This window comes from Panicum virgatum, chromosome 3K, assembly GCF_016808335.1.
Source record: "Panicum virgatum strain AP13 chromosome 3K, P.virgatum_v5, whole genome shotgun sequence".
Lineage (NCBI taxonomy): Eukaryota > Viridiplantae > Streptophyta > Magnoliopsida > Poales > Poaceae > Panicum > Panicum virgatum.
In genome coordinates, this window is record NC_053138.1 from 8,764,977 (window position 1) to 8,835,221 (window position 70,245).

Consider the following 70,245-nt stretch of genomic DNA (forward strand, 5'->3'; position numbering starts at 1 on the left):
TAAACAGCCACATTTCAGGTACCTGTAGACGGAGTCGATGACTCAATGCATAAGGAGAAAAAAATATCAACAGTTTTAATGCTTGGCAGTACAGAGAGGGTATCTGCTATTCAGTTCAGTTATCCATGTACAGTTCCTGCCTTCCTGAGATGTTCAGGTTTAGTAATCTCTGAACCTATGTCTGCCTCCAAATTTGCATCTTCTCATCATATTTTTGAGAACTTGACACTATCATACTAACCCAGCTTGCGATCACATTTCAGGACGCATATGGCTACAGGAGGGCAAAGCGACTGCGCCAGCCCGTCTTTATTCAGTAGCGTCCAATTATCTTTGCCTGAACCTTTTCCTCCGATCTGGAAAAGACCTACAGTCTCTGAACTTTCGTGCACAGTTCAGCCGTTTCCTCGACTATGAGCTCATCAAGGATACAAATGGGTCCAAAATAAAAAAAAGATGAAGATGAGTAGCCAGATGCCAGTGACGTCTGGGATGATCATCATTCTTCTGTTCTTCTCACTGTCTGAACATCTTGAAGGATGACAATTGACAGTTGCTGCTTTCAAAAAAAAAACAATTGACAGTTGCTTCTTGCAGGGAACAATCTGTTGAAATCGGGTTGCAGCGTCGCCCTTGACCTGTGCTGCTCTAGCAAACTGAACTTCTACAGTTGTGGCACTGGTCGCTCTCGAGGACGGGGAAGAGATACTTGTGCGAACTGCTAAGCTTGGAGTGGAAACAGGAATTCGCGATCTTTCCCAGCGATCTTGGGTTGGTTGTTGGTCGTTTTCTGTTATCTTTGTGTGGCGCGAATGTAGTCTAATGAAAAAGAGGGGTGGGTGGACGGGTTGTAATCAAACTGCTTTTTCTATATTACTGCAATGACGCGTAGTTATCTTATACTAGAATCAGCAAGGCAGTTGTCAGTTAAGAAGAAAACATAAACGCTGCAGAATTGATTGTCTAACTAGAACAACTGACAAAACACATCAGTTTTCGTTCAAATATGCTTTCTGAATTTTCAGAGCATGTCAAGTGACTATTACCTACAGTATCTGATAGGACTAAGTTGCAGTGATGTCTTACTATCATTAGAGGTGCAAATTAATATTCTTTAGGTGCACCTCCAACCCTCTTTAGTTCGAAATTTTGTACTACTTCTCCAAAGTGATATTCAATTTTGGAAAAGTAGTACAAAATTTTGAACTGAAGAGAGTTGGAGGTGCACCTAAGGGTCACCTCTTTGAACCCCTGACTATCGTGACAGGGCTGACTCAACGGCTTTTGCAGTAATTGGTGCAAATATGAACAAATAATTAAAATTACTACCAACCAAAATGCACCTAAGAGCAATACTCTGTCGTAATACATATAAGGAACTAACTCTTATATCATATACATGGAGTTTTACAGAGACAAAATGCTTCTGCAGTTTTATAGCTTGGTACTAGAAAAAGAGTATACGCCATTCAGTTCCGTTGTTCCTGTGTAGTTCCTGAGGTCTTCAGGTTCATCGATCTCTGAACCGATGAATATTCCCATCATGTTTTTGAGAAGTGGATATCACGTATCATCCTAAACCAGCTTGCCATCACATTTCACTACGCAGATCGACAGGCCAGTTCATCAGTGCATCCATTTGTGAACTTTCCTGCGTTGGTCGGCCTGCAGGATGGTAAAAGGGGTCTTCAAATTTAGCCTACAGAATCTAAGGGCTGGGCTTTAATCATATACAATTTTGAGTTAAAAAATTTAAAAGTCATGTTAGACTGTGAAGAAGTCACTAGGGCCATGGCCCATTACCACCCCACATGCAGCCCTGCACCTTCCTCCAGGAGCTTTATCACATCAATGTAAACTGATCTCATTCTACTGTGAGCGGGAACAATGAAAGAGCTGTCAGTATCAAGAAGAAACTGATACGCGGCAGAATTGATGTCTAACTAACAATTGACAAAACACTGCAATTTTCCGTTTATGCACTGTCTGAATCGTTGGACCATGTCAAGTGACTGTTATCTACAGTCTGATTACACTAGATCCCTTGAACGAAGGGTTACTGTCATAATAATAGCTGGCTCCATACCTTTTGCCGTGTTCAGGCTTCAGGGCAAGCGTAAGGAAATGGTTAGGCCACGTGAGAACAGGGTTTCAGAAACTTGGATTACGCCGTCTTGGACTGGCCAAAACACTTATGAGAAGGAGATGTTCCGTACTGCACAACGAAGCCTGAACACTGTAGCTGTGTTTAGTTCGCGAAAAAGTTTGGATTTTGGTGCTGTAGCGCATTTCGTTGTTATTTGATAATTAATATTTAATCAAAGTCTAATTAGACTTAAAATATTCATCTCGTATAAAACATTTATATTGTATAATTAATTATTTTTTCATCTGCATTTAATGCTTCATACATGTTTCGAAGATTTAATATAACGGATATTGTAGATTTAATGTAACGGATATTGTAGGAAATTTTTTGGAAACTAAACAGGGCATTAGGAGATGTTCCAGACTGGCCCTGCACTTGCAGCATCAGGAGATGGCCAAAACACTTGCAAGAAGCACATCCACGATGGAGCTGGCGCAGAGTGGACGGTAGCCATGGTGGTGTTCATGCTCTTCCTTCTTCGCATCCTCTTCGATGGTTGGTGGCGTCAGGCGGGGGCTTGAGTCGGTCAGCCGAGATACGAATTTGACAGCTAATACGTACATACCTAATCTAAGAGCGATTGTCTGCAGTAATTTATATAAAACTGAGTCTGGTATCAATCAGTTTTTCAGCTGCTAGTGCATCGAGCTGAAATTGAGAGGAAAAGCATGTACAGTATAGAGCTTGGCAGTACAGAGACAGCGCAGGGTTCCTGATTTCTTCAGGTTCAGCAATCGCTGAAGCTATCTCTGCTAGTATGTTTACATATTCCTTGTTTCAGTGATCATGATGTCATCCTAAACCAGCCATTCATCACATTTGATAGCAAAAGTTGTGACCCGAGAGTGATTAACTACTTCATCGATCCATCCTCGTTTAGTACATCTAATTGCTCGTCTTGCGTGAACAATTTTGCCATCAATGTGTCTCTCTGAGATGGATCGGAGGAGAGAAAAGGGTGTCTAGTTTCAGACCTTTCCTGACTATGAGCTGATCAGGATGTCTGACCCCATCTCAGGCACGATGTCTGCGCCATCTAGAGGTGGCCACCTATGTTCCTATCGGCTAGTGTTAGTTTCTTATCGCTGAAACAACGCTTCAGTAGAAAGAAGATACACACAAGCAGCAGCATTAATGTGATGAATCCTGTATGGCTGTATGCCTGACCCTTGCATGTGATCAATATAACGCTTGTGACGGAACCGCCAAATTAAAACTCTAATTAAGCGTAATGGCCGTCATTTGAACACATCGGGCTCATTAGCTTAATGGCTTAATTTGGCGATCCTTTCTCAACCCACGCCCCGATCGAAACATCACCGATAGTCCCACGCGAAGGTGGGCGCAGATGGTACAAGCACGACACATATTTGAATATACAACAAATATACATAGAACTTGACCTTAAGTTTTACAAACCGAGTTTGAATAAATACATAATTCACAAACTTTTCAATACTGAAATCCTGGTTCGTCTAGAGGAACGGGGCCTACAGCTACCAAAAGTGAGCCCTAGAGAGATCCCTAACTAAACGTCCGGCTCCACGACCACCCATCCCTCTGCATCCCGGCGGATGAACTTGGCGCAGCAGGGACAGAAGTCTACGTCTGCGTGCCCTGAAATAATGTTGGCAACAAACCCTGAGTATTCTAATACTCAGCAAGGCTTACCCGACCAGTGGGTATAACTTAGCCCACATAGCTAGACATACAAGGCTTTTGGCTGGTGGTTATTTTGCAGAAAAAGCAACTAAAGTAATTCCTTACTTTCATTATTTTAGCTTCAGATTCTATATAAATTAACTCTCATCTCATATTCGCAAAGACCTACTATAGCAATCATGGTGATGCAAGCAAAATAATTCGATGAGCTCAATATTTTATATAAACATACCTAACTCACATTCTACATTTTTGCTACGGTGTGACAAAGAGACCAAGGCCCTCATAACCGCGAGACACGGCGAATCGATCCGATTTAACCTTGCAAGGTGGACCTAACCAACACGGCACGTATTTGCCCCGTCGGACTATACATACCAGCCATTCCCCTCCCCACCTCGAACTACAGGAACCAGCCCAACGACATATGGTCAGCCGAGCTCAACGTGAGACCACCAAAAGTAAACACATGCATCCCAATTCTCCGCGACTACTCGACTCGCCCCAGGAGTTGGGTGCGGGTTCCTGTACTTTCGAAGCAAGGCAGTACTCGGCTTACCGGTTTCGACTACCTCCTACTCCCGGCATGCGGTTAGTACAGTTCAATCCCCGATCAGCACTGCCACATCCACCGGTCCTTAATCGACACAGACGGGGCTAAGACACCCAGGAACCCTGTCCTGCTGCCATACCTATCCATCATCCCCGCCCGGTCTCACATTTCCATGTTCATTTCGAAACCAATCTCACATACTGAATTATATAAAGATAATAACGTATCTCGCGAGTAACCGGAAATTACTCGACTCCTAACATCCTACATCTCGCGAGTGCAGGAGACCACTCGTCTTCTACCGGTAACATTAAGCTTAGCACAACTATCGTCCTAGACATGCTAGTATAACTCTGGGAATCCTATGAATCATGCAACTAGGGTTCCAAACAATTCCTGAACTTAATGCACAAGTAGTAGAAACATACATAGGTGTCTTAATTTAAAATACTAGGATGTGCACCGGGGCTTGCCTTGCGCCTGCTGCTCAACACTGGGGTCAGACGGGCCTTGGGCCGGGTGCTCACACCTCTCCTCTTGGGCTTGCGTCGGTTGCTCTTGTGGTGCCGCGATCACCTCAAAGACGGCTCCCTCAGATGCGGATGCTACACGTATGCATATGAATTAAATGAGTGCAGCCCAAGAATGTAACTAGTTTACTTTAACTGAAATACCCTGCGGACTGTCCGCGCCCGAGTGGCGGACTGTTCGCCGCACTATCCTACCAACCCAGCAGAGGCAACAACGTCTCTGGAACTTTTTCCCATTTTACCTGCGGACTGTCCGGCCACCCCTGGCGGACCGTCCGCAGTTCAAGTACTCAACCCACCAGAGACGAAAACGTCTCTGGACAATTTCCTAGACTCTACTGCGGACTGTCCGCGCCCAAGTGGCGGACCGTCCGCAGTTCACCCCTGCGAACCCCCAGAGACGACATCGTCTCTGGAACAATTTCAAGCCTCAACGGCGGACCGTCCGCTCCCCTATAGCGGACTGTCCGCAGTCAACCTTGCAAGACAACCAGAGGCAACATCGCCTCTGGACAAAAACTAACCTGACCGGCGGACCGTCCGCTCCTCCCAGGCGGACCGTCCGCGATAACTAATTCCTGACCTACGCACTAGGCGGCAGCAAGGGCGGTGACGACGGCGGAGGCCGTGCTCCGGCGCCGGCGACACGCCATGGAAGGGGAAAAAGGCTGTGAAGCATAAGAAACTCACCACGAATCCATTCCCGCGGTCGGTTCGAGTGGAGGGCGACCGGAGAGGCGGATCGGCGGTGGAACTGAGCTTCAACACCTCCAATGGCGTCCGGCGGTGGTGGGAAGGATTCCGGCCGTGAGGAGCCGGTCTGGAGGTTTGGGAAAGTGGAGGAGGGGCTAGGGAAGGTACTCACGCAAGGAATCGAGTTAGGATGGCCGGAGATGGGAGATCGAGGGGAGAGGGCGACGTCGAGGCGAGCGGTCTAGCGTCGCTCGGTTCTGGACGAAATGAGGAGGAAGAAAGATCTGACCAGCGGGTCCCACATCCGTCCAGATAAATATCTGGCGATGCCTCGCGGACTGTCCGCCAGTCTCGAGCGGACTGTCCGCGAGTCAGGTGTTACAATCCTACCCCCTAAAAGAAATCTCGCCCCGAGATTTAAGGAATAGCTAAAGCGAGAGTTATAAATTGGGGTGTACCTTGGTAGACTTGTAGCAATTCCGGACATTTAGTCCGAACAAATTCCTCCGTCTCCCAAGTAGCTTCCCGCTCGGAGTGGTTGCTCCATTGCACTTTATAGAAAACACTGGTTTGATTCCGAGTGACCCTGGTTTTGTGATCAACGATTTTGATTGGGTATTCGGGATAGACAAGATCGGGTTCCACTTGTAGTTTCTCAATGTCAAGCACCTTCTCTGGAACACGAAGGCATTTCCTGAGCTGAGATACGTGGAATATATTATGAACCGCGGATAAGTGGGCAGGAAGCTCCAAACGGTATGCCACTGGCCCACATTGCTCAACAATAAGAAAAGGCCCAACATAACGAGGTGCGAGCTTTCCTTTCACCCCGAACCGTTGAACCCCTTTCATTGGAGATACCCGCAGATAGACATGATCCCCCACTAGAAACAGGGTGGATTGACGCTTCTTGTCCACATAACTCTTTTGTCGGGATTGGGCAATCTTCAAATTTTCCTGAATGACCCGAACCTGCTCTTCTGCTTCATTCACTATATCGGGCCCAAAGAAAGTTCTCTCCCCCGCTTCTGACCAATTCAAAGGTGTTCTGCATTTCCGTCCATATAAGGCCGCAAATGGAGCCATCTTGATGCTTTCTTGATAACTGTTGTTATAAGCAAACTCGGCCAATGGCAAGCACTCATCCCATTTCTGACTGTAGGTGAGCACGCAAGCTCTAAGCATGTCCTCTAATATTTGGTTTATTCTCTCTGTCTGACCGTCAGTCTGGGGATGATAAGCCGAGCTGCGGAGGAGCCGAGTGCCGAGGGCGGCATGAAAGTGCTCCCAAAACCGGGCAATGAACTGAGCACCCCGGTCTGAAATGATTGTTTTTGGAATTCCATGAAGACTCACAATGCGATCTATATATAGCTGAGCGTATTGCTTCGCCGCATGTGTGGTCTTTACCGGTAGAAAATGGGCCGACTTGGTGAGACGATCTACAATAACCCATATCGAGTCATACCCCTTGGAAGTTTTGGGTAGACCGACGATGAAATCCATACTAATGTCTTCCCACTTCCAGGATGGAATACTCAATGGCTGCAAGGGGCCGGCTGATCTCAAGTGGCTAGCCTTAACCCTCCGACAGGTGTCACATTCTGACACATAACTTGCGATTTCCCGCTTCATCCTTGTCCACCAAAACCGCTGTTTCAGATCCTGATACATCTTGTTGCTGCCAGGATGGATAGAATACCTAGAGAGGTGAGCCTCATCAAGAATTTGTTTCCGGAGTTCTAAATCCTTAGGTACCACCAGCCGGTTCTTAAACCATAACACACCCTCGCCATCTAACTGAAAACATGCCACACGAGGGTCACCTTCCATGAGCCTCTGCCTAATCCTTTCCATGCCAATATTATCTCTTTGAGCGGCAATAATTTGATCCCGCAGTGTTGGAGTGAGGGTAATATGAGTAAGTGTACCCTCAGCTACTATAGCCAAATTCAACTTCTCCATCTCTTGGCATAGAGTTGCATGCATAGGGGTTACTGAGATACAGTTGCAACTTGCCTTTCTGCTCAATGCATCTGCTACCACATTAGCTTTGCCCGGGTGATAGTGGATTTCCAGATCATAATCCTTAATCAATTCCAACCACCGTCTCTGGCGCAAGTTTAGCTCATTCTGAGTAAAAATATACTTTAGACTCTTGTGGTCGGAGTATATATGCACAGGATTACCCAGAAGATAATGACGCCAAATCTTCAGCGCATGCACCACTGCTGCCAATTCCAAATCATGAGTGGCATAATTCTCTTCGTGTCGCCTAAGTGCTCTGGAAGCATAAGCTATCACCCGCTAATCTTGCATAAGGACGCAGCCAAGGCCCGTACCTAATGCATCACATACAAACATCAAGGCCAGAATCATACCTGGCTAAGTCAAAGGCGGAAATGAGAATGCGGCCAAAACTCATACCTGATGCATCACAATAAACATCAAATGGTCGAGTGATATCTGGCTGAGCCAGGACAGGAGCAGACGTCAGAAGTCTTCTCAAGGTCTGGAAAGCCTGCTCACAATTGTTGCCCCAACTAAATCTCACTCCTTTCTTGAGTAATTCGGTCATGGGCCTAGCAATTTTTGAGAACTCCGGTACAAACCGGCGATAATATCCTGCTAGCCCAAGAAAACTTCGAATCTCAGGAACAGAGGTAGGAGCCTGCCAATCCAGGACATCCTGAATCTTGCTAGGATCAACAGAAATCCCTTTGTCCGAGATGATGTGGCCCAAGAACTGGACTTCCTTGAGCCAAAAATCGCATTTGCTAAATTTGGCATACAGCTTGTGCTCCCGCAGGCGCTGAAGCACAATGCGGAGATGCTCTGCATGCTCTTCTTCATCCTTGGAAAATATAAGAATGTCGTCGATGAAAACAACGACAAACTTATCTAGCTCGGGCATGAATACCGAGTTCATGAGGTACATGAAATGAGCAGGGGCATTGGTTAGCCCGAAAGACATGACCAGATATTCAAAAAGTCCGTATCTGGTGGAAAAAGCTGTCTTGGGAATATCCTCAGCTCTAATCTTTATCTGATAATAGCCAGAGCGGAGATCAATCTTGGAAAATACTTTGGCCCCGAATAGCTGATCAAACAGAATATCAATCCGGGGAAGGGGATATTTATTCTTGATTGTGACAGCATTTAGAAGTCTGTAGTCCACACACAACCTGAGGCTTTCATCCTTCTTTTTCACAAAGAGTGCAGGACAGCCCCAGGGTGACTTGCTAGGACGGATGTAGCCCTTATCAAGCAATTCCTGCAATTGCTTCTTTAGCTCTGCTAGCTCATTGGGTGGCATCCGGTAAGGTCTCCTAGATATCGGTGCCGTACCCGGTTGCAATTCAATGGCAAATTCCACATCACGGTCCGGTGGCATTCCAGGCAAATCATCCGGAAAGACGTCCGGATATTCACACACCACTGGTATGTCCTCTAGCTTCTTGCCCTCAGCGTGGTGCACCGCATGAGTCAAAGACGCTGGATCCCTCAAATTCAAAGTCATACTACCATGAATAGAGGAGTTGATGTGCACGGATTGTGAGGTCGTGTCCAGAGTAACTCCCTGACCCTCCATCCAGTTCATACCCAATATAATATCTATTCTTTGGGTTGGTAACATTATCAGGGCCATAGGGAAATTTTTTCCTTGCAACTGTAGGGGTACTTGCTTAACAAACTGATTGGTGATTAACTTTCCCCCAGGCGAATGAATGTGGTATGGCTTGGGCATGCTTTCAATTTTTAATCCCAGTCTAACAATACACCCCTTGCTAATAAAGGTATGAGACGCCCCTGAATCAAATAATTCTGTAACGGGTTGTTCATTTACTGAGAACGTACCCGCCATCACTGGAGCTCCCTCAGGAATACCCTCGAGGGTGGTGTAGTGCACTTGCCCCGGTTTGAAGTGGGCCACTTGCTGCTTCTGACCCTGCTGGCTCGACTGCTGGCCTTGCTTGGGTGGCATTGGGCAATTCCGTGCAAAGTGACCCAGCTGCCCGCAGTTGTAGCACGGAAAGAGATTGGGGCGCACCCCCGGCTGCTGCACCCAGACCTTCTGCTCATTCTGCTGAGGAGCAGGAGGCCTGACCATCCCCTGTGGCTGAGTGTACTGAGGGGGCCTGTATCCCCACTGCTGCTGTGGCTGGTGCTGAAAGGGGGCTCGCTGTGGGCCCGACTGCACCAAGCGAAACCTCTGAGGGGCACTGCTTGAGGATCCCGCTGCCGGCGCCTTTCTCTTCTTTTCTGCCTTGTGAGCTAGGTGGGCGTCCTCCTGTATGATAGCCCCGTTGACTAGCTCACTGAAACTGTCGAACCTGACCATCGCCAAGCGATCCTGGAGCTTGGTACTGAGCCCCTGCCTGAAACAGGCCTGCTTCTTCTCGTCAGTGTCCACATGGTACCCAGCATACTGTGAGAGAGTGTTGAATGCTTGGGAGTACTATAGTACACTGTTATTGCCCTGCTTCAGGGCCAAGAACTCGGTGAGCTTCCTGCGAATAACCCCTGCAGGAATATGATGCGCTCTGAAGGCTTCCTTGAACTGTTCCCAAGTGAAACGAGTGTCCGCGGGGAACATTGTCACATGATTATCCCACCATGTGCGTGCTGGGCCCCTAAGCTGCTGAGCGGCAAATCCTGCCTTGTCCCCATCATTGTACTGGTGCAGGGTGAATTTGGACTCGATAGTCCGAAGCCAGCTGTCTGCCTCCAGCGGTTCATCCGCTTTATGGAAGAGCGGTGGTTGAGTAGCCAGAAACTCTGGATATCCAGGAGCAGGCGGCTGGTGGTGATGTCCAGGCTGCGGCGCTCTGCCCTGCGCCACGAGCTCACGGAGGAGTGCCGTCTGCTCATCGCGCCCAGTGAGCATGGCCGCAATGGCCTGGGCCAACTCAGGAGGGTTCGGTGGTTCTCCCATTCTGCATTCAACCATGACGAGGTTAGTTCCATCATCCATGGTAAATCAAGACAAAACCGATAGCAACTAATCCTTGCAAGTCATGGCACAATGCAGAATGTAGGGCTTCAAAACAATTCTGAAGGATACTAGCAGGCGGGGCCAGGCGATCGATCGGCGGCACCAATTGGTCTGACCGAGCTGCCCTGGTCCAGCCGAAATTAGTACGGCGGACCGTCCGCAGTACATGGGCGGACCGTCCGCTTCCCAAATCCTAGTTGACCGGACTGTCCGCGGAGAGTCTGCGGACCGTCCGCCGTGCGCACTGTCAACCAGATTCAGTTCCACCCGGCTCTGGTAAATTTTTCTCAAGGTCCGGCGGACCGTCCGCGGGTCCTAACCGGACTGTCCGCTGAACATGCCTCGCGACAGTGCCTCCGGTCCGGCCGACGACACTCTCGCAACCTTTCACGCCCCCCTACCAGCCCTCTCGTTCCGTACGTCATCTACAAAGGTCCTTAGGATCGTAGACTCACACCCCCATCAATTCCCACGGAAAAACCCCAGAAACCCTACCAAAATGAGATGCATGCTCGCCCTACGCTCAAAACCCAATTTTTATATTTTTAGAAAAACTCGAAATTTAGTCATGCCTGTACCACCCTCGGTGAGTTTCGGCTCTGATACCAGCTGTGACGGAACCGCCAAATTAAAACTCTAATTAAGTGTAATGGCCGTCATTTGAACACATCGGGCTCATTAGCTTAATGGCTTAATTTGGCGATCCTTTCTCAACCCACGCCCCGATCGAAACATCACCGATAGTCCCACGCGAAGGTGGGCGCAGATGGTACAAGCACGACACATATTTGAATATACAACAAATATACATAGAATTTGACCTTAAGTTTTACAAACCGAGTTTGAATAAATACATAATTCACAAACTTTTCAATACTGAAATCCTGGTTCGTCTAGAGGAACGGGGCCTACAGCTACCAAAAGTGAGCCCTAGAGAGATCCCTAACTAAACGTCCGGCTCCACGACCACCCATCCCTCTGCATCCCGGCGGATGAACTTGGCGCAGCAGGGACAGAAGTCTACGTCTGCGTGCCCTGAAATAATGTTGGCAACAAACCCTGAGTATTCTAATACTCAGCAAGGCTTACCCGACCAGTGGGTATAACTTAGCCCACATAGCTAGACATGCAAGGCTTTTGGCTGGTGGTTATTTTGCAGAAAAAGCAACTAAAGTAATTCCTTACTTTCATTATTTTAGCTTCAGATTCTATATAAATTAACTCTCATCTCATATTCGCAAAGACCTACTATAGCAATCATGGTGATGCAAGCAAAATAATTCGATGAGCTCAATATTTTATATAAACATACCTAACTCACATTCTACATTTTTGCTACGGTGTGACAAAGAGACCAAGGCCCTCATAACCGCGAGACACGGCGAATCGATCCGATTTAACCTTGCAAGGTGGACCTAACCAACACGGCACGTATTTGCCCCGTCGGACTATACATACCAACCATTCCCCTCCCCGCCTCGAACTACAGGAACCAGCCCAACGACATATGGTCAGCCGAGCTCAACGTGAGACCACCAAAAGTAAACACATGCATCCCAATTCTCCGCGACTACTCGACTCGCCCCAGGAGTTGGGTGCGGGTTCCTATACTTTCGAAGCAAGGCAGTACTCGGCTTACCGGTTTCGACTACCTCCTACTCCCGGCATGCGGTTAGTACAGTTCAATCCCCTATCAGCACTGCCACATCCACCGGTCCTTAATCGACACAGACGGGGCTAAGACACCCAGGAACCCTGTCCTGCTGCCATACCTATCCATCATCCCCGCTCGGTCTCACATTTCCATGTTCATTTCGAAACTAATCTCACATACTGAATTATATAAAGATAATAACGTATCTCGCGAGTAACCGGAAATTACTCGACTCCTAACAACCTACATCTCACGAGTGCAGGAGACCACTCGTCTTCTACCGGTAACATTAAGCTTAGCACAACTATCGTCCTATACATGCTAGTATAACTCTGGGAATCCTATGAATCATGCAACTAGGGTTCCAAACAATTCCTGAACTTAATGCACAAGTAGTAGAAACATACATAGGTGTCTTAATTTAAAATACTAGGATGTGCACCGGGGCTTGCCTTGCGCCTGCTGCTCAACACTGGGGTCAGACGGGCCTTGGGCCGGGTGCTCACACCTCTCCTCTTGGGCTTGCGTCGGTTGCTCTTGTGGTGCCGCGATCACCTCAAAGACGGCTCCCTCAGATGCGGATGCTACACGTATGCATATGAATTAAATGAGTGCAGCCCAAGAATGTAACTAGTTTACTTTAACTGAAATACCCTGCGGACTGTCCGCGCCCGAGTGGCGGACTGTTCGCCGCACTATCCTACCAACCCAGCAGAGGCAACAACGTCTCTGGAACTTTTTCCCATTTTACCTGCGGACTGTCCGGCCACCCCTGGCGGACCGTCCGCAGTTCAAGTACTCAACCCACCAGAGACGAAAACGTCTCTGGACAATTTCCTAGACTCTACTGCGGACTGTCCGCGCCCAAGTGGCGGACCGTCCGCAGTTCACCCCTGCGAACCCCCAGAGACGACATCGTCTCTGGAACAATTTCAAGCCTCAACGGCGGACCGTCCGCTCCCCTATAGCGGACTGTCCGCAGTCAACCTTGCAAGACAACCAGAGGCAACATCGCCTCTGGACAAAAACTAACCTGACCGGCGGACCGTCCGCTCCTCCCAGGCGGACCGTCCGCGATAACTAATTCCTGACCTACGCACTAGGCGGCAGCAAGGGCGGTGACGACGGCGGAGGCCGTGCTCCGGCGCCGGCGACACGCCATGGAAGGGGAAAAAGGCTGTGAAGCATAAGAAACTCACCACGAATCCATTCCCGCGGTCGGTTCGAGTGGAGGGCGACCGGAGAGGCGGATCGGCGGTGGAACTGAGCTTCAACACCTCCAATGGCGTCCGGCGGTGGTGGGAAGGATTCCGGCCGTGAGGAGTCGGTCTGGAGGTTTGGGAAAGTGGAGGAGGGGCTAGGGAAGGTACTCACGCAAGGAATCAAGTTAGGATGGCCGGAGAAGGGAGATCGAGGGGAGAGGGCGACGTCGAGGCGAGCGGTCTAGCGTCGCTCGGTTCTGGACGAAATGAGGAGGAAGAGAGATCTGACCAGCGGGTCCCACATCCGTCCAGATAAATATCTGGCGATGCCTCGCGGACTGTCCGCCAGTCTCGAGCGGACTGTCCGCGAGTCAGGTGTTACAACGCTGAGGTTGGCATTGAGCCTGCCGTAATTCCTCTAGACAAGATAAGCAGTAATGACGAAGCCACGTGTCAACCGGTGGTTGCCTCACCTGGTTTCCTTATTTTGGGAATAATCAAATATTTAATATACAAACTCCAATGTTCAATATGGTAATAATAGTTTGATGAACAAAGAGTACAACACCTACTGAACATATTAAGCCCCGTTTGGATGCGGCAGATTTTTTGAATCCATAATCTAAAATCTGCTCCAGCTTCCCGAAGCAAATTCTAGAGTGGATTTTGGTTGGGTGGGGTGGGGGGGCGACAAACTCCCCGCCGCTACTACCTAACCAAGATTTCCATTTTGCCCTTGTAAATTGTATTGTACAAAGTTGCCTCGCTTCAAAAAAAAAATTGTATTGTACAAGCATTTGTTACATCAAGTCGTCAGTGAATGTGGTGCGGTGCAGATTTGATTGCTGTCAGAGGTTTTCTATTTATGATCCTTTCTTGACATTCGGTTATGGTTTAATTTATATCTTGAGCTCAAATTTGTCATAGACCTTGATTGAAACAAAGTGGCTAAAAATGTTTTTAGTCCCATTAGTTCCCAAAGAGTAGCTAAAAGGAGTAGTTGAGTGGGTCTGCTCGACTGTCCTTCATTTTAGTTACTTTTAGTCATATTGTTTGAAACTTTAATCCCTTTTAGTCACTTGATCCAAATAGGGGTGACTAAAATTTAGTCACTTTGCTTTGGAAGGTGAGATCCAGACACATCATATATGGAACCGTGATCGAGCCTCACATACATCAACTGATTCTGTTTTAAAATTCCTGCTATTTCTTCCTTTCAAAAAAAATTCCTGCTATTTTCAGTCAGTTACCTTTGCATTATCTTTTAATCTAACATTTGTTTCTAAATAAATACTAGTAGTAATTAGTTTGTTCTAACTGTCGTACTATTTAAGAATAGAATGTGATTAGTGAAACGCCTCGTACTAAACAGGCCCAGAGGATGCATTGTTGTTCGCTCGACTCCGAGTCCAAAATTAAAATAAAAAAATGCTGTACTCCGAGCTCATCAAGCCCTCGTACTCAACCCAATCAACAACCGCGAACACAACAAAGGCATGTCGTGGCAGCTCACCAAGAATCAATCAGGAAACGAAGGCCTCCTAGGACACAGGAACCAACAAATCAAATTAACTGAAAGAATCGTGTCGTCATCGGGCGATCATCTCCACGGCCACTCTCGGGACGACGACGGGCACTCCGGCGGCGGCGGCTGCCCTGCTCCCGACCCCGGCCCGCTCACGAACGGCGGTGGCCGCACCGTCCTTGGCCTTCCTAATCAGCAGCAGCGCGGCCTGGTGGTCGCCGCGGCGCCGGCGCTCGGCCTCCTCCTCGTCGGTGGCCGCCGCCGCCGCCGCCGGCATCGGCACGAGCATCTGGCCCTCGAACGCGGCGCAGTAGCGCGCGAAGGTGTCCGGCGTGACGTTGAGGCGGAAGCGCAGCGCGAAGAGGAGCTCCAGCTCCAGCCCGTTCAGATTCGTCAGTGGTTTCTTCAAGAAACAAAAAGACCAGTGTTCGCGATCATGGAACAATCATTCGCCGTCCTGGAAATGTTGCAGTTTTGGTGTTTTGCAAGATGATCGATGAACAATTGGTCACGGGATGATTTAGGCTGCGAAGTAAGTAGGAGCGTTTGTTTTTCATGGTAGGTGAGCAATCGGGTTCAGAGTTAAAGGAGGGAGAGGAACAGCCTAGCGAGCGACGAGCTGGACGTGCCAACAGGCAACAGACCACCAATTATGGACTTCTTTGACTCTATGAACTTGACAAAGAATGAAAGCCATTTCTCATATGAACTTCTTCTTCTTCTTCTTCTTCTTCTTCTTCTTCTTCTTCTTCTTCTTCTTCTTCTTCTTCTTCTTCTTCTTCTTCTTTTTGCTTTCTGACAAACTTTGACAGATACGTAGCTATAAGAGAACCAAACATCTCATGTGAAGTTCTGAATTCTTTTGACAAACTTTGACAGATACAGATAGTTATCAATGTGAGGAAGAGGAGTGCCAATATTCAGCAGCAAACTGACGTATTTTATCAGGAACTAATATCTCATTCAGTTATTCAGGTGTCAGTACATGGAGTTGAAGTGGAGAGGAAAAGTATGTGCAGTTGCAAAGCTAGGGAGCACAGGGAGAATGCAGATTCCAGATGTGTTCAGATTCAGTAACCTCTGAACTATGTGCTATGAGCCTATGATTGCATACTTGCTTCGGTGATTGTGGTATCATCCTAAGCCCTCCCTTTATGCATTTCAGAACACCGGTAGCAACGGAGGGTTCATCGATCCAGCGCCCAATTACTCTGTTTGAGCTATGATGGTTAGCATAGATCCGGTATTTTACAAATACCACCTTGTTTGGATCGAGATTATTAATATCGATCCTATATTTTGCAAAAAGGACCCTAGCGCTCCATCTTTTGGCACTTCCGAGTTCCGATCAAAGGGAGAGTCACCGTTCTCGCGGCATGGAATAGTCGCACGCGATTCGCCGGTTCCAACCGATGCGTGCGGCGTCGCCGATCTGCTGCGTCCCTTTGGTCGATGGTGGTGTGCAGTACGAAATTGATGGAGGCTCCGGCGGTGCGGGCTTATGTATCTGTAAGATCTGCGCACACCTCGCCGAAACCCTGGAAGTTTTTTTTGTCCCTAATATCTTGTTAAGGTCATGTTTAGGTGCAAAATTTAAAATTCCAAAACTATCTTACGGCACATACATGGAGTATTTAATTTAGATAAAATAAAAAAACTAATTGCTGCTTGTAAATTACGAGACGAATCTAATGAGTCTAATTATGCTCTAATTAGACAATAAATTGCTACAGTAAAGCTACAATGATACTAAGATCAGTCTCAGTGGGAGTTTTATGGACACAGATATCTAAACTGGGAACTAGGTAACCGTGTCAGATGAGTTTCATGATGATGAAACTCTCTTCATCCCATAAAATTCCATCCTTATCTCTCCTTGCCACGTCAGCAAAATTGATGATATTTAATGTCATGAAACTCTCTATGAAATCCTCACTGAGACTGGCCTAATGACAAACTAATTAGTCATAATAAATTCGTCTCGTAGTTTACATACGAGTTTTGTAATTAGTTTTATAATTAATCTATATTTAATACTTCAAATGTGCAAAGATTGTATTTCAAAAACTTGGTGCATCTAAATCGTTGAATCTGACCTGCTGTCCAAATCGGAGGTGATTTTCAAATCACGCAGTATCAGCAAACACATTGTTTTATTTTCTTGATGAAGTATCAATTTTTTGAGGGATTTTTTTTAGTGAAAGATGAAGTATTAATTCACTGGAGTTTTTGTGAAGCCGCAAATCGAATTCCGTTGGAAAAAAAATACAGAGAGCTAATTTGACCACAATTCCAAATTTTCATTTTCTACCGGTATGCACATGGCCTACAAGCATGTAATTTATTTTAAACCAACTCGCATGTAATTCGTTTATTCAGGTGCTAGTACATGGAGTTAAATTAGAGAGTAAAATCATGTACAGTTTTCGAGCTTGGCAGTACAGAGAGACTCCAGGGTTCCTGATATCTTCATCTTCAGGTTCAGCAATCTCTGAAGCTATGCCTGCTGCTATGTTTGCATATTCAGTTGTTTCAGTGATCTTGATATCACATTTCAGAGCATAAGTTACAACCGGAGAGCGACTGAAGACTAATCAGTCCATCCTTGTTCAGTAGCATCCGATTGCTCGTCTTGTCTGAAAAGTTTTCCCACCCAACTGTTCCTTGGATCGGAGTGGGAAAACGTGTACAGTTCCAGACCTTCCCTGCACGAATTCATCCACCATCTCACGTACTAGGTGATCAAGGATGCCTGACTCCATCTCGGCGACGACATCTGCGCCATCATGTACCGACCATTTCATGTTCTTCAGATCTTCCTCGACCACTCTGCAGATGCGTTGCCAGATGCCAGTGACATCTGGTGCGATCACCTCAGCCTTGTTCACGACTCTCCTATTCCTCCTCTCCCTGTCTGAACTTCTTGAGGAGGCATGGCAAGAGCTTCTCGGGGGAGACAGATTATCGAACTGGTCGAAATCAGCATGCAGCTTCCTCGATTTCTGCTGTTCCAATGTTGTCTGAACTTCATCTGCAGTCCATGGATACAATAACCACGCTGTCAGTACCAGGAAGAAACTCATACGCAGCATAGTGATATCTGACTGAAACAATTGGCAAAACACTGCAGTTCTCGCAGTTTGCGGTTCATAAGGGATGATGATTATCAGTACTGGGTTTGTAGTCTCTTTTTCCTTCCGCGTTTTATGAATTTTTGGACCATGTCAAGTGTCTATTAGCTACAGTATCTGCTAGTACTGGATTAAGCGAAGGGTTACTATCATGAGTATCTTTTTCCACAGCTTTCACAGTATTCAGAGAAAGCATGACGAAATAATTAGGCCACATGAAAATGAGGTTCCAGAATTTTGGAATACACTGCCTTGGACTCATTCGGTCAATAACTAGAAAGAAGATGCTGCATAGTTAAGCGGTTAAGCCTAAAACATGGACCACAAAAAAAATGCTTATGGCATATCAACCCATGAATCTAAAAAACATTTTTGTTGACAGATTGTTGAAAATGAACAGCAATTCTGATATGTTGTTTTTTCTCTCTTTGACAAATTCTGATGCGGAACGTATATGAGGTGAAGGTTGCTGCGCTCCTGAATTGGGAGATGGGAGGTCGCCAAGATGGCAAGATTATGGGACCTAAGATTATCACGCAGAGTGCAGCAACGAAACAAGCAATGCAATCGAGGAAGCGAGGTGGGCGGACCTGAGGTAGCCGAGCAGGGCTCTGCGTGATCCACCTCTTCCAAGGACGACGAGGTGGTGGTGGTGGTGGACTCCTCCTGCGCATCCCTCACCTCGAGCACCGACACCGGGCTCGAGTTCTGCGCGTCGCACTCCGCCGCCGGCATCCTCCTGCGGCGGCCCGACGAGGACTCCGCCTCGTCGTCGCCGAACAGCAGCTTGCGGCAGTACCCATTCCTCCTATGTTTCGGGGCCCTGTCCGGTCCCCTCTCGCCGCAGCCCGTCGGCTCCGCGGCGGCGAGCAGGAACTCGAGCTCCTCCCTGACGTCGCGCCCGCGGTGGCCCTCCGGGCTGAAGCTTAGGAGAAGGAACTCGTCGCTCTCCTGCCTGAGGTACGCCGGCTTCTCCCTCAGCGACGCGGACGCCCGGACCACCCGCGGCTGCTGCTGCTCCTGCGGCGCGTCCCAGGGGCTCGGCCTCGGGGACCCCTCCGCGGAGCTGGCGGAGCGGCTCCGGCGCAGCGGGAGCGGCGGCGCCTCGGCCGGCATCGCGTCCAGGCCCATGAGCCTGGCCACAATGCAGGGGCTCCTCGGCTCCGTTTCCGGCGTGGGCAGGTGGCACGGGGCGGCGCCGGCGCCGCGCGCGCAGAGGAGTCGGCGCAGGAAGTCGAGCGCGAGGCCGGAGGACGACGCCATGCGAGCGCCGCCTAGAATTGGGCGCGTGGTGGATGCCGGCGAGCACGGGGCCGTGGGTGGGGTGGGAGGAACGGGGAACGTGGTCGCTGCCGCGTGGAATCGAGCCGAGCCTCGAGTTTTTTCGAGCTTTCTTCAAAATCAATATATTTGTATTTATTATAGTCTCCCGCGTTGTTTGATATGCAATTTCAAATCGAGCATAACGAGTCGAGCCGAGCCGGGCAAAATTGACTTTTGTTCCAAATCAACTAATCTTTATTTTAAAAAAAAGAACGAACGTAATCGGAGCAATTTTGAAACGAGCCACCGAGCCAGCTTAACGAGCTTTTTTTTTTTCCAGCCCTACTGCCGCTGGTGGTGGGTTTGAACTGGGAACGGACGGAAAGCTGGAGGGAGTGAAGGACCCGCAGGCAAACGGAACGGAAGAAAGGCGAGGCTTGTTGAAAAAAAAAAGGAGCGAGAAGTTGCGCACGCATTCTTTTGGATTTGACCTCCTTGACCGCCATGAATTTCAGAAAACCTTGTTTCAACTACTAGGACTAGTTACTGCACTTTTATCATTTCTCATTTAAAAAAAACAAAAAGGTTTGCTCGTCAAGATGGCATAGGCATAGTTTGAATTGGCCGAGGGGCACGTAGAACAAGCTCTCCCCCAAAGTAATTTTGCATGGAGCCTTTTGTTGCTCATGCTACATAAAAGAAAGGAACGAGCAAAATATATCCGGTGATTTTGAGCTTTGTGAATGCTTTTGGGAGGGAACGCCGGGTGGAGTAACATGCAGCACGAACAGAATGGGAGACAGAGGGTACAAATCCGGTGTGTGAAACGCGCAACGCGGAATAAAGGAGGGAGGTGTGCGTCGTGGGCGGGCGCTCCGTTTGAAAGCAGAGCACGCGACGCCGTTTGAAAGCAGAGCACGCGTAAGCCATAACCGCTGCTCGCCAATCGTAGCGGCGGTCCCTGCACTGCATGGCGGCTCTGTGTTGTGGGGCCGCTCTGTGTCTTGTCTGGGTTCCGGGCCCACACGCGGCAGCGCTTGTTTGAAACGGAACCGGCCCACTGCCGCTGCCGGGACTTTTGGCCCGTCCGGGGCATCGGCGAGGAGCTTGCTTGGATGATGGATTGATGGTGTCAGCGTCTGCGTCTGTCTCTGAACGCCTTCTGGGCCTCTGCCAGTGCCAAGCTCTGGGCGACTGGGCTCTGCTGCCTTCTGTGCCTCTGCCAATGCCAGGCACAGCACTGGTAAACAGGCTGATCTTGTGGGGCGATCTGGCAGGCCACGGCCCCATCATCCGGACCTCCTCCTTCGTTCCGTGGTTTCCCCGTCACGTAGCCTGCCTGTTATTTATATCGAAAATTTATCAACTCAGTCTTTGAAGATGTTTTTTAAAAATAAAATCCGCGTACATATGTTAATAAGGATGTAAATATGCGTGTGTTGTATAATCTAAAAAAAGGTTATTTTTTTTGCAAGGGATGTCGTTGTACTTTCAATTGTAGGTGATATTTCCATCTAGCACGGAATGTCTATAGTGACTTCATCAATTATAAGTATTTGCCGACTCAGTTTTTTAAGATGCTCATAAAAATAGAGTTTGCGTGCGTAATTTTATAGAGATAAATGTGCATATGGGTTGGGAGTGTTTAAATTGTACTGTGTAATAAAAAAACCATTTCCCATTCCTGCTCACCTAGTATGATGTGCCAGCGCCACCGCACCAGGTGTCCAATGCGTATCATCATCGTGTATCTGTGCTTAGTACAGGTACTTCGTACAGGCAAGCCAATACACGAAGAAGACAACAAAAAGAAAGAACGACCTCTAGTGGAGTCCTACTCTTTCAGCCATCATCACAGCAGGTGGGTTCTTCTTGATCTTGGCTCTGTGGCAGCGCACCTCAGTTGCTTGCTCTGCAGCCAGTGATGTCTGCAGCGCCAGCGAATTGGCTGGTCTTCTCCGGGCTGTTGGCCATGCCACTCCATTCATCTGGATTCTGGATTTCAGATCCACCTCAATGCTGGCGTGGACCGTGCTATCAGTTTGCAACTCGGATCAGGAAGCATGCGTGGGCCTATACTTCTGCCAAAAGAGCCCACAACCCGACATCGTGCTTGTGAGGAGTGACTAGCATTTTAACTTGTATGTATAAGAGGACGTGTGTGGGTTTTTTCTTTCATCAAAAGAAGGTGCCTTTGTAAGATGTACGATGCAAACTTGAAATGAAATTTGGACCCGGTTCTCTCTCTCAACTAGCATTTTAATGCTAGTGAGTGATTGGGAACATCACCGATCATAGTGTGGTGGCAAACAATAAAATAATAAATCAGTACTTCCCCGAGTACTTTACTTTTTCCCCCTCTTGCTTCTCTCCCAGAACAAGGTTCTGACTAGGAATACTGTCTTGAAGAGAGTTAGAGCGCAAGACAAAACATGCTTATTCTGCTGTAATAGGCATAGTGTTCTCCCCTAAAGTTTTTGTTCAGAACTTGTTTCATCTTCCATCTAATTAATTAATATAAAACTAATTGCATAGGTTACAATTAGGGATTTAGACAAATCTATTAAATATAATTAATATATGATTAGCAGATGGTTACTGTAGCAAGTAGTAGTCAAATTATTGACTAACTAGGCGTATAGCCCGCGCATTTGCGCGGCTAGTATTGAAAATTCAAAAATTTGATTGTCGTTGTATCCTTACTTAAAGGTTATACTATTTTTTTTACCATACATCATCATGTTCATTATCGTAAATTATGTTTTATTGTTGATTAAAACAATTCAACTATGATCTACCTATAATAACAATTTGATTTGTTGAGCTTTAATAATATTATGCAGATAATTATTCTTATTTTTATTTTATTTTGATTGATTGTTGTTAGCTTTAATTTTTATTAACAGTATATATTTGTAACTGATACATAGCTAAATGATATTTTATATTTAATTTATTATAATGGCATTGGTGGGTGATTTTTAATTAGGCACATGGGTGTTTTAGGGTAATTTTTATCGTAATGACAATGGTGGGTAATTTTTATTTTTTTTATTTTTCTACGATTAACGTGGGAATTTCTAGGCATTGAGAGCGAACATGAAAGCTCTGTTTGTTGACCAAATAATAAGATAATAGATTAGATTTAATAGATTCATTTTGTGATTAAGTCACGACTTATAAAATTAGTTTCATAATAAGTCTATGTGTAATATTTCTAATTGGTATTTTAAAATGCGATGGGACGGGACTTATAACTTAAATCGAAAAAATCAAACAAGGCCTCACGTAGGTGATTCTCTCCCTTGCTGTTGACCTAAAAAAACTGTAATAGTTGCCTGCTGGCGCCTTGTCCCCTGCCGACCTGATTCGATTTTTTTGGATCCATCATCATATGCTACACGTTTGATTCTTCCCATCTCGGGGAGCTCTACAAGAGCAAATCACCTGCTGTCTGACCTCTCCGCGATGAACAGAAAGCCAGGCCACACAGTACCGTACCAAATGAGGAATAGCATGGATATTTCTAGGACTCACTCGCTGTAGAGTGGGGGGGGGGGGGGGGGGGGGGGGATCTGTGACAATAAAAAACCTAGCGGCACGTTTTAGTTTTGTTGCTGCATACCTCGTTAGCCAGACTGTAGCAAAGACTATTCACCCTCGTTATTGTGTTTATAGCTGACACGGTATTTTATTTTTCGAAAGACGACACGGTATTTTCACAACATTGTTTCGCACTTGTTTTACTGTTTACCATGCGAATCCATTTTGATATTGATGTGCAATTACGGGTGGAGTACGACCTAATCAAGGGTGCTGCTCCTGAACGTCATTCCGTTAATGTCAAGGATTATTGCGGGTCCGGTTCAATATACACATGTACGCATAGTATTTCTAAAATAAGCAATGATTCTGATCAAAGTTTAAAATCTGTATGACCATATGTTGAGTTAAGAGTCCGAACAAAATTAACGCTTGGCAAGTAAAATAAAAAAGACTAAAAAATCCTTGACCGACTGTTACTATGCTACTATACATATGATGTATAGCATATAAATCTTTATATGTTAATGGTTTCCCGTATAGCAACTCATGGACATATTTGCTATATCTCTTCCCCTTTAATACATAGATTTTTAACTTCTTTTTTTGTCATGATAGTTTGACAAAAAAAATTAAAAAGAGAGAATCACATCACTTGCAACAGAGGAACATAACGAGGCACACCAACAAAGAAAAAAAAGGGAAATGGAACCGTGCAATACAACATTTTCTGTTGCAATATATTCCCTTCGTTTCAAAATGTAGGCTGTTTTGGTTTTTCTAGATTCATAGTATTTGCTAAGCACCTAGATATATAATATGTCTATATACATAGCAAAATATATCAATCTAGAAATGTCAAAACGACCTACATTTTGGAACGGAGGGAGTATAAATTTTTTAGAGTTAAGAGCAAAAGCCCCTGCATTTATTCATCAAAAGACTATATCAGTTTTACAGCACATCGGTGGGGATACCACCATCCAGATTATTACAGACTAACCACCAAATTGTTCACCGAGATGGGCAGCACTGCCACTTTATACAAGGGGTTCACACCAAAATAAAGAAACTAAATAAACTGGAAGAAGACGCAGAAGAAAACAGGACTGAAAATTAGTTTGATGCGTGATAATGGATTAAATATGGATTAGTCCTGAACTGATCAAAGCCAATGGATTTGAAATATTAATTAGCTATCATCTGTACTGTACGATAAGCTTATGAGGACGCCTCGTGTCAAGACAATCTGGCTGATAGCCTGATACACGCACATGACGTCGGCCAGATACACGGTCCTTCTTTTTTCTGGAAAAAAACAAAAGGTTAATGGCGTCACGTGCTGTGTCGCGTATGCAAGTGGAACAGCATGCATGCTGCCCCTTTGACGCGCGGTTTCAGAGTTCAGACCCACCTCTGTAAAAAAGAACAGCATAGCATACAGTGCGACTAGAGCTGGACTACGGGCTTAAAACTCGCGATCTGGCTCGTTTCAATTGTTGTTCGGCTCGACCATGATTTTTTAACGAGCCGAGCTTGCTCGTTTCGTTAGCGAGCTAACTCGAATCAGCTCGCGAACTGCTCACGAGCTAACTAAGTTATAAGGATCAAGAAAGCCAAGCTAAAACAACCCAATCCTCTGGACCTTCAAAATATTTTTAGCCTAAAGTTTTAAGCTACAACTCATGTATTTATTGTTGGCTTCTATTTTATGTGTCATTGGGTCATCGAAGTCTGATAATTAGAATAAACATAATTAGAAAATTGTTGATCGGTTGCGGTTTGTGCATGCTTCATGCAAGATGAATTTGGAAAGTTTGGAACTTTATAATCACTTTATATTTTGTATTTTACCTGTTAAGGTAATTTACATTTAGCTCACGAGCCTAGCAAGCTAGCTCGACTATTAACGAGCCGAGCCGAAATGTTATTTTTGCTCGTTTTGTTAACGAGCCGAGCCAGCTGGCTCGCTAGACTAACGAGCTAGACCGAGCTGAGCCGTCTCGGGATACAGCCCTAAGTGCGACGACGGCCTATAAAAGTAGGAGGGCCAAGAAGCATACACACACACGTACCAACCAGTGCGAGACTGCGAGTGATCGATATCATGGACGCCTCCTCCGCCGCCGCCGTCCAGTGCTCAGGAAGCTCGCGCCTAACCTTCCCGTGGTAAGCAGCAGCTAAGATATAGGATTCATTCAATACAAATCAACTAATGAATTTCTGATGAATGGTGGCAATACAACACGTACACAAAGTAATAATCTTTATCTATATACGATTTATGCACCAAACCAATGCATTTTATAGGGCCACGTCATCTGCTTTTCTCTCTAGAGCGTTGGATGAAAAACTAACGTCATTGAACACTTCCACGTGGCTTGTATATAGCACATTTCCAAAGCCTTCCTGAAGTCTCTTCGATCCTCTCTTCCCTTAGTTGTTGCTTCTTCCCGTCCCTGTCGCCGTCGCAATCGCGCTCACAAAATCCGGCCAGGCAGCTCCCTCCGGTGGCATGTCTGCTCGGCCCGCAACAATCAGTTCAGGCAGGCACAGGGGTCTGGGATGGCTCTGCCTACCGACGACGACGAGCCCTCCGTTGAGTGCCCTGGCAGGCGCGTATGCCGAGCAGCTCCGTCCCGCTGCGCGCGTGCCCGGCAGCTCCATCAGGTACGCGCCACCACCCACAACCCACTCAAAAGGCTGTCCACTTGGGTCGCCGCGCAGTCTGCTCCCTGCCTAATCCCCTGCTGCTCACCAGACATGGAGCCGTGCTCCATCCTCCCACCGGGCGGCCTCTGATGCTGCAGCGCATTGTTCATCCTCAGCTGCTCTCTCCTCTCCTTGACGAGTCAATTAGCTAGCATCGTTAATCTCGGCAGCACGCAATTATTAATCATATTGGAAGACCAAACAATATCTTATCATTGATGCATTTATCTGCATTCTCATTTCAGTTTCACTTTACTTGCATATAAAAATCTGATGTGTGCCATTGCACATCGAAGGAAAATTTCTCCAATTATAGCCTAAGAATACTAAATTCTTAGATATGGAGTTTGCTCAATGTTCTCTCCGATTATAGCGTAAGAATACTGAATACTGAGATATGTAGTTTGCTCAATGTTCTGACAGACTGATCAGAAAAACAGAGACAAAAACATGGGTTAATTTACCGGCCTTGTATTTGGTCCCAAAACTATGATTACTAATGAGTCAGATTCCTATATGTGGTGCTATGCAATTTCCATGGCTTCAATTTTAGTACTTATTCCAACAAAGTTTTCAACAGCCCTGAACATATGTAGAAACCATACAACAGTATACATATTGAAATGACAGCTTATAAGATACCTATCTTTTATGAAGAAAGATTAATGTTTGTATGTGGCATTTAAGCACCTACTGATTGCTTTTGTTTTGCTGATCAACCACCTAATTGAAGATCAAAGCCGCCATACGAGTACGTTTGGAGCTTGTAAGAGAGTATCATTCCCAGAATATCTCTATGAAGGGGCTAAATACTGTCCCCCCCCCCCCCCCCCCCCCCCCACCCCCATTTGCTTGCAAGCTTCCAGCTGGTTGATGCTGCTTGCATGCTAGTAGCATAAATGTAGTTTCTCTGTGATGTTGTATATGCTGACGAACTAGCCACCACTGGAGGACAGATAGCTGGTATGTTAAAGATAGTTGGTAAATCCTTTAGATGCTCATAGTGTTCTTTTTATAACTCACACCATTTATGATGATTTACTAGAAAAAAAAACAGTCCACATGCACGAGATCTCAAAACCCGCGGATACGAAGCTAAAGCACCCACATTCCAACCTATAACTACCTCGCTTCACCAGACCAGATAAGAAAGAAAATGGGGGCCATCTGCACATAAGCAGACCACACACTGCCATGCGCGGTAACGCCGCGACCATTTCTAGTTAATAACTAATCCTGTTAAAATCAAGGTTTTAAATCGCCGGCCAAGGCGTTTAGCGGCAGGACTGCTGCTATGGCATTAGCGGGCTATAGCCGGCATTTAGCGAGTTATAGCCAATTTTAGCGGGCTAAATATCATAGCGGCTGCCCTGCCTAGCAGCTATAGGTGTCTTTAGCGAAAGCTATAGCCGGCTATTTAAAACCTTAGTTAAAACTGATGAATGAAGGCCAGCACGACGGAGCACTACTTCCGGCCGCGACCCGGGCTGGCGTGGCGGAAGTTGTGCCATAGCGCCTACAGCATCCGTTCACTCCAGTGGAGCGTGGACAGGCTCGCCGCGTCCGACGCCGGCGGCCGTGCGCCCCCGCCCCAGCCCCAGCGCGTGTCCAGATTCGTGGCGATCTCGGCGCTGTACTGGACGGCGTTCGTCCGCTCCAAGGGCGGGCTCGCGCCGGAAGACAGCGCGTGCTACTACTACCTCGCCTTCCCGGCGGACCTGCGCGGACGCCTGAGCCACCCTCCCGTCGGCGGCGGCCGCTATTACATCGGGGCCTGCGTCAAGAAGTGCCTGGCGAGCGCCAGCGCGCGGGAGCTCGCCGGCGCCTCCGGGCTCCTGCACGCGTCTCGGGCGATCCAGGCGGCGCTGCGGGAGGAGGTCGCGGCGGCGCCGCTGGCGGGGACGGAGGTGCTGTGGGCGGAGCGGGTGAGGCACGTGCCGCCCGGCCGGCTCGCCGCGGTGGCGGGGTACCCGCTGGTACCGCTGTACGAGACGCTGGACTTTGGGTTCGGGAGGCCCGAGCTGGTGGATCACATGCCGCTGGACTGCGACGGCAGGATGATGCTGAGCGGTGGCAGGCGGGACGGCGAGGTGCAGGTCTCCGTGTCGCTGGACAAGACGCGTATGGGCGCGTTCGTGGAGCACGTCCTCGCCGCCGCCGCGGGAGGTAGGCAGGCAAGATTCTAATCGTACCCTAAGGCCAAAGGCTTCCTAGCGACAGCATTTCGTGTCAGTTCAGACCGGATCGGATAAAATCGAGTTGGTCGCTGTTTGTGTTACAATAAAAAAGAGGAGACGCTACATCGACCTTCCTGTGTTTTCTTCCAGTTTATTTAGTTTATTTATTTTGGTGTGAACCCCTTGTGTAAGGTGGAAGTGCCGCCCCATCTCGGTGAACAATCTGGTGGTTATTATTAGTCTGATAATCTGGATGGTGGTATCTCCACCGATGTGCTGTAAAACTAATACTGTCTTTCGATGAATAAATGCATCGTAAACAGTGGCGAAACAATAATGTTGTGTAGCGATAAAATACCATGTCACCTATAAACTCTATAATGTCGAGGGAAATAGTTTTGCCACAGCCAACGAGAGCTATGCAACGACTAAACTAAACGTGCCACTAGTTTTTTTTATTGTCACAGATACCCCCCACCCCATCTGCACTGAGTGAGTCCTAGAAAATAGCACGCGCTACCGGAAACAGCTAATACTAGAAAAATACCGAGCCCTTGGCGCCCTGAAAGGCCCGTCCCGAACATATATATATCAGTGCTTCTAAAGTTTTGTTTGCGGGCTAGGTCAAATTTAATTTGGGTTGTGAAATGTATGTGTGTGAGGTGTGGAGCGTTGAAATATACCTATGGATCACCCCATGTGTTCGTAGTGACAAAGCATGTGTGTGACAGTCATCATAGGTGTTGATGCATTGGTGTATGCAGTGTGTAAGTGTGGAGGTGATTTAACCCATCACTGATACATATTAAGGGGTTGGTTTCGCAAAATTCTTGGGGGTTTCTATGAAATTGATGTTCGTGCAGTGCAGATTGATTTCGCCAAAATTCAGAGGGGTTTCACGTGAAAGCGACGTAGGCGGAGTGCCGGTTGATTTTACCCAAATCCAGGTGTTTTTCATAAAATTGCTATTAATAGAGTGCGTGTCAATTTTGTCAAAGTTCAGGAATGTTTTTGTAAAATTAACATTCACAAAGTTCGGAGGCTCTTTTGCAAAATTGCAGTGGATGGACTGTAGGTTCATTCATAAGTTAGAGAGTTTTTTTTTGCAAAATTTACATTCCCAATTATTCTTAACCGTTGGATCGGCCGATCCGACGGCCGAGGTGATTCGGATAACGTGGCCACTCTCCGGTACAAGTGAATGCACCAGAATTAGTAGGAAAAAGTTGTAGATCTTATAAAAAGGGCTTTAGCATTTGCGAATGATGCCTGTTAGGAACGAAAATGATGAGTGATCTAGATGACTTGCGAGTTCCATTGGACGCCTGCAGTAGCAGAAAGTGCAAGAAGCTGAAGAATTGGCCCAAATCAATCCTCGTTTAGACCGTCCACAGCGATAGGAGGAAATGGAGGAGTAAATCTACTGTTTGGCACTGTAGATGTACTGTTTGGCACTGTAGACAGAGAGGGCGTGGGAAACGAGGCAAGAGCAAATTTGCTCTTGCTCTTGCCATTGTGGACAGCCTTAACACCAAGTCCTGTGTACACTACCGCCGAAATGCAACCTTAGGTTTTTTTTGCTGGGCCGATTCGATACTCCATTCCCACGGCCCACCAGCTCGACTATTCCAAGCAGCAGATCAACAGTTCGGTTTTTTTTTTTGTGAATAACATGTTCGGGTTCGGCGGCCCAACTTGTGAACTCAGATTGGGTGAAATACCTTCGCGTGTGACATATCCTTCATCTGGACCGCAGAAAACGAATCCAAGCGCCCCGGCCCCGCCATACCGCACGGCCCCGTTTTGGCCCTGAGCTTCCCCGTTTTCATGGAGAGGTTCGACGTGGGCATAAGACTGGACACGGTGATGCAGTCCAAGGGACGCGAGGGCTGCAGCTTCCCTGCCTCCTTCGCGTGTACCCATCCGTATCCCCGCACACGTGGAACCCATCCGCTTCCTCCAGGAGCTTAGCGATTCGTTTTTTTTAGATCTCTAGTCCCACGCCGCGAGATAACGGAAACCGCGGCCGTCATCCCGTTCGGCTGTCCCAGTTCTAATATTTTCCTTTCTCTGCTTGAAGTTGGGATTATCCCCCGTCTCCGTTCTAATCTCGCCGAATCTCCATTATCTGCTTGTGTGCCCTATGGAGTAGCTCAATTTTGCGGCAATAAGCTAAGGCTTGGACCTTGGAGCTGGAGGCACGAAGTCAGATGCGGTTTGTGGTGAGCTTCACATTCGGCAAGAGATTCGATTTGGGGCAGCAGCATGCCCAAGCTCAGTGGTGGGAGCTGATTTTGGAGGGTGGCTAGGACCTTTGATTCCGGCGGCGGGATTTCAATTTGTGAGGCCACGATCCTGGTTATGTGGGTTCTTGTTTTGGACGGCGAGAAGTTCGATTGTTGCTGCATCTGCATGAGATCTCAATTTTGGGGGCGGGGAGATCAATTTCAGCATTTGCTTGTCACTTGCGTCGAACTGAGATCACCGTGGTGGGACATCGAGCTGGGAGGTGTCGATTTGGGCAACATGATATTCTATCTCGCAAGGCTCGTCATCTGCTTGCTAGAGCTGCAGCTCGTCGACCCCGATGTCATTGCCACTGCATTCCAGAGAACCAAATGCACCATCCTCCGGGCCAAGAAGTCGGTGTGCTGACCTTGATGGGGATTCATTAGCTAGAGCTCAATGCAATTTCTCTTGCCTTTCTTGCAACCTGTACAATGCTTCAAGAAATCGATTTTCTTCTTCTGAGATTGCTGTTGTGTACCGATGCTTCTCTACTTGTAGATTGCTTCCAGGACTTGTAGATATCGAACTCTACAATTCACGAATCCAAATAATTGACATTGAATTGTTGCAAATCATCCAGCAAGCTCATCTCTTGCTGCTGGAGTGCAGGAGTTCGATATCTGCAGGCGCACTTGTACTACTCTAGGACGGGATGCTGTTCGATGGCTGTTGGATGTGTTCTCTGAACTGAAGATACGCTGAATGTGTTCTCTCTTTCCTGCAAATGAGCTCTGTAGTCAAGTTGAGGTTTGACATCAGGCAAGATTGTTCCAAGTTCTTGCGCACGACCTTGGGAATATAGCGCTGACAGGAGCGGCATCAAGGACTCGAGATTCTTATCGTAATCCTAATTATGACGTCATTATCATATCGAACTCATTCTTCGCTGCAGCAGTAGAGTTTATGAATAATAGAATTATTTTTCCTGATACTGAATTTTTCTTGTGTTGACTCACAATTTTTTTTATTTTTTAATTCAAAAACAGGTGACGAGCTTGCTGTTTGGCAGAAACATGACTAGAACATAACCGTTTCCCACCACTTTCCTCAGTATTTTAAGACATTAGATATTGTACGTGTGAGTAACAGTAATTTCACTCGAGAGAGGAAAAAAACTTCGCATCTGCTTGTCCCAGCAGATGTACATTGGAAAACAGATATACTACATGGCAATAGAGGAACAAAGGTGCACAGACCCGTCATAGGCAAAGAAAGTGTTAACAGCCACCGAGAATTCAGTGGTCAGATGAGAGCGTGCCTTTCCGGCTCGCTCCATTCAATTGCAACAAAGCAAAACAGAGCTCAAAACAAACGGCCATAGTCCACTCACTAACTTCATACCTTTCATGCTAGAAACATTATCTTACACAAAGGTGACGACACAGGGTGCTAAACTATTTCTCACTACAGATGCAGTTCGATGAACCCACAAGGCGTTAACAACATGTCCGAAAAATTCATCCATGTGAATGCACAGACTGACAACTACACCACCCGAATAATTCCTTCACCTAATAGACTAGTAATAGATGATAGTACCCAGCATCAAAGCTGTGAGCGCATTGTGGCTCGATTGACTGTCTGATGCCTTCCCCGGTGCAAAAAGCAGTATTAGCCGACATGAACAAGATAACCGGCAAAGACACCATTTATGCCCTGGCAGCCTAAAGATATCCCTACTCGCGCTCGATCTGAATGGTCACATGGCTGATGTTGTACTCTGTCTTGATGTATCCGATCACCTTGTCAAGGATCTGATCAGCGTCGGCTTCCCTTGCTATTGTCACATGGCATGCTAGGAGCACCTTCCCTACTGTGATGGCCCAGATATGAAGCTCGTGGACAGCAACCACACCATCCATCTCGCAGAGCCCCATCTCGAGCCTGGTGGCATCAATCTCACGGGGAGTGCTCTCCATCAGTACTTCAAGTATGTTGCGCAGCATCCTGATTGTGGTGAACAGTACAATCACAGAGAAGATGAGGGTGCAGATGAGATCAATGATCTTCCACTCAGGCTTGTACCAGATGATAGCCCCACCAATCATTACCCCGACGCTCTGGATCGAATCTCCAAGCACGTGAAGATAAGCACTGTGTACATTGATATTTCGGCGTTGTTTCTTAGCAGATTTGGCAGCAGACTGGGTACCCTCATGCTTAAGCAATGGTTCCTCAGCATCACGATGTTGTCCAGTGCTTGGGTGGTGGTGGTGATGGGTTGTGACAGTAATAGAACTTCCATGGCTGTGCTCGTGGCGATGCACATGGCCCTGCTCTTGTTCTTCATGGTCATCATCTGAATCACCATGGCTATGATCATGTGAATGTCCATGGCCATGACCATGGCTGTGGCCATGGCCGTGTCCATGGTCATGCCCCAGAAGTACAGCCATTATGATGTTGACAAATAATCCAAAAGCTGATACAGCAAACATGAGGGAGCCCTGCACCTCGCCGCTCTCATTAATGAGCCTTACAATAGCCTCATATACGAGTATGCCAGCAAGCAACCATATGAGCTGAATGGAGACCAATGCACCAAGAATCTCAATACGAAAGAACCCGTAAGACTGTTGTGGTGTTGCTTCCCATCCAGCAGCCCAAAGAGAGAATAGTGATATGGCAAAAGCTGCCACATCAGAAAGAAGATGAGCTGCATCAGTTAAGATTGCAAGACTGTTTGCTTTGATGCCGCCAACAACTTCCACTGTCATGAATATGATACAAAGGATCACGGCAATTATAAGCTTCCTCATGGATGCGGATCTCTCCTTGGCATCTTTCGAGCTGTTACTGGAATCAGAGAAATCACAGGCAGCACCTCTGCAGATTTTGTTCCCTGCTGCTCCAGAAGCTGACGGTGAGATGTCCATTTTCACTTCAGCAATCTGAGGATGTGATGAACTATGGCTTTCCATCTGAAAAACGAGATACATGTCAATACAAAGGTGATGACACATGCACTGCTGAAATGCCACATACTATTAAGAAAACCTGCTGAAAGCCTACAACTAGTGTGGAAAAGAAGGAAGAGGCAAGAAATCTATTTGGCAGGGAAGGAGCAACGAAAAAAAAAGTAGCATTGATGTAAGAACAATTTCATAACAAGTTAAATGTAAATACTGAAAAAACATCCATTCATGTAAAAAAAACTTGAGGACAAATTTGCACAAAGAATAGTCCTTAATAACACAATATGCAGAGTATAACTCAACAGGTTCAGCAACGCCACATCATTATATTCCATTCAAACCATCCAAATGCACACCAGTAACGTGTCCCTTTTTATTATATGGAATTAAGAAATAGAAGAAAAACAACGCAACTATGGTTAGAACAACAAAATTTCTGCAGCGATAACAAAACTGATTTCTTTGTTTTTCGCTCCCTCTCTTTTTCTTTGCTCCCTCCCCCAGAAGTTACATGACAGTCACACTCCTAACTGAAACCTACTAAACATTCAGTCCAGACTAGAGCACAGACCAACCTAGAAGATTCAAGCAGGTGCCTGAAAAATCACAGGTACCCACGCAGCCCACACATCATTCATTCCCTTGCAAAGCTGCATTACACTCTACCTGATACAAACAAAAATTGCAACTAAACCTCAAAAATGAAACCATACCATCAGTAAATAGGCATGTACAGGATCAAGACGACCATTGAGGATGTTTGCTATCCGGGAAGCAGAAAGAACTAGGTTCCTCAAACTGAGAATGGAAAAGAAGGTGGAGTACCAAACTAAGATTCAGCTACAACGATGACTCTGCAACCCAAGATTTCCAATGTAACTGGACTGCCGTCTCCCGTCTAGAATCAATCACTGGACTGCAGGTGGTATTTGTAGACAGCACGGGAGAGAGGAATCAGAGCAACATCTTCGTCTACAAGCGACCAAAACACAACCACGGACACACAGTAGTACAGTACGAAGCTGTGGCATTTGACATGAGATGAAAGAAACAAAGTAGGCGAGCCCGAGCAGCATGATGATACAATGGAACCAGTCGACCCTACCCTACTGTGATTGAACCTATCCACCACGTCGCTCGCTCCCGGACAAGGGGATAAGCCTGACAAACACGGCCACCTACAGACCAACGGAATCGCGGTCCTGAAGAATAACGCAAAAGCAGATACGAACAAGGCGATCCCTCCCCGATTTTTCCTATAATGCGGAGAAAACGACCGGTAATCGACGCTCACGCAGTTGTCGGATCGATGGAACGAAGATTCCTTTTGAGTTTTGACCCCGACCGCGGCATTCGTCCTTCCCCCCAAATCAGGTTAGACTGGCGTCTGGCGGCGCCCTTCCCTCGCCGATCGGGGAAGGGGCGCAGCGATTGCCTACGCCCAGCGCGCGAGCATCAATCAGATCGGGAGCGTCGCTGCAATCAGGCGCCGCGCCGCTTTCGCTCCCCGCGCTCTTCCCGGCCGGGGCGCCCGTTCGCGCGGCGGGGGCGGATTGGGATTTCAGGTGAGACATGGATGGCGGATGCAGAGAGAGAAGGGAGACAGTGCCGGCGCGTACCTCGTGGTCGCCGCCCGCCGAGATGGGCAGGGGGGGTCGTCTGCGGCGGCGTCGAGACCCGAAACCCGGCCGGACCCAACCGGAGGAGGGCGCCTGGCGCTGGCTCACGGGGTGGAACAGAGGCGAGGCGAGGCGAGGCGAGGCGCGGCACGGGTCTCCGCCTCGGGAAGGGACGGACAGGGAGGGAGGCGTGGGGGTGTCGCGGGGCTGGCAGGCGGCGGTTATATCTCGTGGCGTGGCGTGGAGGCGGGACACCAGCCGCAAGGGGGGGCAAGGGAAAGGGCCAGAAGAGGAAAGAGGAGGAGGAGCCGAGGGGCAGCCTGGTAATTTTCTGTCGTCAAGCAATCCGACGTGGAGGGCCTGGTACGGGTCACTTTGCCACGGACCCGGCCCAGTCCAGCCCGGGGGCAGGAAAGGAAGAGGAACATTTCTTTTCTTATATATAAAAAATACGAGAGGCGTTCAAAATTTTAAATCTTTTGCACTTCTGAATGAGAGCTTTTTTAAAAAAAAATTCGGCCGGCAGGCGATATATTATACCCAAACAATGCCCACGAGGTCAGAATTCAGCTTCGAGTTCCTTTCGAGAGGTCGACGCGTTTGACCGCTATCCGAGATGGCGCACAATTTGAGGTAGCGCGCGTGACTGGTCAGTGAGTCGTCGCAAAAAGAACATTGTGGACCGTCCATGCGTTCATCTTCTGAGAGGATGTATAAAAAGGATATTTGAATCAAATAAACTCGTAACTTTCAACTGAAATGTTGCAATCAATTTCAAATTGCACTGATGGATTTCTTATAATGATATCTTCAAAATTAGATCCAAGTTAACTATATTTAAATAACTTTTAAGGTGGAACATTTTTCTTGAAGGAAAATAATTTTATTGTCAAGAACAATTATTATTGGTTCAAAACTAAAATAATTGTGAATCTGGAACGATTATTTCTGATTCAAATTAAAATTATTCTATTTAAACTTTATTTTAAATATAGTCAACTGTAGTCCTATTTTAAAGATGTGGTCGTTACAAAGACGAAGATGCAATCCGAATATAATTTGAATAATTGATTTGGAAAAATATGAATTTTTTTCAATTGAATCCTTCCATATACTGAACTTCGTGCACCGAGAAAAAAGTATGTGTCCGATGCAGTGAAAAAAAAAATGAAAAAGTTCTAGAGGGAGAGAAGCTCCTCCGAGGCTTCGAAGTTCCAGGAGAGAAGCTCATGTGAGGCTTCGCCTCCGGATCGCATGCGCGACCTCCATTATTTGCGTCGCATTTGAGCCGCTGGAGGTCCGGCCTGCACATGAGCCCTTCATATGTCACACTCCCGATATCGCGAATAATAACTGTGTATCTCAAATCATGGCAATTGTAATTAATAGCATAACCTCAAAAAAAGCATTTGTTCAGAATAAAAAGGTTAATTAGGACAGAGCATGCTGCTGCGGTCAGAAAACGCCATGCGTCAATTACTGCCGCCTGAGCAAATGCGCCGGGAAATTTTACCACGAACGCCGGAAAACGTTTACAGGGACCGTCCAGCTCACGGGCATGCGTTTCTACTTTCTACACTGTTCGCTGACGGTGAGGCGCTTGGTGGGAGCACTTCAGTTCAATCTTAGCCCCGATATTTCGGGATTGTTTTCTTCAAGCTACCAAACTTTCGAATTTCTTCCTTGGAAACATATATGTCGTTAGTCACAGCGATTTTTTTTTGAGAATCACACAGTACAACGAAGACGCCCACAACACGCACGCACACTCACACCCTATGAATACACGTACGCAAACCCTACCCCTATGAGCACCTCCGTACAACGAAGACGCCCACAACACGCACGCACACTCACACCCTATGAATACACGTACGCAAACCCTACCCCTATGAGCACCTCCGAATGACTGAGCACCGGCAGATCTGAAGATTCTCGAAGTCACCACTGGCGTCTCGTCGTCGACGGGAACGTCGCTTACCACTTAACGTGTAACACCGGTAAATCCTAGGAAAATCCCAGGAAAAGGTGCGAGCACCAGGATTTGAACTCTGGTGGGTAGTGTCCCACTGGACCGTCCTACCATTGGACTACAAGCCAATTCGCGTTAGTCACAGCGATATGATCGCCATGAACATCAAAACCTTTTGTGTTGTTAATGAAAAGCCAAAAACTTTTGCCGCAGATATATTGAGACTTTGTTAGTCACTTAGTTGTTGATTGTTCTCGAAAAAAAAAACATTGTTTGGTGTTGCCATCATGTGCGTTCGAGTGCGCCACACATGTTCAGCAAGCAGTGGTTACATCGTTCCAGCTCACAAAGATCTAGCTTCTAGCGTAGGTAAAGCCACGCACTAATAAAAGAAAAAAAAAACGCATGAGCTACCAGATTGTAGTGATCGCGTCGTTACGCTTGAGTAACTTATACATAGATCGAGATCGTTCACTTTAGAACGGCAGCTGAAAACGATGCTCATCTGCAGGCATCACCCTGCTCTGCTTTGCCTGCTGTCACTCTCTTGTGGAGTTCCGAATTGGACAGTTTTCTACTGGTATATATGTTCCTTAAAATCCCTCAATAATTGAAAAACTTGAGGATTTTTCGATTGCACTTGTGGCCGTTTCAGGAGTGGGCACGGTAAGATTTATGGACATCGACTCCGACGCGATGTCTGGCGGAAAATTCTTCCAAATGCGGATGGATGGGCTGTTGAATTTTCTATTGAAAAATACTGACAAATATTGAAAGGTACAGCTAGTGACAAATACAATGGCTGTAATAGTGCAGTCCAGGTCACCTTTGTGTTAAAGCAGCAAGTGGTCAGAAAGGATGTGGATGGACGATGCAACAGTATATAGCACATGTTTCGCGTGTCAAAGTATATGCAGTAGTAATTAGTACACAGTTCAAAAAAAAAGGGTAGTCTGTTGTTTATCCTTTCCACAGCTCTTGAAGTGCGATTTCAACCCACTGTTTCTATTAAAATATTTTTATAAATATAATAAGATACTCTCAAAATCTAATAGGTTTAGTGACTTCAAAGTACTTTGAATGGAAAGTCAAATAAGTTTGTGTTTAACCATTAGATATTTTAAAGGTATCTAACATTCTGAGGGACTTATATTCTCGATCGAGAAAAAGAAGTAGAATAAAGTCGTGCACTAATAATTACAATGATCCAAAAGAGCATTGTTCATCATGTTTCGCAAGACTGCGGGCACTAATAAGTCACACGCTGATGTAGTGATGTGGATGAAAAGGATGGCCGGCATCGCCAATTCGCCATGACCTGCTTGTCCCTCTCCGGTGAAGCTCTTATTTGGGCTAGGTTTGGATTTGTCTGTAGAAACTTGAGGACTTCCGATCCATGCATTGCGCTTGCGAGGCGTTGTTGGTTTGGGACACACGATACATGCATGCATAGGATCCCACTGAGATCGACACGCATGCACTAACGTGTGACACCATCGATTTTTTTAATTACACAATACAACGCAGACACTCACAACGCACGCACACTGATACCTCTATAAATATATGTACACAAACCCTACTCTTATTAGTATTTTCGAAGACTGAGCCGGCAAATCCTCGAGATTGACGAAGTCACCATAGACGCCTCGCTGTCGACAAGAACATCGCATACCACTGAATTTACAAAGTCGTTAAATTCCAAAATATTCGTTTTCATGTGGAATCGAAGCCAGAACCTAAAATGCTACTGATGCTCTTGGAACCAAGACACTACGGACCTTTCGCGACACCATCGATCTTCAGCCGCGGGAAATCTTGAGACACAGCAATGAAATTATGAAAAGGTTGCTGAATTCTCAGAGACGCCGACAAAAGGAGTGTCACGTCGATCCGAAAGGTACGGCTAATTCCATCAGGTTAACTCACGGGTTACGACAAACGGGAGACATAAATTCTACCTTTATCAGTCGTAGACTTGGCTACGGCGCTCGAGGTCAAGCTTACTCTCTATTCAGGCAGCAAGCGGGTCACCGGTCACGTACATTGGACGCCAATGATCGATGCAACTGTAAATCCATGCATGTGTTCCATTCATCGATCTCAACCAAAAAGTCAAGGGGGAAATGGTGGTAATTTTCCTCTAGAGAAATACTCCGGTTAGAAGCCAAGGGGCATTAGCTGATTTTCACCTTTCTATATATTGTCTTTTTTTTAAAAAAAAAGTATCTCATGGCCTGCTTGGTTGGGTACTAAAATGTGGCATTGTCAAAACGTGGGCAAATCTATAAATTTTAGCACTATTTTGGTTGGAATCCAAAATGTAGCTCATCTAACTAGGTGTTATTCTAAAATTTCCAATATTTTGTTAAAAAAAGATTGTCATGCCTACACTTTAGTAGCCAACCAAACAAACCCTTGTTTGAAGTTTTTACCAACTGCTTTAATTAGTATGCTTGAAATAGCTGATCTCAGCTGGAGTTACCTGCTGTGTGCTGGCGAATTGGGGTAGGTTGTGGTAACAGGTAAGTCCTGATTAAAGAAAGATTAACTGGACATGCTAAATTATTGCTAAGAAAGTAGTGGCGGACGTGTTTGTCCTCACGCGCTAGTAATTAGCTGTGTGCCTAGTTGGTGGTGAACTGGTGGGGCTAGTCTGCTTTTTAGTAACTAGGTGAATGCCCGTGCGTTGCCACTTGCCACTGGTAATAAAAAAATCATAAAAAATATGTGAATATCCAAGATAAATAGAAGTCATCAAACATAATTTTCACACAATAAACAGATCATTGACCAAAGATAAATAGTAGTGCTCGAACATATTACCAGGACTATCATCAAAATACATGTCACGAATGTTGGTCAAATTTGGACTCATAAAAGGAAAATAATAACATATTAATGTTCAAGGGCAACTAAATATGCAAATAAATGTACAACAGAATATGAAAACATTGTGGACCTTTTTTGAAAAGAACTGTGTGTTCACATTAAGATCCATCAACAATCAGAGGATCATGTAAGTGGAAAAGATGCTGGACTTGCCATTGTAGTATTGCAACTTGCAATGGAGCACATATTTTTCCTGCAAGTGCATGGCCCCATGTTCAGTGATACCTGCGACTGGTTGATTGAGATATAGGTGTTTTTTTTGCATTGGCTGATTGAATATATGCTTCAGGAATGACAGGATCTATAGTAACAAAGTAATGACATCTATCAGTTCACTGAAATGATGCATCGTAAATTAGGAACGATCATGCCCGTGCGTTGCTACAAGCATCGTAAGTAAGGTTATCATAATACATGGATTTAATAGATGCATCGTAACAGGGAACAGTAGGATCCATAGATACGGTAAAAATAGAATGTTGGCCTTAACTATGTCACACAATTGTCCAGCAAAGTTAGGCATATAAAGTAGAAATGATATATTTTCATGCAGTGCATAATCACATCAAATATACCCCTTTATTTCATATACCCGATGAAATTCATGCAAAATGAGCAGAGCAGCATCCCTTTGTTTCACTCTATGTTTAGTCTCAGAATAAGGCTGAAATCTCATATTAGAAACCCCCGACGTGCATGCTACTGAAATGGCACATTCCACATTAGAGAAAATCAGAGAACACACAACATTAGTACAGATACCCGGAACCACTTTGGATTATCTGGACTCTGCTGCGCGGCTAACACTTCAACAAATCCACATTGGGACGTGCCCTGAGCCTTCATTCTTGTAACCTCCAATGTTGCTTCCCTAGGCTCTTGACTGTGTCAGCACATAGATCTTTGAGATGTTGCTGTTGAGACAATTGCTGACAGGGATATCAATGAGCCTGTAGTTGGCACCCAATGGAACTGCAGGCTTGGCACGCTTGTTTGTCAGGGGGGACAATCTAGTCCCCGCACCACCTCCAAGAATGATTCCAAGAACACTCTGAGGCAGCAATTATGTGGTAATTGCATCCAGACAAATCGATTGAACAAAAAGTGCATTAAATTTATGAGTAATAATAACAGAAGGGCCATGTAGATCATTTTCTGTTAAATGATAAATTACTCATTTGTAGATCATGTTGGATTATATGGAACCACTTCATATTTTCCTACTTTTAGGTAATGAATGAAGGCTCAGGGCACGTCCCAATGCATAAAATTCCTGAAAACATGGAGAAATAGCTATAGTAAAATCATTAGGTTGTCTTTTGGCGCTCCACCGCACCAGTTTTGAGAGAACGTTGTTATAAATTACTAATGCTGGCATCAAAAGTAAACTTTTCCTGAAACTGATGCAAGGGAGGTTTTCTATGCTCCATGGGACCAGTTTGATAAACCCAACAAACCCAAAGAAACTGAGCTATTTTTGATTGTTCATGCAGGCAATGGAGAAAGACTCATTAGATGCCACCTTGCTAGCGAATAGGAGCTTATGCTGGCTGCTAGATGCTCAAAAGTCCTCGTGTTGCAGATTTTCTATGTGAAACTGAAAAGCTCCACCAATAAATTTTTTTTACTATACTTATTTGATAAGGGGTGGATATACTTATTTGATAAGGGGTGGATAACTTCTACCATCCTGATACAGGAAGGAGAATAAAATTGGTCACATGACATTCTCTTGGTGTTTCGATATTTCAATAGACCAATCAATTATTTTGCTAATTGATGAGTTCAATCAATAGCCGAACTAATTTGATTATCCACGGGGCACAAAACATCTAAATCTCACTTTTTCCATACCTCTGCTCATCGTCACAGTTTGTACTCAAGGAGCAAATTCATCACCATAGAAATTCCTTGAACTGCTCTGCGTCCAAGTTGTGGAGGCACACTGAACCTGCAGAAACTGAAAACGAGAGGATTACAAGTAGCAGTGTCAGATCCATGAGAAAAGCCAGAGCAGGTACTCACACTTGACATCGAACGGGAGGGAGCTTGGGGCTGGAGATGATCTGGGAGATGAGAGAGGAAGGGAGGGAGCTTGGTGACGGACGGAGCCACGGAGGTGAGATGGGATCCAAGGGAGGGGTCGGGGGGAGAGCTGAGGCGCGGGTCACCGGTGGAGCGGGCGACGAATGCGAGCTCGTCACCGAGGCCCGTCGCCGCGCGCGCGACCTCCCTCCGCCCTGCACCGGTCAGCCGAGCAGAGGCGGCGGCGGCGGCCACGCGCCATCGAGCACGCGATCCGGTGAGGGCGCGGACGGCACGGCGGGCGGGGCCGAGCGGCGACGCGGACGTCGCGTCCGGCGCGAGTGCCAGGGGCGGGTCGGCGGCGGATCTGACGACGGCGCGGCGGTCGGGTCAGGGCGAGCGGGACCGAGCGGCGGCGCGGACCTCTCGACGGAGCGGCAGCCGGGACGGCGCAGCGCGAACGACAAGGCGGCCGGGACGGAGCGGGCTGGGTTGGGGCGGGCGGGGCCGAGCGGCGACGCGGCGCCGGCGTCGCGCGAACCGGTGAGGGCGCTGGGCGAAGGGGAGTGAGGCGCCGCCCCAGCCGACCGAGCGTGCGGAGGTACCGGCGGGGGGTTGGATCTGCGCGGTGGAGGGGCCTTCGTCGGCCGGTGGAGTCGAGCGCGGGCAGAGCGCAAGGGCGGCAGCAAGGTGGGGGAGACGGCGACGGCGGCGAGGGCGGGGTTGGGGGCGACGGCAGCACGCGGGGGTGGGGGGGGGGGGGAGGAGGTCGGGCCGAGTGCGAGGGTGGGGGAGACGGGAAGAGATGGAACCGTCGGGCGAGCGGGGGAGACCGAGAGGCGGAGCAGCGGACGGACGGACGAACCAATCTCGAACGAATATTCGGATGACGAACCAAAAAAAGTCACTCTTAGACTTTTTTAGTAGTAGAGAAGAGATGGCGTTATTTTGGCGAGTAATATAGTCCTCTCTCTCTCTCTTCATCAAGGAAGGTGGGGTGCATCTGGCCTTGTGCTCGAGGTAATCCCATCCCATGGGCTTCGAAAAGGACCATCCGTCGTAGAGTGGCCCGATAAGAAGCAGCCCAATGCTATCCGTTGCGTGCGATCGACCCTGCACTCCCCCATTGGGCCAGGCTGTCAGCAGCAGATCCTCTGGTGCTGGGCCAGGCCATTAGCAGGACGCCCAAATAGGCAAACACACAACTAACCATCCTCTAAAAAAACCACATGCTGTGATAGAACCAAACTGATGTAGAACATCATCGTCAAAAATGATTACTTCACATGGTCGACTCGAAGCACAAAGTTCACAATTGAAATTTCCGCTTACCATTATAGCTGTATAAGTATGGCCTTTTTTAGTTCGTGAATTTTTTTGGCTTTTGACATTGTAGCACTTTCGTTGTTATTTGGCAATTAATGTCTAATTATAGACTAATTAGACTTAAAAGATCGTCTAGTACTAATCAGTTAGACTGTGTAATTAATTAATTTTTTCAACTACATTTAATGCTCCATGCATGTGTTCAAAAATTTGATGTGACGAGTACCGTAGAAAATTTTTTAGAAACTAAACAAGGCTATATCAGATTATGATTTCAATGGCGAGACGAAAAAAAAAGAAATCAGCCTAGATGGATCGCAATTAATGCAGACAATGATCAAATAGGTCAAATGGAGGGGGAGATGGAGAACGCGAAATGCAGAGATAATATAATCTCGTGTGCGTGACTCGGAGAGAGCAAAGATTCGGATGGCACGCGGGGGTTAAAGAACACCTGCAAATAGATTTTGGCAGCCACAATGTCCACCCCATTGTTTATCATTGTTGTGCGGCCATGGCCCTCGACTCCTCCGCCTCCCGAATACAGTACATACATAGAATAACACGGCACAAAAATCCCAGGTGTTCTTGCAAAAAAAAGGGTGTCCGAGAGGGATCAAGAAGCACACTATTGTAAAGCCAACATGCTCCATCTGATGTTCATCATGTGCATGGGACCTGCTGTCCAGTACGGGTACCGGAGGCTGAACCTGGCCATGAAAATGCGCAAGGTTCATTTTCATCATGCGGTGCAGCAAGAGCAGGGTTTTCCTAACCGTCCGTTTGGACCGAACCGGCGCCCACCGGTTCTGGTTTACCGGACCGGTTTGACCGGTTACCGGTAGAAACCGGTCAAATTCAAATTTGAATTCAAAAAACTCAGTTCAACCGGTTCGTACCGGTATACCGGCCGGTTTGAATTTAAATTCAAATTTAAAATCGCATGTGTAACCGGTATACCGGCCGGTTTGACCGGTTTACCAAATGGGCTTTAATGGGCCGTCTCATTTTTTTTTCTTTTTTTGTTTTAACTTTAAATGCCCGAAAAGTATGTTAAACGAATGATTTTTTGAGAAAATATGACACCATTAGATTCGTCGCACCTTGAAGTATTTTTAGGAATTTTTTGAGAATTTTTAATTTTTTTAAATTCAAATTTGAATTTTGAATTTGGGCCGGTTTGGTACCGGCCCAAACCGGACCGGTGCCCAACGGTTAGGGGAACCCTGAGCAAGAGTGGGTGCCTGAAACAATGGAAAGGCTTGTGTAACCCGAATGAGCACTCTCGGTGGGTGGGCAGCAGCAACGGGAGTAGATCGGTAGATGCAATGACGACTCTGCGAAGATATGTGGTTACATGAGCCGATGTAAACCCTGAGTGTGAAACAACATGTGGTTATTCATTCATCGGGTCAGATCAGTTTGAAGGCGTATGCAGGTATTGTGTATATCCTGCACGGCTAGGCGACGCGTGCAGGATTGGATCCTTGGGCTACGTCTAGCCTACCTAACCAGTCGCACTACAAGGACACGGAATCGAAGTACTCCCTCCTTCCCCGTTTATAAGGCATGGTGGAACATGACACGGTCTTCTAAACAATATTTTGACCATTTATTTATCATATATTATATCACTTTTGATTATAAACTTATAATCACTGTAAACTATATTTGATTATGAATCCAATCATATGAAATTTGCATTATAAAAACAAAAATTTAATAGTCAAATTATTGGTCAAAGATGAGAAAATTTGAATCTTGATATACGTGTATGCCTTATAAACGGGGAAGGAGGGAGTAGGTAGGAATCGAGGACGTCAAATTGCGTGCCGGCGCCAACCACGACGGACGGACGAGATCAGTCGCCGCCGCCGCTGCTGGATCGCCAAGGCATCAGTAACCTCACCGCGGAATATCCCCAAATCCGGTCCTTGTCCTGTTGTCCAAGCCAAGCACCGCAGTGCCATCGCAGCAGCTTCAGAAGCTTGACATCCTTACCGAGAGAGAGAGAGAGAGAGAGAGAGAGAGTGCGTGTCGCAGTCGTGTCTTGCGTGCCGGCACTTACAAGAAGTACTAAGAGTGTATCTTTCCGAAATAACAACAGCATTATCATGGAGAAAGAAAAAAAAAACAAGTAGCAGCAGCAGATGGAATGATGGATGTGTGCCTGCTGCTATCTGACCGCAGAGGATCTCACCCGGCAACATCTCATCACGGAATTCGTCATCAGTGATCCAGTGAAGCAGCGAAGCTAGTGGAATCATCGGAGCAGCGGCAGCCCTCCCCTCACTTTAGCTATCAAATTTGGAATTTGGAATTGTGAAACAGCAGAATCATTAGGGCGCCAGTCCCAAACTCACCCACCACTTCAAGAAAAAAAAATCCCCTTTATTTGGAAGTTAATGGCCGCTCCAAATCAGCGGGCCGCCACGCGTGACGTCACACCACACCTCACCGGGCACCCGGCTCGCCGCCGCCCCGGCTGCTGCCGCACCTGCGGGTTGATGGGGGCCGCGCGCACTTCAACGCGGCGTGCTGACGCGGACCCGGCTTCCCGCTGACGGCCGGGCCCCACCTCACCGCTTTTATAACCAGCCCGCATCCCACAAAGCTGCCTTCTATTCCCTCCCTCTTCCTACTCGTCGGCTCTCGCAGCGGAAGCGGCAGGGCGGCACCACCGGACGGCGAAGAAGGAAGAACCCTACCCCTAGCCTAGCCTCCCGGCCACCCACGCGGGCGAGGTGAGTGGATTGGGTTCGGTGACTGGCGCCCGCGTATCGGGTTGCGCGATTCCCTCCGCTCACCTCTCTGTTTGTTTTTCTCTCTTTCCTTTTTTTTCGGGATGGTGAATTTTGGCAGGTCAGTTGGCCGTTGGATTTGATGGCGGTGGCGTCGCGGCTGGCGGTCTCGCGGGTGTCGCCGGATGGCGCTGGCCCCGCGGCGGCGGGGAGGAGGGGCCGCCCGGCGGCGGGGCTCGCGGCGGTCGGGCTCCCGGGGAGGGGGAGGAGGCGCGGCGGGGCCTTGGCGGCGAGCCCCCCGACGGAGGAGGCCGTGCAGATGACGGAGCCCCTCACCAAGGAGGACCTCGTCGCGTACCTCGTCTCCGGGTGCAAGCCAAAGGAGAATTGGAGGTGAGAATTAGATGCTTCACTGTGCTCCCTTTTGTTACTCTCCTAGTGATGGAACGTTTTCACGTGGTGGTGTGATTATCGGTTGTTTGGTACTCTAGATGTGATGCATTCTTGTAGCCAGTGATGCTGTCTACCTCTAAAATTGAGGTTTCATGTGCTTGCCGAGTGGCCAACTTTTATGGTATGGTGGGCTTGTGCCTTGTAGTGATAAGTCTCCCGCAGTGTGTGTACACTGTAGTAGGACGAACTCGTGAGTGTGATTACTTGACCATCATTTTATCTGGTTGCTGAGTTCAAATTATTTCAGCATTGGCAATTTATTCTGGTGTTTATTTAAGCTGTCGTTGTATTTGCTCTTTTTTAAAAAAAGTATATGTCAGTTGATTGTTCAGTTTATCCACTAAGTAAATGTATGCCTTTTACAGAATTGGCACGGAGCATGAGAAGTTCGGTTTTGAAGTTGACACATTGCGCCCTATAAAGTATGATCAGATTCGTGACATACTGAAGGGGCTCGCCGAGAGATTTGATTGGGACAAGATAATGGAAGGTGACAATGTTATCGGGCTCAAGCAGGTACTGTTGCATTGCTCTTTTCCTTTTTTTTTTATGAATGCGCCATGTATTACCATCCACTAAAAATTGAGTTCGAATGCAAAAGGACAACATCCATGCATTTCAATGGCTCACTCCCACTCATACTTTAAGATGCTACAGCCAAACAAAAGGGCACTGCAGGTTTTATTTGCATCTTTGTAACTCGACTTATCTGTATGGATGTAGGGAAAACAAAGCATCTCACTAGAGCCTGGTGGCCAATTTGAACTTAGTGGTGCTCCTCTTGAAACATTACATCAGACATGTGCAGAGGTCAATTCACATCTTTATCAGGTAAATTCTCATTCCGACATAGTGACATTCCTTGTGTAGCGTCTAGCAGATTTTGCTATATATTAGCTTGTGTGTATTTTTACTTGTGAGATCATACATGCCTGGCTATTCTTTTGCCAGAAGATTATCAAATCCCAAACTCAAATTGCAAACCAAATATTTATTTACATTCCTGCCTGCCTGCCCTGATAATTCTATCAAGGACTATGCCTTTAACTGGAGCGTCTTGTTGGAGTTTGTTTGTTTGTCTTTGCAAGAAAATTGGTACTCAGATGGGCACACTAGTTTCATGATTCCTACTGACTAGAGTCTTGTTGGAAAATGATCAGAACATTTCATGTCCTGTTTGCAATTTACTATCTTAGTCTGGTGCGATCCATGTATAATGATACCATGATTTACTGTTTCCGCAATACATTTATGCATTTCTGTGCTATTAGGATAGGACTTCAAAATTTGCATCTTCTTGTAGGTCAAAGCAGTTGGAGAGGAAATGGGAATAGGGTTTCTTGGACTTGGCTTTCAGCCAAAATGGGCACTGAGTGATATACCAATAATGCCGAAGGTAATTCTGTTTTTTAACCTTGTAAAACTTACTTTTTTTGAACTTTGCTTTGTTCCTGGACTGCTTGTTCTGAACTTTTCTCTCTCGAAAACTACTTGTTCTGATTTTCAGTCGTAGCATTCTTGACACTGGTATCACTAGAAATGTCGTCTTTTTGTAAATTTCCCATTGCTTGACACAACAATATGAAATTGCTAGTTATCCAGCACATGAGTTGAGAAAAAAAGACTGATAATTCGCATTGTAGTCTTGCTCAAATACTAATATCCAACATAGTCGAACTGTTTAAATCTGACAAAGACAATTATGCTATGTAGGGAAGATACGAAATAATGAGGAATTACATGCCTAAAGTTGGTACTCTTGGCCTCGATATGATGTTCCGGACATGTACCGTGCAGGTGAGTATATTTTTTGTATTTATGTGTGGAGTGCTATTTTCACAAAGAGAAACATATTATTACTATCTGTTTGAGATCATCTCAAAGAGACTTGAAACTGTCTATGACATAAGTTGATTCACTAGAGAACTTAACTGATTTGTATTATGATAATCTTGACTGATGTTCACTCTTCTGCATCCAGGTTAATCTTGACTTCAGTTCGGAACAGGATATGATAAGGAAATTTCGCGCTGGTCTTGCATTGCAGCCTGTGGGTATTTTTTTTATTATCTTCTGTCATCATTTATTTGCTGTTCTCAAATAATCCTGGTTTGTTCGTTTAACAGATTGCAACAGCAATATTTGCCAATTCTCCCTTTAAAGAAGGAAAGCCAAATGGATTTCTCAGCTTAAGGAGGTATTACTTGATGGTCCTTCACAACATACATCACTTATTTCATTATCTGTAGTTGTTATTTTGTTAATGCAATTACCATTATCTGCAGCCATATCTGGACAGATACTGATAACAACCGTGCAGGGATGCTCCCTTTTGTCTTTGATGACTCATTTGGGTAAGTTTCCCCCACCTTGAATGCAAGTGATTTGATTGATAGCCTCATTTCACTCGAAGATATTTACATATGAAATGATCCTAACAATAGTTTTTGTTTGGGAGCAGATTCGAGCAATATGTGGATTATGCGTTAGATGTCCCTATGTATTTTGTGTATCGAAATAAGAAGTATATTGACTGCACCGGAATGTCATTTCGGGTCTCTTTCTGTCTATGATGTCCTTTTACTTATGTAGTTGTTAATTTTTTTAAAAAAATATGAAGCCTACATTTGGAAGACACAGTGTTTGGTTTTCATTAATAAAATCTCATTCGATATGTATTGATTCTGCAGGATTTTATGCAAGGAAAGCTCCCACAAGTTCCTGGGGAATTGCCTAGCCTTAATGATTGGGAGAACCATCTAACAACAATTTTTCCTGAGGTTTACTCTTTACCCCTTTACATGATTGCACCTATCATTTCTAGTTACTAACTTGTCTGTTGTATTCTGCTTGCAGGTTAGGTTAAAGAGATACCTTGAGATGAGAGGTGCTGATGGTGGCCCATGGAGGAGATTGTGTGCTTTGCCTGCATTTTGGGTTTGTTATATGTTCCCTTTGTCTTTGTTTTATATTTCTGTACACTCTGATCGCCAGTAGTTAATATGAATGTGGCTACTGTACATTATTAGTTTATTTCATTTTTTGGGTAGAAATTTGAGCCAGACTTCCACTTATGCTTGCTTATGTACAGGTTGGGCTGTTATACGATGAGGAATCGTTACAAAGCATTTTGGACATGACTTTTGATTGGACAAAGGAGGAAAGAGAGATGCTAAGACGGAAGGTATCGTCAATAGATGATTGTGCCCTCCGACCTTCCATTTGATAGGAAATATTGTTGATGAGAAATTAAGAATTTGGTTTTTCTCACAATTCCAACAGCCCAATTGAGTTTATGGACTTTTGTGACCAGAAGCTGTGTAGTAGTAGATAAGAACTACCTTTAGCAAATTTTGTTTGTCTTACAGTGTTATATTTGATCAGGTACCGGTGACTGGTTTTAAAACACCATTTCGTGACGGATATGTAAGAGATTTAGCTGAAGAAGTTCTAAAATTGGCCAAGGTAAGTACATTACTTTCCCTTTGCTTCCTTTTCTTTACTTTTTATAAAGAAAGGACAAGTCCATAGAACTGCTGTTTGTAATGCTTATGTTGTCCTAATGCAGAATGGATTAGAAAGACGAGGGTACAAGGAGGTTGGTTTCTTGAGAGAGGTTGAGGAAACGGTGGGAACAGGTATTCAGCATCTTCACAGCTTTATTCATTTGGCGGAGAGAGAGCAGTATTTCACAGTTTCCTTTGCCACCAATCAGTCGCTAACTATAAATTGTTTACAGGAGTGACACCTGCCGAGAGGCTTCTGAATCTGTACGAGACCAAGTGGCAACGCAACGTGGACCATGTTTTCGAGCATTTACTATACTGATGACTCTGGATAGAGCTTGTAGATGTACTCTGATACACAATCTCGTCTTGATTCATGTCAACGCCTGGAGCTGCAAGCCTCAGCTCAGGCCCAGCTTGGTTGCTCGTTGACGAGGTAAACTGCCACCTGACCCGGCGCTGTGGCTGAATAACTTCGCTCGGGCCACTGTGTTTTGACTTCGCCCCCGACCTCCAGGGAGAAGGAACAAACCACTACATTTTGTACCGGCACTTCCGATCTGAGATTGTGTCAGCATGAAGAATAACAAGCCCATCCTCTGTACGATGGCAACGGTTTGTTTCTTTCAGAGTTTTGTTGGGATGTTTGTGCTGGGGCTCACGACATGCTAAAGCAATCTCATGGACGAATATAAATAAACTGACGGTTTGATCCGTGAATCTGCAAGCCCTTCTCGTCCGCTTTCGATGTCTGATGTCGGATCATCTTATCTCAAAGATCCGTGTGCTTGAAGAGGTCTCCCGTGTGCAAGGTACGTGCGCCAGCTCGAAGAGGAGAACAACGTACGCAACGGCAACATGTTTGTCCAAGTAGATTTGCTTTCATCCAGCCTTTGGATAGCAGGAATGGTCAGCCCTCGAGCCGGAGCGTTTTCAAGCCTCTTCGCAGTTGTTTTTTTTTACGAGGGTCCGCGTTGACTCGCTCTCGATTGAGTCTTCTCTTCTCCAGCTCGACAGGATTAGGGTTGAGGACACAGGTTCACCAAAGAGCGCCGAGAAAAAGCTGTGGCGGTAGGCGATGTTCACGTGCAAGGACAATGCCATCGGCATCAATTAGCACCGTAGAATCAGAATAGATGCAACATGCAAGGTTATCATAGTAATCTGTGATAACTATGGAGCAACGGAATAATTAAATCAGCAAGTTAATATGTCACAAGCATTTCATCAAACACCTTATGTGCAGAAACTAAAACAACAGATAGTCTGAAATCTTGCTAGCACAGGCTATCCAATAAATCAACTAACAAAATACTTGCAGCAATAGCTCACTAGAACATCAATCCCCATCATCTTATCAACAATATATCAAAGAACACAAATATGCATCTCATTACAACTCAACCATATAAGCAACCTCTTTTTGTATGGCAAGATAATGATTTGAATCAACACATATGGCAAACAAACACACCGAATCAAGAGTAGACACTAGATTTACGTGAAAACCCCTTGCGGGGAAAAACCACGGGCGACGGCGAGCAATTCACTATGAGATGAAGCAATACACGAGGTGGGAACCAATAAGATGGGGAGGCTCCAAATTCCCCACTCAATTTCACTTTCAATTGGATGAATTTGGTGGATCTAAACCTCTCCTCTCTTCTCCCCCAACTCCCTAACCCTATCTCTCAAGAACAGAATGGATACCCCTCTGTTCAGCTCGCAGCCAGGGAAGGGGCTTATAATGGCAGCTTTGCAAAGAGGCCCTTGAAGCTCAAAATAATTGCAAACAGACCCAATATTAATATACAACATATGTAGACTTTCTTTTCCTTAACAAATGAGCTAATGGGCTTCCAAATATGGTGAAATAGGAGCTGCACATCACAATTCTCCACCTCAGCGACAAATAAACCATAGAACAAACACATCAAACTTCTTGATGCCAAAAGTTCAATATTCAAGTGCTTCATCTTCTAGTGGATAAACCAACATGCACCAACTCACCGCCACTAATGCTCCACTTGGGAGCTAACTCGGCCAAGAACGAACACCAACCAAGTTCAAGCAATGCTCAAACTTGGCCTTCGGAACCACCTTGGTTAACATATCAGCTGGGTTGTCTTTTGTGCCAATTTTCTCAACATACAAATCTTTCTTTTTCACATGAAGCCGAATAAAGAAATTGCGTACATCAATATGCTTGGTTCTCTCATGAAACTTTTCATCTTTTGTAAGGTGAATCGCACTTTGACTATCACAAAAGACAACACAATCAACTTGCTCAATGCCCAAATCACCAAGAAAACCATGCAACCAAATAGCCTCCTTCACTGCCTCAGCCAAAGACATAAACTCAGCTTCTGTGGTAGATAAAGCAACTGTATGCTGCAAAGTTGCCCTCCAGCTAACACAAGACCAAAAAAGCTGAAACACATAACCAGTGAGGGAGCGCCTCTCATCAAGATCCCCAGCAAAATCAGAATCAGAATAACCAACAACTTGTCCCGAATTTGCTGCCCTTTGATCAAACATCAAACCATATTTGCTTGTGCCTCTAAGATACCTAAGAATCCACTGTATTGCCTTCCAATGTTTTTTGTTTGGCTTTGACATAAAACGGCTCACAACACTAATTGCATGTGCAATATTAGGAATGTGCAAACCATAGCATACATCAAACTGCCAACAGCACAAGCATAAGGAACCCCAGACATGTACCTTTCCTCCTCAATATCAACTGGCCCTGATGAAGCAGATAGTCTGAAATGTGCTGCCAAAGGAGTAGAAACAAGTTTCGCTTGTGACATGTGAAACCAATGCAGAACCTTCTCAATATACTGACTTTGTGAGAGCCAAAGTCTGCCCAAAGACCTATCACGGCGAATATCCATACACAATAACCTCCTGGCTGCACCCAAATCCTTCATCTCAAACTCACTCTTGAGCATGGCCTTAGTCTCATTGATAGCAATACGACTCTTACCTGCAATAAGGATGTCATCAACATAAAGCAATATATACACCCTTGAGCCATCTGCAAGCACCTGCTGAAACACACAAGCATCATATGAACTTCTTTCAAAACCATGACTAGTAACATAAGAATCGAAATGATGGCACCATTGCCTTGGAGATTTCTTCAAGCCATATAATGACTTCTTTAACAAACAAACGTGATTTTCCTTTCCTTCAACCACAAAACCTTCTGGTTGTGCCATAAAGATCTCCTCCTCAAGCTCACTATGAAGAAACGCAGTCTTCACATCCATTTGCTCTAATTCAAAATTAAATAGAGCAACCAAAACTAACAAAGATTGAATTGAAGTATGCTTCACAACTAGAGAAAATACCTCATGATAGTCAATTTCCTCCTTCTGACTGAAGCCCTTAGCAACCAGTCTAGCTTTGTATCTTGGAGCAACAATATCTGGAGAAGCATTTTTGAGCTTAAACACCCATTTACAACCAACAATCTTGCGCCCTTTGGGCGGCAACACCAAATCCCAAGTATCATTCTTATGCAATGATTCCATCTCCTCAGTCATAGCCTGGACCCAACTAGCTGCCTGAGGACTACTAACTGCCTCTCTGTAAGTGCTAGGCTCATCATGAATAATATCCTCAGCAACTGTCAAAGCGAAGGCAACTGTACCTCTACCTCGCGCAACTGGTGTGACCCACTCTCCATAGCGCTGTGGTGGTCTTCTCTATCTCTGTGAATGATCTGCTATAGAAGAGTCTGGAGCATCTGAAGCTCCACCTGAAACTGTATCCTCCAACTTACCATTAGTTGCATCTGACTCATCATATGCCTCATCTGTGTCACCCTGAACACCATCTGCAGACTCTGACAACAATGGTTGCATGCTGACTGTTAACTGTAGTAGACTCGGTCACTGGAGTCTCTACCTCAAATGTTACCCTCTGTGTTACTTGCTCTGCCTCTGAACCACCACCTGGAGAAGCTCCACCTGAAGTGGATGCCTCTTCCAATTGCCGACAATTTGGAGTAACGTTCGCCATCTCATCAAAGGTCACATCTCTACCGACGATCACTTTCGGGGGTTTTACATCTTTACACCACAAATGATACCCCTTAACTCCATCACCATAATCAAGAAAGACACACTTCAAAGCTCGAGGTTCCAACTTGTTCTGGCGAATGTGTGCATACGCCGGACAACCAAATACCTTCAAGTGATCATACTGAGATGGCTTGCCAGACCACACCTCCTCTGGTGTCTTACAATCTATAGCTGTCGATGGTGAGCGATTAACCAAGTAGCATGCTGTAGTAACTGCCTGCCCAAAGACTCTGTGGTAACCCGACATGAGAGAGCATGCAACGAGTCCTCTCCAATAGTGTCCTATTCATACGTTTCGCTGCTCCATTCTGCTGTGGAGTGCCAACTATGGTGTAGTGTCGAATTATGCCAGCGTCCCGGCAATATTTCTCAAACTCTCCCGAGCGGAACTCAGTGCCATTGTCTGATCTCAAATATTTGACCTTTCTTTCTGTTTGTGTTTCCACCATAGCCTTCCACTGACGGAAACGAGCAAATGTCTCATCTTTGGACTTCAAGATGTAGACCCAAACCTTCCTGCTGAAATCATCAATAAAGGTTAACAAATATTTTTCACCTCCAATAGATGTCACCGGTGCATCACCCCACAAGTCAGTATGCACATAGTCAAAAATAGCTCTAGTTGTGTGAACTGACCTGCTGAACCTCAAACGAGTTTGCTTCCCAAAAACACAATGCTCACAGAACTGCAAACTACCTGTCTTTCGACTGCCCAACAGACCACGACAACTCAACTCAGCCATACCACACTCTGACATGTGCCCCAATCTCATATGCCACAATGTATTCATAGTATCATCATCAACCTGGGAACTAGAAGCCACTGCTGCAACTGACCCAGTAAGCAAACTGCCCTGCAGAAAATACAAGTCATCTGTATCTGTAGTAGTAAGAGCCTTCATCACACACAAGGAACCCCTGAAAACCTTGATCTGATAGTTATGTGTCACAAACTTATAGCCCTTCCGATCAAGTGCTATGAAAGAGATCAAATTCTTCTTCAGCCCAACCACATGGCGAACATTTGTGAGTGTACGAACAATACCATCAAACATCTTGAATCTGATTGTTCCAATACCAACAACTCTACACTTTGTGTCATTACCCATCGAAACTGAACCACCATTCAATGATTCATAAGTAGCAAACCACTCTCTGTGCAGACACATATGGTAAGATCAAGCAGAATCAAAAATCCAACCAGTGCTAAAGCTCATGTCACAATCAATTGATGTACTAGAAGCACACTGCCCAACTGAAGAACTGTCTGCACTGACAAGTAACTCACCAGACTCAACTGAATCACCATATGCAACTGCCACACTAGCTGCCGAAGAATTTTCACCCTTGCTGCCATCACCTTGCTTGTCCCTCTTTTTCTTCAACTTAGGACAATCCCACTTAAAATGGCCAAAGTCCTTGCAATACTTGCACTGAATTTCTTTACCTGAATGTGATTTTGAACGACCCTTAGATTTCCTCTTGCCACTGCCAGATGCATCACCACTACTATGACCACGCTCTATGGATCTCCCACGACTCACCACAAGACCCTCGCTCTGGCCATGACTCTCCATGTGTCGGTGTTTTATCGTCGGGTTCTCCGAGGGGTATCCCAAGGAGAGTGGTTATGAGTAGGGACTCGTCGAGATCAGAACGCGATGGTGCAAGGAACACAAGGATTTAGACAGATTCAGGCCGCCGGAGTGTAATACCCTACGTCCTGTATGGTGGTTTGTATTCCCTTAGATGTTGTTCGATGTTTTGGAGGGATCCCTGCCCACCCTTATATATATCTTAGGGGGACAGAGTTACATGGAAAGTTCTAGATGAGTACGTTTAGAATTCTACTCCGAGTCGGTCGTGTAGTTTCCCTGTACTCCAGCTAGTCTGAAATCTTGCTAGCACAAGCTGTCCAATAAATCAACCAACAAAATACTTGCAGCAATAGCTCACTAGAACATCAATCTCCATCATCTTATTAACAATATATCAAAGAACACAAATATACATCTCATGCCAACTCAACCATATAAGCAACTTGTTTTTGTATGGCAAGATAGTGACTTGAATCAACACATATGGCAAAGAAACACACCGAATCAAGAGTAGACACCAGATTTACGTGGAAACCCCTTGTAACACCCCAGGTGTTAATCACCTGTAGTTAAGGTTAATCACATGCTTGACATGATAATTAGCACTAATTCATTCTTGTATAAAGATACTAAATAATTTTGGTTAGTTTTTTTTTCATTTTTGTAATGTTGATTTACTTTAAATAATTTTGAATTCTTCTCTCTTTAGAATTTCAAATTTTATAAGGTTTCAACTTTCAAATCTAGGTGGAATGGGTTCCCGGAGCTATTCTCTACTTCTGTACAAAATATCAAGATTTTTGCATCTCTCCAACAACTTCGTTTGAGTGAGTAAAGAGAGAGGAAAGAAAATTTTATGAAAATATCAGTTTTTACTGTAGCGCCGAGAGCTTCTCCTTCGTAAATTCGCTGTTGTTCGTCAACATGCCATGCCACCTCACCTCCACGCGTTTGCAGTCGAGAGGCCTCTGGTGCTTTCCCCTTCTTCTATACGCTTCTGCTGCAGCTCGACCACTGCCCCTTTCTCTCTCCATCGTTTCTCTCTCTCACGCGCGAGCGCCGCTCGCATGCGCTACTGCTGCTGCCTGTGCTGCTGCTGCGGCGCCGAGCCGCGCGCGCGGCCACCTGCCCGCGTACCCTGCGCCATCGCCCGCCATGGCCGCGCGGCCACGAGCCGAGCCGACGTGTGCCACTTTGCCCCGCTCGCCGCCCGCTTGCGCGCCGCGGGCCTAGCCCGCGTGGCACCGGGCCATGCCTCCACGAGCCACGGCGTGCCGCAGACGCGCCCAGCTCCACCTGGCCTCGTGCCATCTCGCCTCGCCGCCGCGCCGTTTCGCGGCGCCACCACCCGCCATAGTCGCCGCCGCCCCAACTCACCGCGGAGTCCCCTCATCCGTGCCCCCACTGCCCAAATCGAGCACGCCATCACCCTCCACTCCATCTCCTGAAGCTCATGCACCCCACCATCGCCGCCCTCGCCTGCCGGAGCGCCGCCGCCGCCTCCATGAACGCCGGCGAGCCCCTGCTCGCCGTGGCGCCGCCCGTCCGCTCTCCCTTGGCTCAAATCGAGTACTCCACCACCTTCCTAGCCTCTCCGTGAAGCTCATAGGCCCGGCCATCACCTTCTAGCGCTGCCGGACTGCCGCCGCCAGCGAGCAGAGCTGCCGCCGACCGCCTGCCGCTGCGGCCCCGCCTCTCCGACCGCCCCCAATCCCGTCCAAGGATACCCCAAGGTAGAGCGCGATCTCCTCTAGCCCCTCCCCCTACTCTCCCTCGCCGCCGGCGACCGCCGTCGCCGGAAACATGGCCGCCGCCGCCTCCTCTGTTACCAAATCCGGCCAAGGGCCTAGGTGCAAAGAAATAAAAGATTCCAGGTACCCCAGTGTAAAAACCAGGGTCATAATTGCAATAATTGGTTTTGATTTTACCTTTTTGCAGTGAACTTTAAAAATTTATAGTAATTAGTAGAAAAATCCTAAAATAGTAAATAAATACTTTCTAGAATCCTTGTCTAAATTTATATCTTTTGGAACCAAGTTATGACATGTTTTAGTTAAACATTTTTGCTACAAAAATAGAATTATGTTTATTAGTATTTTTAAAACTAGTGGTTCTTATCTTTTAAATAAATAATGTTTGGAGCCATGTCATGCTATGAAAATTTTATGGTAGCAAGTACATATGATGCTAGTAGTAAGGTAAAAATTTTAGCCCCATTACTTGACTTTTGCTTGTTATTTCATGTGCTTTGCTAAAAATGTTAAGAAATGCATATTTTATTTATATCTCATGCTTCAATGATGTGTTGCTCGTGATTTTGAGCCAAATGTTGTTCCTGTTATGAGTAGCCCTATGTAAATTTTGGTAGGACCAATACTAGTCTTTAGCTTGAGTTCTCATATATTTTGATATTTAATGCTTGATCCATGTTTACTTTGTAAAGTATTATAACTACTCCATTAATGTTTGTTAAAATTTAAGTTAGTCCTATATAAGTTATGTTAACCTCTTGAGAACTAGTTCGTGAGTTGCTTTTATTTACTTTACTTTTATGCCTTGCTGGTTATATATTTTTGTCCTAATTGTTCTTTCTTGCTTTATATCATTGCTTAGCCTTTTCTAAGCAAGCTAGTAATGCTTCTTAGTAGGAAACACTTCAGGCTAAAAATACTTGAATAAGCTCCCGTGTTGTAGCACCAACGCAGTTTACCTTTTGAGTGTGTATGCGGTGCTTGCTCGATAAATGATTGCCCAGTCATATCTTTGTTCCTAATCGTATCGCATTGCATTGCATCGTGTTTGTGCCCATCCAAGCGTGGCTTTGTATCTGCCCTACTTGTCTTTTTTTGCGGTATCGTCTATTGTACTTCCATGCATTCAAACATCTGCCTTGGTGCATCTCATTTAGGTACGCTAAATGTACCACGTGTGGACGTGGAGCACGTGCTGACGGAACTGAACCACAAGACGGTGTTGGGTGGACGCGTCCTGAAGAGTGAAAGACCCACTGGAGCAATCGAAGATCCGACTCAAAGTCGGAAGGGCCCAAGGCCTTGTTAATACTAACACTAGCTTAGTGTTACTCCCAGGCAAGCCCCGGAGCATAACCCTTAACTTCAGTATTCAATGTTTATTTATATAATTATTGTGCATTTACGTTCTAGGAGTTGATTGGAACCATAGATGCATGATCCCTAGGTTTCCTCAGTTACTCCACTAGTGTGCAGGTCGTTAGTATTGCAATGCTTAATTAGGGCTCGGTAGAAGTCGAGTGATTCCTGTCACTCGCGAGCTATAGGTCCTGGTTACTTATGGAAAAGTGGTTTGAGAATGAATCTGTGAGGAAAGAAAAATGGAGACCGGGCGGAGAGGAATTGGATTATGGATATGGAATGTTTGGAAAGTGGACCTCCGCCTGTGTCGATTGAGGACCGTTCTGTTGTTGGCAGTGCTGATCGAGGATTGAACAGTACTAACCACATACCGGAAGTAGGAGGTAGTCGAAACCGGTAAGCTGTGTACCACCTTACAGCGGTGATTTGAATTCCGCCATGCTACGCTGGGCGTGGGAGTTGGCGGGTGTTGGATAGGATGCCGCCTCCGGGTTCTCCGGGAGTTCACTGCGAGGGGCCCATCACCTGGGTTTTAGCAGGCGTAGTTCAGATGCCGTGGTAATGTGGAAACAGTTGACGCGCGTGGCCCGACAGGGCTTGCATGTGTCGTGTGAGTTAGGTCCACCTTGCAAGGTTAAATCGGATCGATTCGCCGTGACTCGCGGTTATGAGAGCCTTGATCTCTTTGTCACATCGTAGTAAGAAAGTGGAATGAAAGAGGAATGGAAAAGATTGGTTTGTGAGTTACTGAAGAATAATCTGCTCCACCATGTGTGCTCTAGATGTTTAGGCGAAGTTAGTTAATACTCGCTGTACTAAATGGAGCTAAAATATTGAAAGTAAGGATTCACTCCTAGCAGCATTTCAGCAAAAGAACTCCAGAGCCAAAAAGCTTGGCATGTCTAGATAATGGGCTAAGTATACCCAAAGTCGGGTAAGCCTTGCTGAGTATTAGTATACTCAGGGTTTGTTGTCACCCTGTTTTCAGGTAACTGCTGCTGGCTGGAGCTAACCAGGATTCACATCGGTGGGCTCGATGTGACGTCCTCACGTCATCGTAGTAATCGTTGTTTTTCTAAACTCAACTTCTAATTAGTTTCCGCTGCATTTTGAACTCTGATATTTTACGTAAACTTGTGTGTAAAACTCCACTTTGTAAATTAACTTTGAGAAATTTTGTCTGCTTGTAATCATCTGTGCTCGTCTTCGTGCGAGACTTCCAGTGTTTTTCGATCCTTAAACCGACAGACGTCCGGATTACACCGTTTTAAGTGCACAGTAACTTGATTAAACATTAAGATGATAGTTAGCGCACTTAAGCCGGTTTAATTTGGGCTGTCCTGTTACAGCTGGTATCAGAGCCGAAACGCACTGGGGATGATTACTTGCATGCTTAATTAAGTTTAAAACTAACTTTTTGGCTTGCAAAATGTTCGGTTTCGAAAGTTTGACGCTAGTTGCGCTAAGGAATAAGATAGATAGCTCGTATGCCCTGTCTAGGTTTTATTAGTTATGGTGGCATTTATGTATCTATTTTATTCCAGCACTTCCAGCATTTACTTTCCGTTAAACCTTACTTTGGTGCACAACTGTTATTCTGTAACGACGCACCTACGCTGAGGTAAGCAAGGTGAGTGTTCTGATAGTCCTTAGAATAGCCCACGTGTTTCATACGTGCGCGGGTCCCGTATGTTGAGCATACGAGGAGGTGACAAGGCTCAATTCAAACGAGCCTGTCGCTATCTGCCGCCTGATATGGAGTGCGGATTTCATGCCGTGTGATTGTGATCACGGCCATTTCGTAAGGCAATGTTACGAGATGTAAACCTGTCATGCGATTGGCCATGACCGTGACCCTTGGGACACGTCTACCCTTGGATGTCCCGTAAGGCGAGTGTACGGGAAGTGAATACGTTGTTATGACGTATGCAGCGCTGCCCATTCAGCGTCGAACGTCTGGGTGCCATCTCTATAGTGGATGGTAATGTATGTGTGAATATGTGGAAAACTGCATATGCGTTACCCGTGTGGCGTAGGACACATGGGGGCCGTTCGTGTGTGCTGGCACGAAGGGTCCAGAAATGGATATTTATATCTATCTCTGTGTTCTTTTGCAGGAAACTAACCACGTTAAGCGCGTTATAAAATCATTGATCGTAGGAACGACTAGTCTATATATAGGGAGAGAACGTAATTGTGTCACCGATTGTCCTCGTATACCATATTTTGGTACTTGTTTGGGTGAGAAACGCTAGAACGTGCATGCATCTTGGCATAATCTTGAGTTTGATTGATTGTCATGCTTGTCGCGTCGTTTGCTAAAATGTGATGCTTTTACCTTAAGGTTCACCTAGATTTCGTGTTATTAGTAGTGAGACCTATACAATCTGCTAGTCTGACCCTGGTTGAGAAGATCTTTCTCAGCGGCTTTGGATCATGTGAGAACCTTTCCAGTAGATCTTAGCTTGTCATTCAAGTCAACCTCTTGATTCATGTCAATCTGCTAGTCTGACCCTGGTTGAGAAGATCTTTCTCAGCGGCTTTGGATCATGTGAGAACCTTTCCAGTAGATCTTAGCTTGTCATTCAAGTCAACCTCTTGATTCATGTCTTGGACCAATTCCAACAAAACCACTACTACTTTTCATGGCAAAGCCTTGAATTTGCCAACAAAGTCTTTCAATCCATCGTTCAATGATCGGCCTATCATTGATTTCGTAATCTATATTGTTGGCTATTTTGATTCTAACACCGGAACTTTGTACATTCCATTCTTGCTCAGTAGTTTTGGATAAATTAAAAAAAGTTTATGACAAAATAACTTTTTGAATACAGTCATTGCAACAATCATGCATCACGTCATTGGTCAGTGCATGGTGTTGCATCATCGTCGAGAATCCATAGATTGACTAACGGGAATGCGTTCGAGTGTAACATCGTGGGTTGTCTTGGATTCCCTCTAACCTATCTTGACTCTTCTGGCCTGTTGGGTTGCTACTCTTGTTTTCTCTTGTGGTGGTGTTTAGTTGCATGACCCTGATGCCGCGACGGAACCTAGGGCCTCATGTGTGTTGCAGCCACATGATGGAGCCACTAGGAGCGCGCTGGTGTCTCGGTATATGTGACATACCTCACCTCAATCCATTCTTATGCAACCCTTACTAGTGTCCTAACTTCTAATACTTACTCAAGGGTATAGGGTTAACACGAGTTTAGTCACGAGAGAACGGTCCTAAGACGCGTGTTGTATTGTGTGCATCGCAAACTCATGCGTGTATGCATCATATTTTGTGCACCTAATATATGCATAAAACCTGGGCCTCATCATCTTTGCACCATGGTGTATGCATCATTGGGCCAGCATCATAACTAATGCATCAGGTCATATGCACCATTTCATTGTGTATGGAACATTTTATCATCGTGTTGCACCAGCATTGCAATCATGCATTCCAGGAGTGCATCATTATCCGAGCCATCAAGCATTTGCACTTTGGGGTGGAACATTTTATCTTTATTTCTTGGCATGGTGGCATCGCATTAGCATAAATAAGCATGCTTTACAACTAGTATCGTGCAACTCATTCAAATAATATAATTCTGAGCAAGGATGTTCCGAAATTTCCATTTAAACCCATCTTCCGTACTATCCTCACTTGTTCTCCCAAGCCTTGTGCTGAATCTCATCGACATCCGCTTTCTTCATGTCATGATCTCAGCATTGTGAGAACTGACCATCTTGTCTCATCATCATTCCTTGTTCGGTTTAACTTTTCTTTTAAGATCTGAAAACCTTATTTTGACTCAGTTATCCTATCTAGCTGAAGAACCGTGTACGAAACGAGTTTGATGCTTTCTTAAAAACGATCATCGTCATCAGGAGGCGTCCCTGGCTGCATGCAAGGAGGAAGTTCCTTTCGCTTTAGTGGCAAAATCCTAGATCTGGAATGCGTTCGTAATCTTTGGAGTTCCATAAATGACCCTGATCAAGGTTTGGAGCTAGAAAATCCTATATGCAGTGCTAGTTACGGTTATTGTGCTACAAAAAAATCTAGTAACTATGCATCGTGTAGACCTTTTGTTGACTCGCCAACCCAGTTAAGTTTTCTCAAATACTCGTCTATATCTGTAGTAGGCTCATGTGCCTGCTGGTCAAATTCTACCAAACAATCATGGTTGAACCTCTCTGTCGCTTATTCTAAAGAGGATCTGGTGCAAGATTAATCTCTTTTTATGCCTTGGCCTTAGAATCTTTTCCTCGTAAATCATGTCATTACTTTATCAGTTTTGTTTTGTACGCTGCTTGTTTCATCTCTATTTTTTTCCTCAGTTTTTTTTTATGTTTATCGGCCTTATCTCATGTGGGTGCTCAACCGGACAGAATCTAATGTTGCTCGTTAATCAAGTAATCGTGTCGATGGACGCAATCTGTATGTGAAGCTTAAACAAGAGTTTTATTTCTTGCAGTTTGTGGTAGCGAATCTCTATTACTCTCATGTTATACTTCCGTTTTTTGATCACCTCCTTGCTATCCCTCCGTCTTGTAATTCTTATCCATGCACGATCTATTTATGCTACAAGGGATTTCTCGTTGGAAATATTCCTGGCAGTGCCGCAATGAAACCAAGAGCCTACTCTGAGCAATCGACACAGGCTGGTACCGCTCGACACCTGATGGTATTGAGATTGCTAATCATGATCCCTTATACAACTATGTCGGTATGCTATCTCCTTGTGGGCATTCCCCGCATCTAGCGTTCGTGGTTCTGCCTGGAAATCTCTATACCGGCCCAAAATCTAGTGAGTCTTTCTTCCGAATTTACGAAGGGGCTGGTCTTTGAAAGAACTGTTAATGGACGAAAATATTAGAAGACTGAAAAAGGGTGGTAGACAAGTGACCCTGTTAAATCTGCCGAGAGGATCAAAACTACCTATGCTATTGCTGTTGGAACGAGAGGGCATACAACACTGAAGTTGGACAAGTTACTAATCGAAGAAAATCGTGGGAGATATCGTGATTTTGATACCTTGCTTCTTAAACTTTCTCTACGTTCTCACTCTTTATCTGCAAAGGATCATATCGTCAATAGCAATCTTCTCTAATGTGACTTTGTCCTGCTGGCTTTGATGGTTAATCTGCTCCTCTCCCCTAGAGAGTCATTCGTGCTGAATCTCGGGACGAGATTCTTTTAAGGGGGTGAGGCTGTAACACCCCAGGTGTTAATCACCTGTAGTTAAGGTTAATCACATGCTTGACATGATAATTAGCACTAATTCATTCTTGTATAAAGAAACTAAATAATTTTGGTTAGTTTTTTTTTTCATTTTTGTAATGTTGATTTACTTTAAATAATTTTGAATTCTTCTCTCTTTAGAATTTCAAATTTTATAAGGTTTCAACTTTCAAATCTAGGTGGAATGGGTTCCCGGAGCTATTCTCTACTTCTGTACAAAATATCAAGATTTTTGCATCTCTCCAACAACTTCGTTTGAGTGAGTAAAGAGAGAGGAAAGAAAATTTTATGAAAATATCAGTTTTTACTGTAGCGCCGAGAGCTTCTCCTTCGTAAATTCGCTGTTGTTCGTCAACATGCCATGCCACCTCACCTCCACGCGTTTGCAGTCGAGAGGCCTCTGGTGCTTTCCCCTTCTTCTATACGCTTCTGCTGCAGCTCGACCACTGCCCCTTTCTCTCTCCATCGTTTCTCTCTCTCACGCGCGAGCGCCGCTCGCATGCGCTACTGCTGCTGCCTGTGCTGCTGCTGCGGCGCCGAGCCGCGCGCGCGGCCACCTGCCCGCGTACCCTGCGCCGTCGCCCGCCATGGCCGCGCGGCCACGAGCCGAGCCGACGTGTGCCACTTTGCCCCGCTCGCCGCCCGCTTGCGCGCCGCGGGCCTAGCCCGCGTGGCACCGGGCCATGCCTCCACGAGCCACGGCGTGCCGCAGACGCGCCCAGCTCCACCTGGCCTCGTGCCATCTCGCCTCGCCGCCGCGCCGTTTCGCGGCGCCACCACCCGCCATAGTCGCCGCCGCCCCAACTCACCGCGGAGTCCCCTCATCCGTGCCCCCACTGCCCAAATCGAGCACGCCATCACCCTCCACTCCATCTCCTGAAGCTCATGCACCCCACCATCGCCGCCCTCGCCTGCCGGAGCGCCGCCGCCGCCTCCATGAACGCCGGCGAGCCCCTGCTCGCCATGGCGCCGCCCGTCCGCTCTCCCTTGGCTCAAATCGAGTACTCCACCACCTTCCTAGCCTCTCCGTGAAGCTCATAGGCCCGGCCATCACCTTCTAGCGCTGCCGGACTGCCGCCGCCGGCGAGCAGAGCCGCCGCCGACCGCCTGCCGCTGCGGCCCCGCCTCTCCGACCGCCCCCAATCCCGTCCAAGGATACCCCAAGGTAGAGCGCGATCTCCTCTAGCCCCTCCCCCTACTCTCCCTCGCCGCCGGCGACCGCCGTCGCCGGAAACATGGCCGCCGCCGCCTCCTCTGTTACCAAATCCGGCCAAGGGCCTAGGTGCAAAGAAATAAAAGATTCCAGGTACCCCAGTGTAAAAACCAGGGTCATAATTGCAATAATTGGTTTTGATTTTACCTTTTTGCAGTGAACTTTAAGAATTTATAGTAATTAGTAGAAAAATCCTAAAATAGTAAATAAATACTTTCTAGAATCCTTGTCTAAATTTCTATCTTTTGGAACCAAGTTATGACATGTTTTAGTTAAACATTTTTGCTACAAAAATAGAATTATGTTTATTAGTATTTTTAAAACTAGTGGTTCTTATCTTTTAAATAAATAATGTTTGGAGCCATGTCATGCTATGAAAATTTTATGGTAGCAAGTACATATGATGCTAGTAGTAAGGTAAAAATTTTAGCCCCATTACTTGACTTTTGCTTGTTATTTCATGTGCTTTGCTAAAAATGTTAAGAAATGCATATTTTATTTATATCTCATGCTTCAATGATGTGTTGCTCGTGATTTTGAGCCAAATGTTGTTCCTGTTATGAGTAGCCCTATGTAAATTTTGGTAGGACCAATACTAGTCTTTAGCTTGAGTTCTCATATATTTTGATATTTAATGCTTGATCCATGTTTACTTTGTAAAGTATTATAACTACTCCATTAATGTTTGTTAAAATTTAAGTTAGTCCTATATAAGTTATGTTAACCTCTTGAGAACTAGTTCGTGAGTTGCTTTTATTTACTTTACTTTTATGCCTTGCTGGTTATATATTTTTGTCCTAATTGTTCTTTCTTGCTTTATATCATTGCTTAGCCTTTTCTAAGCAAGCTAGTAATGCTTCTTAGTAGGAAACACTTCAGGCTAAAAATACTTGAATAAGCTCCCGTGTTGTAGCACCAACGCAGTTTACCTTTTGAGTGTGTATGCGGTGCTTGCTCGATAAATGATTGCCCAGTCATATCTTTGTTCCTAATCGTATCGCATTGCATTGCATCGTGTTTGTGCCCATCCAAGCGTGGCTTTGTATCTGCCCTACTTGTCTTTTTTTGCGGTATCGTCTATTGTACTTCCATGCATTCAAACATCTGCCTTGGTGCATCTCATTTAGGTACGCTAAATGTACCACGTGTGGACGTGGAGCACGTGCTGACGGAACTGAACCACAAGACGGTGTTGGGTGGACGCGTCCTGAAGAGTGAAAGACCCACTGGAGCAATCGAAGATCCGACTCAAAGTCGGAAGGGCCCAAGGCCTTGTTAATACTAACACTAGCTTAGTGTTACTCCCAGGCAAGCCCCGGAGCATAACCCTTAACTTCAGTATTCAATGTTTATTTATATAATTATTGTGCATTTACGTTCTAGGAGTTGATTGGAACCATAGATGCATGATCCCTAGGTTTCCTCAGTTACTCCACTAGTGTGCAGGTCGTTAGTATTGCAATGCTTAATTAGGGCTCGGTAGAAGTCGAGTGATTCCTGTCACTCGCGAGCTATAGGTCCTGGTTACTTATGGAAAAGTGGTTTGAGAATGAATCTGTGAGGAAAGAAAAATGGAGACCGGGCGGAGAGGAATTGGATTATGGATATGGAATGTTTGGAAAGTGGACCTCCGCCTGTGTCGATTGAGGACCGTTCTGTTGTTGGCAGTGCTGATCGAGGATTGAACAGTACTAACCACATACCGGAAGTAGGAGGTAGTCGAAACCGGTAAGCTGTGTACCACCTTACAGCGGTGATTTGAATTCCGCCATGCTACGCTGGGCGTGGGAGTTGGCGGGTGTTGGATAGGATGCCGCCTCCGGGTTCTCCGGGAGTTCACTGCGAGGGGCCCATCACCTGGGTTTTAGCAGGCGTAGTTCAGATGCCGTGGTAATGTGGAAACAGTTGACGCGCGTGGCCCGACAGGGCTTGCATGTGTCGTGTGAGTTAGGTCCACCTTGCAAGGTTAAATCGGATCGATTCGCCGTGACTCGCGGTTATGAGAGCCTTGATCTCTTTGTCACATCGTAGTAAGAAAGTGGAATGAAAGAGGAATGGAAAAGATTGGTTTGTGAGTTACTGAAGAATAATCTGCTCCACCATGTGTGCTCTAGATGTTTAGGCGAAGTTAGTTAATACTCGCTGTACTAAATGGAGCTAAAATATTGAAAGTAAGGATTCACTCCTAGCAGCATTTCAGCAAAAGAACTCCAGAGCCAAAAAGCTTGGCATGTCTAGATAATGGGCTAAGTATACCCAAAGTCGGGTAAGCCTTGCTGAGTATTAGTATACTCAGGGTTTGTTGTCACCCTGTTTTCAGGTAACTGCTGCTGGCTGGAGCTAACCAGGATTCACATCGGTGGGCTCGATGTGACGTCCTCACGTCATCGTAGTAATCGTTGTTTTTCTAAACTCAACTTCTAATTAGTTTCCGCTGCATTTTGAACTCTGATATTTTACGTAAACTTGTGTGTAAAACTCCACTTTGTAAATTAACTTTGAGAAATTTTGTCTGCTTGTAATCATCTGTGCTCGTCTTCGTGCGAGACTTCCAGTGTTTTTCGATCCTTAAACCGACAGACGTCCGGATTACACCGTTTTAAGTGCACAGTAACTTGATTAAACATTAAGATGATAGTTAGCGCACTTAAGCCGGTTTAATTTGGGCTGTCCTGTTACACCCCTTGCGGGGAAAAACCACGGTCGACGACGAGCAATCCACTATGAGATAAAGCAATACATGAGGTGGGAGCCAACGAGATGGGGAGGCTCCAAATCCCCCACTCAATTTCACTTTCTATTGGATGGATTTTTTTTGAAGCCTCTCATCTGGGTACAGCTATAGTATCTGTTCATACACGTATACGCACACCCACCCAACACACGCACAGCTCACTCACACCACTATATGTGTACAAACAGCCCTACAACTACACTCAGAAACGAAAAACGCGTCCTTCTTGAGATCACCAGAAGATTTCGTAGACGACGGGTGCGTCGCAATCCCTTTGTGGCTCCACGCGTGAGAGACACTGAGATTTATTGGGGGCACACCCCAGTGAGAGACGCGGGTGTGATTCCTGGGAATCGAACCCGCGCCGGTAGCGTGGCCACTACCACCGCTAGCCACCCGAGCTCAGTTCGGTTCTCTCTATTGGATGGATTTGGTGGATCTAAACCTCTTATTTCTTCTCCCCCAACTCCCTAACCCTATCTCTCAAGAATAGAATGGATACCCCTCTGTTCAGCTCGCAGCCACGTAAGGGGCTTATAATGGCAGCTTTGCAAAGAGGCCCTTGAAGCTCAAAACAATTGCAAACAGCTCCAATATCAATATACAACATATGTAGACTTTATTTTTCTTAACAAATGAGTTAATGGGCTTCCAAATATGGTGAAATAGGAGTTGCACATCACATAATTACTATGAAAACTTGGCCCCAGGTGGTAGCCGGCGAGATTTTTTTAGTTTTAGATGATGTAGTTTGGCAGTTAGCTGTTATTAGCGAGAAGGAAACCAGAGTTTGAAACGTGCTTGTCCTCAGACTTTTGACCAAGCAGGCCGGCTGACCGAATGACCCGAGACGGCTGCGCCTGCGCGCACGCCGCTGCTACCGACCGCGCCACCCAGCTCGTGCACCTACTCCCTCCCCCTCTCCGTCTCGCTTCCACGCGGGCCCCACCCACGCTTGATCCGAAGCCATGGCCGCCCACACACGATCGATGTTTCGATCCCCCCCCCCCCCCCCCCCCCCCCGCCCCAAGACCCCCTAGCCGGCAAGGCAAACCCCGGTGATTATAATCCCCACGCGACGGAACGCTCACTCCCCGTCCAATTCGATCCGCCATGAACTCGCTCCAGTCCTTCCTCGCCGTCGCGCCCGTCGCCGCCTCCGGCGCGGGCTCGGGCGCGCGGCTCGCCCCGTCGTCCCGCCGCGCCCGCGCCCGCGTCTCGGCCTGCCTCGCCACGCCGCCGCCGCCGCCGCCGCCGCCCCCGACCGCTGCGGCGGCGGCGCGGCGGGAGCTGTCGGCGGCGAGCCTGGCGGTCGTCGAGGACGAGGCGCGGTACCTCGTGGGCACCTACAACCGCTCCCGCGTCGTCATCGACGGCGGGCGCGGGTGCAAGCTCTACGACCTCGACGGCCGCGAGTACCTCGACATGGCCTCCGGCATCGCCGTCACCGCGCTCGGCCACGCCGACCCCGACGTCACCGCCACCCTCGCCCGCCAGTCCGCCACCCTCATCCACGCCAGCAACGTCCAGTACACCAGGCCCCAGGTGCGTTCCCCCCAGTGTCCTTTGCTCCTCCTCCTCCGCCCACGACGTGTTCGACGCATTGCCCCCGCCGGCCCGCGCCCTCGCTCCTCCCTTCCTTTACAAGCTCGCTGTCCCTGACCTTGCTCTTCCGCTCCCTGGGCCGCAGGTGGCGCTCGCGAAGCGGCTCGTGGAGGCGTCCTTCGCGGACCGCGCCTTCTTCGCCAACTCCGGCACCGAGGCCAACGAGGCGGCCATCAAGTTCTCCCGCAAGTTCCAGCGGGTCGCGCACCCCGACACCGACGCGCCCCCCGCCGAGTTCCTGGCCTTCTCCAACTGCTTCCACGGCCGGACCATGGGCTCCGTCGCGCTCACCAGCAAGTCGCAGTACCGGGAGCCCTTCGCGCCCGTCATGCCCGGCGGGACCTTCGTGGAGTACGGCGACTTGCACGAGTCCAAGAAGGTGATACAGTCCGGCAAGCTCGCCGCTGTGTTCGTGGAGCCCGTGCAGGGTGAGGGTGGCATTCATAGTGCCACCCAGGAGTTCTTGCAGGGGCTGCGGGAGGCATGCGACGAGGCTGGAGCTCTCTTGGTCTTTGATGAGGTATGCTGTGCTCTGCCATTGCTACTTTCTGTTCTATTCAATTTTAAAGAAAGAACAGCACGATTGTGCTAAACTTTATTTGATTCAAGATGCATATAAAATTTGTTAAGAAAGATTAAGCATTTAGGTCATGAACGAAGATTTGAGGCAGGGGATGCCTTCCACGAGTTAACAGGAACATGAGAGTCTGTATTTCTGTTCTTTTTTGAATTAACACCATTTCACTGTTGCATTCCCTGACTGACTGTCAAGTTGCATCTATCAGTAAAGTGGATAACTTTCTAATCTAATGTTGCTCTATGGTTTTTAAAAACAGGTGCAATGTGGTTTGGGGCGCACAGGTTACCTCTGGGCCCATGAGGCGTATGGAGTAGCACCGGACATTATGACCTTAGCAAAGCCACTAGCCAATGGGCTCCCCATCGGGGCTGTCTTGGTCAAGGAAAAGGTTGCTGCAGCCATAAGCTACGGTGACCATGGTACTACATTCGGCGGTAACCCTCTTGTCTGCCAGGCTGCGTTAACTGTATTGGACAAAATCCAGAAACCTGGTTTCTTGGCTGAGGTGTCCAAGAAAGGAGAGAACTTCAAGCAGCTTCTCCGCACCAAG

At 46.4% G+C, this 70,245-nt stretch overlaps 5 protein-coding genes and 3 long non-coding RNA genes across 14 annotated transcripts in view; 5 read left to right on the forward strand and 3 right to left on the reverse strand.

The window, feature by feature from the left end:
* LOC120697338 overlaps window positions 1–900 on the forward strand; it is a 4,349-nt gene extending 3,449 nt beyond the window's left edge. The window contains exons 2-3 of the long non-coding RNA XR_005684438.1: window positions 19–157; window positions 264–900. This is a non-coding gene — a long non-coding RNA (uncharacterized LOC120697338). The remainder of the gene's footprint in view (window positions 1–18; window positions 158–263) is intronic.
* Window positions 901–15,706: 14,806 nt separating this feature from the next.
* LOC120697340 lies at window positions 15,707–18,760 on the forward strand. The gene is made up of 4 exons (XR_005684439.1): window positions 15,707–16,037; window positions 16,130–16,192; window positions 16,274–16,473; window positions 18,561–18,760. It is a non-coding gene; the product is annotated as an uncharacterized LOC120697340 (long non-coding RNA).
* Window positions 17,262–19,458, reverse strand: LOC120697339. The gene is made up of 2 exons (XM_039980517.1): window positions 18,686–19,458; window positions 17,262–17,995 (listed from the first exon to the last, which is right to left on the reverse strand). Exons 1-2 carry the CDS (start codon window positions 19,356–19,358, stop codon window positions 17,574–17,576), a joined length of 1,095 nt encoding a protein of 364 aa, XP_039836451.1. The 5' UTR covers window positions 19,359–19,458; the 3' UTR covers window positions 17,262–17,573.
* Window positions 19,459–27,055: 7,597 nt separating this feature from the next.
* Window positions 27,056–27,799, forward strand: LOC120700563 (anthocyanin 5-aromatic acyltransferase-like). Its single transcript, XM_039984813.1, has one exon. It carries the CDS (start codon window positions 27,056–27,058, stop codon window positions 27,797–27,799), a length of 744 nt encoding a protein of 247 aa, XP_039840747.1.
* A 3,497-nt stretch (window positions 27,800–31,296) lies between these two features.
* Window positions 31,297–34,872, reverse strand: LOC120697341 (metal tolerance protein 1-like). Of its 3 annotated transcripts, none has more exons than XM_039980519.1 (2): window positions 34,614–34,872; window positions 31,297–33,000 (listed from the first exon to the last, which is right to left on the reverse strand). In XM_039980519.1, the coding sequence occupies exon 2, from the start codon at window positions 32,998–33,000 to the stop codon at window positions 31,756–31,758; it is 1,245 nt and encodes a 414-aa protein (XP_039836453.1). In that variant the 5' UTR covers window positions 34,614–34,872; the 3' UTR covers window positions 31,297–31,755. The 3 variants fall into 3 exon arrangements, with proteins under 3 accessions (XP_039836453.1, XP_039836454.1, XP_039836452.1); XM_039980520.1 differs by lacking the exon at window positions 34,614–34,872 and adding an exon at window positions 33,820–34,261; XM_039980518.1 differs by lacking the exon at window positions 34,614–34,872 and adding an exon at window positions 33,708–34,261.
* A 4,502-nt stretch (window positions 34,873–39,374) lies between these two features.
* Window positions 39,375–42,389, reverse strand: LOC120697343. 5 transcript variants are annotated; one of them, XR_005684441.1, is made up of 3 exons: window positions 41,332–41,743; window positions 40,240–40,750; window positions 39,375–39,778 (listed from the first exon to the last, which is right to left on the reverse strand). It is a non-coding gene; the product is annotated as an uncharacterized LOC120697343 (long non-coding RNA). The 5 variants fall into 5 exon arrangements; XR_005684444.1 differs by lacking the exon at window positions 39,375–39,778 and having other exon boundaries at window positions 39,997–40,770; window positions 41,332–41,437; window positions 41,503–42,380; XR_005684443.1 differs by lacking the exon at window positions 39,375–39,778 and having other exon boundaries at window positions 39,997–40,750; window positions 41,332–41,437; window positions 41,503–42,347.
* A 3,024-nt stretch (window positions 42,390–45,413) lies between these two features.
* Window positions 45,414–50,255, forward strand: LOC120697344 (glutamate--cysteine ligase A, chloroplastic). Its single transcript, XM_039980521.1, has 16 exons — window positions 45,414–45,572; window positions 45,691–45,962; window positions 46,388–46,538; window positions 46,746–46,853; window positions 47,326–47,418; window positions 47,736–47,819; window positions 48,004–48,072; window positions 48,149–48,219; window positions 48,308–48,376; window positions 48,484–48,577; window positions 48,713–48,802; window positions 48,879–48,959; window positions 49,114–49,206; window positions 49,407–49,487; window positions 49,591–49,660; window positions 49,762–50,255. The coding sequence occupies exons 2-16, from the start codon at window positions 45,712–45,714 to the stop codon at window positions 49,848–49,850; spliced, it is 1,494 nt and encodes a 497-aa protein (XP_039836455.1). The 5' UTR covers window positions 45,414–45,572; window positions 45,691–45,711; the 3' UTR covers window positions 49,851–50,255.
* Window positions 50,256–68,555: 18,300 nt separating this feature from the next.
* The window catches only part of LOC120697345 (acetylornithine aminotransferase, mitochondrial-like), a 2,158-nt gene continuing 468 nt past the window's right edge, over window positions 68,556–70,245 (forward strand). Inside the window, exons 1-3 of the mRNA XM_039980523.1 lie at window positions 68,556–69,055; window positions 69,201–69,635; window positions 69,952–70,245. The exon at window positions 69,952–70,245 is cut by the window's right edge and continues 468 nt beyond it. Of these exons, the coding sequence (XP_039836457.1) occupies window positions 68,624–69,055; window positions 69,201–69,635; window positions 69,952–70,245 (1,161 nt within the window). The 5' untranslated portion in view covers window positions 68,556–68,623. The remainder of the gene's footprint in view (window positions 69,056–69,200; window positions 69,636–69,951) is intronic.

Coding starts and splice junctions, on each gene's coding strand:
- LOC120697339 (XM_039980517.1), bottom strand. CDS start 19,358: ATGGCGTCGTCCTCCGGCCTCGCGCTCGACTTCCTGCGCCGACTCCTC. Junction 17,996..18,685: donor GCCCTGCTCGGCTACCTCAG/GTCCGCCCACCT, acceptor CATGGACTGCAG/ATGAAGTTCAGACAACATTG.
- LOC120700563 (XM_039984813.1), top strand. CDS start 27,056: ATGAAGGCCAGCACGACGGAGCACTACTTCCGGCCGCGACCCGGGCTG.
- LOC120697344 (XM_039980521.1), top strand. CDS start 45,712: ATGGCGGTGGCGTCGCGGCTGGCGGTCTCGCGGGTGTCGCCGGATGGC. Junction 48,073..48,148: donor CTGGTCTTGCATTGCAGCCT/GTGGGTATTTTT, acceptor TTCGTTTAACAG/ATTGCAACAGCAATATTTGC. Junction 48,220..48,307: donor GGATTTCTCAGCTTAAGGAG/GTATTACTTGAT, acceptor CATTATCTGCAG/CCATATCTGGACAGATACTG.